Below are 72,089 nucleotides of genomic sequence, written 5' to 3'. Positions count from 1 at the left end.
AATGAGCATATATATAACTAATTAGCCAAATAATAACTAATGAATTAAGTTGGGACACTCTAGAACATGTAAACACTTTGTATAAGTGTTATAAGTCCTAAGGGTTGCTTCTAGGTTGTTGTGGGACAAGGCTAAAGGGGTTTAAAGTTCCAAAGGGCCTTATATATGTGTTTACTCTTCAATAAACTCCACACAAGGAGTTTACGGTCGTAAGCCCTTGAGTTTACGGCCGTGAACTCCCAAACTTGATGGCATTTGGTGTTTTGAAGTGTTATTTGATTTCTAGAATAAGTTCTACTTGGTAGTTTACTCCTTGGACTAGTTTAGGGCATAGAAATACTCCTTTGAGGAGTTTACGGCCCCAAGGCCAATTCCTTTGGAGTTTACGGCCGTAAACTCCCTTGGAATGATGTTTTTGATGCTTTCAAGTCCTTTGCACATGTAGGATAGTTTCTAGGCATTTGTTTTGAGCTAATGAAGGTCCTAGGCACACTTTGGTGCCCTTGATTGATGTTCATGGCCCAAGTACATTAATAGGGCTGTAAACTCACATAGGAAGGTGTCTTTGATGTTTTAAAGTCCTCAAATTAGTTAGGATTAAATAGGGGTTAAAGTCCAAGGCTTTAGGAGTGATTTAAACACTCTTTGGCACTTGATTTTGGAGTTCACGGTTCAAGAACTTCTTGGGCCGTGAACACCCTAATCTTGGTGTTTTTGATTTTTTTCTAGTCTTAAATACACTTATAAATAAGCCTAAGTTCGTTACCTAACATGGGGAAAAGGCTAGGTAGCATTTAAGCCACATATAGGAGTTTACTCTCCAAGAACGTTCTTGGGCGGTAAACTCCCGAATCTCACAGATTTGCTATGTAATCTAAGTTATTAAGCACATAATAAGCATTATAAGACAACTAGAGAAGTGTACTCACGATTTGGGATAAAAACCCGAAGATCCGTGAGAGAGAAAATGGCTTTTCTCTAGTTGGAAATGTGAATAATGAATGAATTTGGTTCAGAAATCTATTTATAGTCCTAAGATATTTTTGGCAGAAAATATTTTTATTCTGGAAATGAACTCTAATATTATGAAGTTTTGAAATACTCGAGTTTCACTAACCCATGTGCATCCACTCTCCTGATATCTCCTTAAACGTAAACCCTAATATACTCAAACTTATTCGGAAAAGTCTGAAATTCACTGTAACTGGTCTAGCTTCTATTGAATTGATAATGTTCGTACAAAATGGAAATTTCGGGTTGTCACACTCACCTAGCATCGGGCCCCGCCCGACAAGCATACCAGCACATAACACATGCAAGAGTCATGCAGACATCTAGCATCCTAACATAACAAATCATGGTTCGGCATTAGTGCCTTCGACCTGCTAAACACTGTGCGGAAACTCACCTCTAGCTGCTAAATCACTCAACTGAATATCTGTCTGCTGGTCCGGAAATACCCACACTATCATCATCAAAATAATCATCTAATTAACCCACAACTTTTTTTAAGATTGGGCCATATATTAGGCCATATATTAGGCAGGGTTTCCCCTACACCATGTGCGTCATGCGCACTCCATGTACGCCCCACGTACGTGGGTGGAATCCACGAGCAACAATGGGCTAGTACGCTAAGCGTACTCATAGAGTATGCCCCACATACTAGAAAGGGACCAATTTGATAAAAAATTTGCATTAAGGGATAAAAGAGAAACTTATCAAAACTTGAATGTTACATGACATTTCACCCAATGAAATAAACAAATAAATTAGTTTTCATTTTTCATTATTTTAAATATTACCCTTGACCACATGTTAACCTAATTTTTTTTAATATTAACTTAATTTACCTCCTCTAATATTGGAGGGTAGAAAAATAATTGTGAAACACTTACCTTAGGATAATTGATGGTTTGGTTAAACCATCTACAAAGGGCACACCACAAAAGTGCTTATTAGCTTATGGATTTTAGGAAAGACGGGTTTTAAAAAGTGTTTGGATAAGAAAAACTGTTTTTTAGGAGTAAAATGGCTAAAAAGCTAAAAAGCTAGGATTTTCCAGCTTTTTGAAAGTTTTACTTTTTCCTATCCAAAAAGTTGTTTTAAAAAAACATTTTTTAAACACAAACACTTTTTTAGCTTATTAGCTTTTTGAAAAGCTAAAAAGCTAATAAGCTGTTTTTAAAAGCTGCCCCAAACACCCACAAAAACTAAACTTATTTACAAATAATTTGTTAAACAAAAACAAATCCACACAAAATGATACCAAGATTTATAAACGAATTGAAGCATAAAATAAGGATGAATGTTAAACTTTAGATACACACCTTTCAAGATCTTTTATTTATTCACGGTAAATAGATTGGTAATCTTAGTTACTAATGTTTAGTGATTTGTCATTATTAGAATACAATATTGAGGATTATGAAGTCATAAATATAAAATCTAACGTTGTTTTAGGATTCAAAATATGATGTAACACACATAAAATTCTTGAGAAAATTAAACTATTAAAAACATCCAAAATCATCATTTTTTACAACTTGTTTTCAAAATGAGTTCCATATCAGAGATATCCCAAAATCATGAAATAAAAACATTAGGAGGTGCATGATCACGCATTCGCCTTCTCGCGATCCTCTAATGTGCCTGAAATATAATTCAAAACTGTAATCCAAAGCTTAGTAAGTTCCCCCAAAATACCAATACATAATAAATATCACAAATATAATAACATGCAATTGGTCCAAAGCTTTACATACTGGATTACCCCTGAGCCCATAGCATAAGTTTGGCTTGCCCCACAGGCCCACAACTTATGTCTGGCTTGATCCCCGGTCTCATCAGTCAACAGACTGAATACCGCTAAGCCCTTAGTACGAGTCTTGCATGTCCTGTCTGACCCTCAGCTCGCATCTAGAATGCTCATGAGTCCTCAATATGAGTTTGGCATTCCCTCCCTGGCCCTCAGCTCATATCTGGCATACTCCACAGTTTGTTGGCCACAACACAAAACAGTACCACCCCAACCCATCCACACAATATGTCAACATATAACATATAATATCACGAAAAAATAAACAAACAGTATCACAGGTAGTCCCATAGCTACCAGACTAGCATATCAATCTAGCATGCATATCTCTATCATACTTAGCATACCAACAAAATCAGGTTATCAAACGAATGGGTCGGCATTGGTGCCTTCGACCAGAAAGTATAGGAAAACTCACCTCACAAGTAGCTGAACTGATAAGGTCTAACTCCGAATCTCAGCTCCCGACTCAAATGCCTACAACCACCATGTGACCAAATCCATTAAACCCTGAAATACCCATAATGCCTCAAAAGTCAAAATGGTCAACCATGGTCAAAGTCAAAGTCAACAGTCAAGGTCAACAGTCCATGTTGACCCAACTCGTCGAGTTCCTATAGTATTTAGAAAATCGGGAAAACCCTAGCCAACTCGCCGAGTTGGCTGGAAAACGCGCCGAGTTTTCCCAACTTAACACATTCAGTCCTTTTCCATCAAGTCTAACATTTTAAAATGTAGATCAGGTACCCCAAGAGCTAGAAAACCACATAAAGTTTTTAAATTTACGTCCATGCATGCCACAAAGAGACTCCAAAACTCATGCAAGGATTAATAAGGGACCTAAAGCATGAATAGAACTTGATAAAGCTTGGAACTTTAAGCCCAAAGAGGCCACAAAACGTCCAGATCTAAAGTGATAACATCATGAGATGCTCAACCCCATGAACAACCCAAAAATGAGCCAGCTATGATAATAAAATTCCAAGGAAAAGATCTAAGCAATAGATAAGCAAGTTGTCGACTTTTTACCTCAAATGAACTACAACATTCGAAGAGTTTCTAGATATGAAGCCTTCCCTTCAATCTAGGAATTTCCAACCTCAAGCTCCTTCAAAAGAGCACCAAAAGGACCAACTCTTCAAGCTCACACACTCAACTTGGGAGAGGATGCACAAAAATTAAGGTTTCTGGACAGAGGAGGAAATTAGGGATGCCAATAATGGGACTTATGGCCTTTAAATAGGGTGCAACATCCTAAAATTAGGGTTTCTTAATCCGCTGCCAACTCATCGAGTTTTCCTCTCCAAATCGTTGAGTTGGTCCAAAAAGATCAGTGGCCCAAAGCCTTTCAACACGTCGAGTTGAGGCCATCAAATCGACGAGTTCCAAGGGAAACTTGCCTTTTTAATAGAAATTCTTATACCTAGGAATCAAGATATTACACCTCTCCCCCACTTGAACTAGGCTTCGTCCTCGAAGCCTGCTGTGGTGAACAAATCTGGCATCTCAACCTCTGGCTCCCAGGTCCACTCAGATCCCCTCTGATGTTGCCACTGTACCTTTACCAAAGGCATGTCCTTGCTACGCAGAACTGTTACCTTCCTTTCCAAAATATCTACCGGCCTCTCGACATAGTTCATATGCTCATCAACCTGAATGTCATCCAATGATACCACCGCATCCTCGTACAATACGTATTTCCGCAATTGCGGAACGTGGAAAGTGCTAAGAGTCTGACTAAGCTCTTCCGGAAGATCCAACCTATAAGCAACATTGCCAACCCTGGAAACAATCCAGAATGGTACAATGTACCGGGGTCCCAACTTCCCCCTCTTCCTGAAGCGAATCACACCTTTCCAATGTGAGACCTTCATTAACACCATGTCACCGACCTAAACTCCAATTCATATCGGTGTCGGTCGGCATAGATCTTCTGTTGACTCTGAGCAGTCTGCAATCTTTGCCTGATCTACTGAATTGTCTATGTAGTATGCAGGACCACCTCGGTCCAACCCATGACCATGTGACCAACATTGACCCAATAGACTGGGGTACGACACCTTCGCCCATACAAAAGCTCAAAAGGCGGAGCAACAATGCCGGAGTGAAAACTGTTATTATAAGAGAACTCTACAAGGGGTAGGTAGGAGTCCCAGCTCCCACTAAAATCGATAACGCAAGCCCACAACATATCCTCGAGAGTCTGAATGGTCCTCTCGCTCTAACCATCGGTCTGCGAATGATAAGTCATATTGAAATGAAGCCTCGTGCCCAGTCCCTCATGGAACTTCTGCTAAAATCGGAAGGTGAACCGAAAATCACGGTCTGAAACAATAGAGACCGGAACCCCATGGCAAGTAACAATCTCGTAAATATACACATCATACAACTTCTCGGCTGACGAGCTCTCCCGAATTTCTAGAAAGCGGGCACTCTTGGTCAATCGAACCACGATGACCCAAATAGCATCAAAACCCTTTGCCATCTTTGCTAACTTGGTGATGAAATCCATCAAAATCTTCTCCTATTTCCACATGGGAACCTCCAAAGGCTGCAACTTTCCATGCGGCCTCTGATGCTCTGATTTGACCATCCTGCAGGTCAAGCACCTCTCAACATACCAAACGATCTCTCTCTGCATGCACGACCACCAATAACTCAACCTCAGATCCCGACACATCTTGGTGGCCCCTGGATGGATAAAAAAAATTAGACTTATGAGCGTCCACCATCACAATTTCTCTGACCCCACCAGACACAGGAACCCATACCTGGCCGCAATGGATCAACAAACCACGACTGTCTGGAACAAATATTGTGATCTTGCCCCTGATCCTCTCAATATTCCAATTTTCCTCCTGCACCCCCTCGGCCTGAGCCTCCCTAATCAACCCCATAAGTGGAGAATCCACATATATCCTCATACATGCCACCAGAACAGAAGATCTATCCAACTTGCAACTCAGGGCATCTGCCACAACATTCGCTTTACCCGGATGGTAAAGGATCTCGCAGTCATAATCATGGACTACGTCCAACCACCTGTGTTGCCTCATGTTCAAGTTCGAATGATCCATAATATACCTGAATCTCTTGTGATCCGTGTAGATGGTACAATGAACCCCATAAAGGAAAATCACCACCCCCAACTCAAGATCATGTGTGGGATATCTCATCTCATGTGGCTTCAGTTTCCGCGAAGCATAAGCTATCACTCGTCCTCTCTGCATGAGGATTGCTCCCAAGCCAATGGTGGATGCATCACAAAAAACCACAAAATCCTCAATTCCCTCTGGGAAGGTCAAAACTGGGGCCTCACAAGGTCTCTGCCGAAGGGTCTCAAATGATGACTGCTACTCAGGGCTCCACCAGAAATCCACCCCCTTCCTTGTCAGACGAGTGAGGGGTACTACAATCTTGGTGAAATCCTAAATAAATCTCTGGTAGTACCATACCAAACCCAAGAAACTCTTGATATCTAAGGGAGATTTCGGAACCTCACACTACATCACCGCCTCGATTTTGGCCGGATCGACCAAAATCCCATCCTTGTTAACGAGGTATCCAAGGAACTGAACCTCTCGCAACCAAAACTCACATTTCAAGAACTTATCATAAATCCGTTCTCTCCTCAAAACCCCCAGAAGCTCGCAAAGATGCTCATCATGCTGCTCTCGGGTCTTGGAATACACCAAGATATCATCAATAAACACGATAACCAAACAATCGAGCATCGGCCTGCATACCCGATTCATCAAATCCATAAATACTGCAGGCGCATTGGTAAGCCCAAATGACATCACTACAAACTCGTAATGTCTATAAAGAGTTCAGAATGCGGTTTTCTCCACGTCCTCCTCCCTCACCGTGACCTAATGGCATCCAGACCTCAGATCTATCTTAAAGAACCAAGATGCTCCCTGTAACTGATCAAAGAGATCACTAATATGTGGAAGGGGATAACAGTTCTTCACCGTTAACTTGTTCAATTTCTCGGTAATTGATGTACATCTAGTATGAACCATCCTTCTTCTTGACAAATAGAATCGGTGCTCCCCACGGAGAACTGCTTGGATGGATGAACCGCTTGCCTAGCAGCTCCTACAGCTAAGATAATAGTTCGTGCATCTCAGGTGGTGCCAATCGGTATAACGCCTTGGAAATAGGAGTCGCACATGGCACAAGGTCAATCCTGAACTCGACCTGTCTCTCAGGAGGCACACCATGTAACTCCTCCAGGAATATATCAGCGAACTCCATAACAACCGGAACATCAGCGACCGACACCTGATCCCCAACCTGCATATCCACTACATAAGCCAAATAATCCGCACACTTGTGCTAAATATACTGTCGCGCCCTGGCTGCCGAATAAAACCATGAACCCATCCTGATGCCCTCTCCATAAATAACCAGTTCTCCCCCACTTGGGGTTCAAAATACCACACGCCAGCCATCGCAGTCAATCATGGCACCAAAACGGATCAGCCAGTCTATACCCACAATCACACATACATCCCTCATGGGAATAGGAATCAAATCGATCGGCAAGGATACCCCGAAAATCTCTAGGACGCAACCCTGATAAAATGAAGAAGCAAAAATCTCGTGTTTGTTGGCGATAGAAACTCGCAACGGACACTCCAACTCCCCTATGGGAAAGGAAAAGTCCTTACTAAAAGATCGAGAAACAAAGGACTGGCTTGCACCTGAGTCAAACAATACAAGATTAGGCATGGAGTTCACTAAGAATGTACCTAATAGAGGTACCAACATATGAGCATAAAACAAACATAATCAATAAGATAACGGATAGAAACATACCGATCACAACATTTGGTGCTGCCCTGGCCTCCTCGGCAGTAAGCTGGAAAGCACGACCTCGAGCCCTCGGGGGCTCTGTCCTGCCTTGACTCCCGTCAGTGATCCTTAAAGTAACCGGTGCTGGAGCCTACACCGGCCTGGCAGCGAGCGATGGACAGTTGGCCTTCACATGGACAACCCAGTCACAATGATAACAAATCCTAGAACTGAGCGTTGGAGCCAGCTGGCGGCAATCCCTTTCCATGTGAAACTGTCGGCCACAATTGTGGCACCCAGATGATGACCAACAATCACCCTTATGTGTCTCGTCGCACTTGCCACAAGTTCGGCCCTTCCGGCCCCTGATCTAACATCAACAGTCTTGAACCGCTTTGGCGCTGACTGCAACTATGTCGGAGCCAGCCTCTGCTCTCTTGTCTGTAGATCAATCGCAATATCACGCCGCCTGGCAGCCTCCTGCATCTCCAACAATCAACCATAACGCTATGTAGAAACAAACTGTCTGGTCTCTGTCTTAAGCATGCTCAAGTAACAGGTCATCTGAGCCTGCTCAGATGTAGCAAACTCAGGACAGAACATAGCTCTCTCCACGAACATCTTGGTGATCTCTGTCACCGTATCAAAACCCTGTCTTAAATCCAGATACTCCTACGCTAACCTCTCAAGCTCCACCAGTGGAACATATCGATAGTATAACATCTCAGAAAACCGCTCCTAAGTCACAGTAGCTCTCTGCTCAACAGAATACGAACTAATAGCGAGCCTCCACCAATCTTTCGTTCCGATCCTCAGAAGGTTCATAGTGCATCTGACCTTCTGGTCAGCAGGGCATGAACAAGTGAAGAAACATCCTTCCACATCAAATAGCCACCTCATGGCTATGATCGGGTCCTGAACTCTATCAAAAGTCGAGGGCTCCGTGCTATCAAAGAACTCCATCATCGCGGTCTTGATAGACCCGACCATTTCTGGAATCTAACCCCAGACAATAGCAACCACCTCCTTGCAAATGATCCCCCTGATGCAGTCCTCCGACAAAACTGGCTCACCCTATCTGCCAGCTCTTAATCCTGACCCGAATCCAATTTCAACAAGTCTTATAGTCACCATACTGAAAATACGCCAGGAAGATATCAGATAATTCACATATCATAATGGGGAACCAACTCCTAATGAAGCCCTAGGGGTTGTGATTTCCTTGCTACGCATACGGGTCCTGTGCTTTCAGTAGTACGGGCCTATACTGCTTTCCACACCTACCCGTATTTGTCTCAAGGATCATCAAAATGCCCTAAAAATACTCATAAGCATAGACGAACACTCAATCCTTACTCCCTAGAGGAAAGGCGAAATATCTCACAACCGGTCGGCTGACCCAACACGACTCATCAATGAAACTTCCACCACCCCAGCAGCACTCGTGTATGCTAGCCATACATAACACTGGACCCTATAGACATTCGAATATTTGATCCTACCCTAAGCCCTTCATCAAACAGGAACAGGAAATAAGGCCAAATCAAATGTTCTCAAGCTATAAGATCTTAGTTATATATAACCATGATGCATACACTAAGTAACTACAACAATGATGTCAATTCCAGAAAAGAAAAGGACCTAGGCTATCATACATCATATAATCAGGCAATTCTATCATGCAGTTCCTGAAGATCCCCAACCTATCACTAGCATGTTGTTCTAACATATTACAATATCAAATAACAATATGGTATTTTGGGGTCAACTTACTGGCTCCGGCTAATCGTACACATCGCATCCGCATTGTTTATTTCGAAAACCATTTAAAAATCTTTTCCTTAGGTTGATATTGGATTCACACGAGTGTTTCTCCAATTCACTCAAACCAACGCTCTGATACTAACTTGTAACACACATAAAATTCATGGAAATTTTAAACTTTTAAAAACATCCAAAATCATCATTGTTTACAACTTGTTTTCAAAATAAGTTCCATATCAGAGATATCCCAAAATCATGAAATAAAAATATGAGGAGGTGCACGATCATGCATTCGCCTTCCCGCGATCCTCTAATGTACCTGAAACATAATCCAAAACTGTAAGCTCAAAGCTTAGTGAGTTCCCCCAAAATACCAATACATAATAAATAGCACAATTATAATAACAACATTTAATGAGTCCACAGCTTTACAGACCGGATTACTCCTGAGCCCACATCATAAGTTTGGCTTTAGGGATGAGCAACGGGACAAACCCGGACCAGACCGGCCCGAAGACTGAAAACCCGAAGACCGAAAATCCTGAATTACCTTACCCGAAAACCGGACTGTTTTTCGGTGTATCGGGTCCGGGTTTGGTCCGGTCCAGTTCCGGGTACTAAACCGAGTTTCGGGTTTTTGACCGAATTATACTTTCGCAGTGTTGTTTGCGGTTTTGATCCGGTCTTGTTCCGGGTAACAAACTAAGTTTTGTATCTTTGTTGTTTACAGTTTCAGGTTTTGTTTGTAATATTACTCTCTAGTCTCTATCATACTATTTCAAGTTCTAATCTTACTACGTAATATCCATCATTCATATTTTTGTTGTTTGCACAATTGGAATAAAAAAATACATAAGTGAATATGAATGTATAGGTAATAAATAGCAAACCAAATTTACCAAAATAATAATAACCAAACCATCATTGTACCAAACTAATAATAACCATGTACTAAACCAAATTACCATTATACGAAAACAAACAATTTATGAAAAAAAAAAAATTAAACTTCAATCGGCTTCTTTCCATTCCCTCTATCTTCTTTTTCCTCCATCACCGCTTCAATCTCTATATAATTAACATCAAAGCATAGTGAGCATCTACATTTTTTAACAAACAAAAAATAAATAAAAGATGATTTAAATTTACTACCCAACGCTATGTCATCATCCTTCAATATGTCTTCATCATTATCTATAATGGGTTTGCATGATTTTCTTATCCAATCTTGGGTACATACTAAAGCTTCAACAATCGGCGTATTCAAACGTGTTCTATACTCATCTAGAATTCGACCGCAAGTACTAAAAGTGGATTCCGACGCCATGGTCGTCACTTGTATGGATAAAATATCTAACAACAAACCATAATAAAATTATAAATATAATAATTTATAACTTAACTAAAAGAAAACAAAGTTAAATAGTAGAATTAACTTTTGTCATACGAGCGACAAGTGACAATCGGAAAACACAATGCATTTTTTTCCACCAATCTAGGATGTCAATTTTTTTTTTATCAAAAGTCACTCTAGGTTCATTTAAATATCTTCTCATTTCGTTTTCAACTATCGCCGACGTGTCTCCTTGTCCCATCAAGAAAACGTCCAAAAAATCGTTACCCACATCACAACTTACAACTTCTTTTACTTTTTGAGACGAGCCTACATTTGCATATTTTTCTTCATAGGTTTTAAATAAAATTTCCATTCTTTTTTCAATTTCCCGCACCGTGGACATCGTCTTCAATTTTATGGTGCTATCCAACAATATGTTTTCCTCCGTTCTCGTGTTTTCGATCACCTTCTTGATGATAGCCGACAAAAAGATGGACTTCGTTTAGGGGTCCAATAATACGGCAAAACTTGTGAAAATCATTCAAATTTTCTATTGAACCCCGATACTTGTTGTATTTGGTATGCATGAATGGGATCATATGACAAAGATGCACTTTTGTTGAATATGTTTCTAGATGTTGGTCAACATCTATAATTTCCCGTAAAACAGTTTGTACCAACGCTTTTGATGAAGCTAACAACATCTTCGTTTTTATTTTGAACTTTTCAAGAAACATTATAACATCTTCTATCACTTCGAAATCGGTACATTGTGGGACTCTATTTAAATCACGTGCAAATGAAGTGTCTACAAAAAATACGAACTCATTATCATTTAGAACACATAAAAAATGCACTTTTTAATAAAGAAAAAAAATGCACTTTATTTTATTAAAAAAAACTATCACTAAAAAACTATTAATAAAAAAACTACACTTCATTTAAAAAAAAACAAAACAAAACAAAATTGCACTCTAACAGCACCATTTAAAACAAAGAAAAAAAACTGTAATTTTTATTTAAAAATAACTGCATTTTTAATAAAAACAACATTTAAAAAAACACTATTAATAAAAAACTTTTAGTTAAAAAAGTGCACTTTATTTTATAAAAAACAACAACAAAACTGCACTCTAACAATATCATTTGTTAAAAAAAAACAAATTTTATAATAATTAAAAAACTGCATTTTTAACAAAAAAAAACAACATTTTTAACATAAAAAACTGCATTTTTAACAAAAAAACGGCAATATTAATAATAAAAAAAGTGCACTCTAATAGCTTTTATTTGTAAAAAAATAACAAAAAAATATTTTTACCTTTAACTTCATATTCAAAAAAACATCTTTTAAGTTCAAAGCGCTCTTCAACAACTCGAATGTCAAATTCCACCTCGTTGGACACTCTCCACATAAAAACTTATCCCCTTCTAAGTCGGAATCCTTCATACATTTTCTAAACTTCTTAATTCTAGCGGTTGAATGTCTAATGTATTTCACCGCTCTTTGAACACATGCACATGGGTATTATGATATTTTAATCCATCTTTCACAATTAAGTTCAAAATATGAGACACACATATAACGTGAAAATGTTTTCCACCTTGATACAGGTTGGGAAGTTTGTTGGTCAAGAATTCCAATGTTTTGTCATTTGTAGTGGCATTGTCCACACTTATAGTCATCACATTTTTTATCCCCCACTCATGTATGCATTCACGTAACAAACGTCTCATGTTTTCCCCACATGAGTATCTATTGGTCTAAAATTTAAAATCCTTTTATCTATGACCCAATTGTCATCTATGAAGTGTCCCGTAACAATCATGTAATTCGTTTTTTGACATGATGAAGTCCAACTATCGATTGTCAAGTGTATCATGTTGTGTGTATTAGCAAAGAAAGTTAATAACTTCTTCATTTCTTCAACATAAAACTTGGCAACATCACAACTAATTTTATGCCTTGATGGTATTTTGAATTTTCCGTTTAAAGCATTTGTGTACTCTATAAAAGCTTCATATTCCATAAATTTAAATGGGAGTTCACCTACAACAAATAGATTTAGCATAGCTTTTTTAATCCCGTCTTCATCGTGTATCCATACGGTGACACTGGTACCATCCCCAAAAGGTTTTTTTATAAATTGTAAAGTATTTTGCCATTTAATATTATCCGAATTTTGTTGGCAATTATTTGCATGTCTAAGTAAGCTAGAACTTCCATTTATGTTTACATCAGAATTAAAGACTTTAAAGCAATGCTTGCATCTAGATTTATTGGTTTTCTTTCCATCATCGTCCATAACCACTTCCATTGAATTCCAACATTTTGACCCTTTTTTTGTGATGCCCGTTTTCTTTTATTTTTTTTCTTTGACAATGCGGTGTTATCTTCAATATTTATGTCTCCTTTGTCGGTATCAACATCATGATCAGCAATAATATGTGGGGTGTTATCAACAAAAACATCATCATCCTACAATACAATAAAGTAAAAACAATTACTTAAGCATTGAACATAAGGCATTCAAGAATCAAAAATCTACAATTGAACATTAGCCGTTACAACATCAAAAATCAATAACCATTCAACAATTTTAACATTAGCCATTATAACATCAAAAATCAACAATACTAAAGAACAATCACTTATACCAAGCATATATGATCACAAGTTCAAGACTAGACCCAAAATACAAAAAAAATTTCTTCTTTCTCAATGCAAACCAATCAATGACTATCTGTTACATCTTTTCCAACTTATTAACCTGGATGTAGTTGGTGTTCTAGAAGCACATGTTGATTGGTGTTCTAGAAGCACATGTTGAGGATATATATATATATATATATATATATATATATATATATATATATATATATATATATATATATATATATATATAAACTAGCCGTTTACCCGCGCCAAGCGACGGGTGTGACAATGGTGATTGAATGTTGAAAGATGAATTAAACCCTAGAAATGGAAACGTCAGCGATATATATCCAAGATTTGTGAACAGAAATTGCGAGATTTGGGGAAATACGGAGATAAGGAATGAACCGGGTCAAAATAGCCTAAGAATAGGGGATAAGAGATTTGACATTTTCAACTGTTGACCATATGTACTCTACTCTTTTTGTAATGCATAAATTGATTGTACAAATGCATTGTATGTTTGTACGACTTAAAATTCAGCGTTTAACCAAAAATGCTTTATAAGGTAATTAAGATATATATATATATATATATATATATATATATATATATATATATATATAAGAGGAATCTGGAGATGAGTTGAAGGATTGAAGAAGGTTGAACAATATTGAAGTAGATGATGATGAAGGTTGAACTCTCAAAACTTCCAAAAGTAGATGTTGTAAGGTTGAATCCTCATTAAGAGGATGAAATTTGAATCCTCATTAAGAGGAGATGAAGTCTCTGATGATCAGAAATATAAAATCGCAACCAAGAGTAATTAACAACATGAGGAGGAGCTTGCTGCAACTACATCTTTTCTAACTTATTAACTTGGATTGAAGTAAATTGGATGTTTGATTACCATACTGCAACATGTATATACAACACCTAATAGGCTAATACATCATAACTAATACTCACCCCATACTACATTATCTTTTTATAATACCCATACTCTAAAGTCTAATATATTAGTACAACATCTATACGAAACCCATACTATTGGCTGGCAATTAGTTCCAACATATATTAACTTTATTTTCCAATTAACCATGATTAAAAGTTTAAAACTTAAAAGAAAAATGACCCACAGATTAAAATATACATTACGACATCAAACATAAAAATATTTAGACTTACTTGACTTTGATTATCTTCCATGGAACCATCTCAATTTTCAATCACCATTGTAGAGGAAAGGAAGTATTAGAGAGTAGAAGATTAGTGGCCTAGGGAAGAAATCATCGATTGACACTAAGAACGAACCCAAAGAAATCAAGTTGTCGATAGGGTTTTTATTCTAATTTTGTGTATCGAGTTTTTTTTGTATGCTCAAAAAAAGGCAATAATATTAATAACTTATTAATAAGTTTTGATTTCTGGTCCGGTCCGGGTTAACAACTTTATTCCAGGTCCGGTCCAGTCCAAACCCGAAACCCGATTTTTGTAAAAAACAAAACCCGAAAACTGGCCCACCTATAAGAATATTCGGTTCAGTTCGGGTCCGGTCCCAGGCTTTTTCCGGTCCGGTCTGGTCCAACGGGTTGTATGATCATCCCTATCTGGCTTGTCCCATGGGCCCACAGCTTATGTCTGGCTTGCTCCCCATTCTGATCAGTCAACAGACTGAATACTGCTAAGACCTCAATACGAGTCTGGCATGCCCTACCAGGCTCTCATCTCGTATCTGGAATGCTCATGAGTCCTTAGTATAAGTCTGGCATTCCCTCCCTGTCCCTCAGCTCATATCTGGCATACTCCACAGTTTGTTGGCCACAACATAAAGCAGTATCACCTCAACCCATCCACACAATATGTCGACATATAACAGATAATATCACTAACAAATAAACAAACAGTATCACATGTAGTCCTACAGCTACCATAATAGCAATCTAGCATGCATATCTCTATCATACTTAGCATACCAACAATATCAAGTAATCAAACTAATGGGTCGGCCTTGGTGCCTTCAACCTGAAAGTACAGTGAGAAAAACTCACCTCATAAGTAGCTGAACTGATAAGGTCTAACCCCGAAACTCAACTCCTGACTCAAATGCCTACAACCACCATGTGACCAATTCCATTAAACCCCGAAATACATAAAATGCCCTCAAAAGTAAAAATGGTCAACCATGGTCAAAGTGAAAGTCAATGGTCAAGGTCAACAGTCCATGTTGACCTAACCCGTCGAGTACACCTCCTGAACTCGTCCAGTTCCTATAGTATTCAGAGAATCCTAGCCAACTCACCAAGTTGGCTGGAAAACTCGCCAAGTTTTCCCAACTTAACAAATTCAGTCCTTTTCCATCAAGTCTAACATTTTAGAATGTAGATCAAATACCTACGAGTTGGAAAACCACGTAAAGTTGCTAACTTTACATCCATGCATGCCACAAAGAGGCTCCAAAACTCAAGGAAGGCTTAATAAGGGACCTAAAGCATGAAGGAGGCCTAGAACTTGATAAAGCTTGCAACTTTAAGCCCAAATAGGCCACAAAATGTCAAGATCTAAAGTGATAACTTCATGAGATGCTCAACCCCATGAACAACCCAAAAATGAGCCAACCATGACAATAAACTTCCAAAGAAGATATCTAAGCAATATATAAGCAACTTGTCGACTTATTACCTTAAAAGAACTGCAATACTCAAATACTTTATGGATCTGAAGCCTTCCCTTCAACCTAGACACTTCCAACCTCAAGCTCCTTCAAAAGAACACTAAAATGACCAACTCTTCAAGCTCACACACTCAACTTGGGAGAGGATGCACGAAAATTAGGGTTTCTAGACAGAGGAGGCAATTAGGAAGGCCAAAAATGGGACTTAAGGACTTTAAATAGGGTGCAACACCCTAAAATTAGGGTTTCTTAATCAGCTGCCAACTCGTCGAGTTTTAATCTCCAACTCGTCGAGTTGGTCCAAAAAGATTCGTGGCCCAAAGAGTTTCAACACGTCGAGTTAAGGCCATCAAATTGACGAGTTCCAAGGGAAACTTTCCTTTTTAATAAAATTTCTCATACCTGGGAATCGAGATGTTACATATGACATCACCTATATGTGGTTTTCAATATTCTTCTATTGTCTACATTGTAATGCTCTATATTTCTTCTATTCAAAGGGAATATTAGAACCTCTCTATGAATAAGTTAGAAGAAGCAATGGATATTTTCCTTTCATGGAAATCAGCCAACATCAAATTTTCTTCTCTGAAACCCAACTCCTTTTGATATATAATTTGTGATGCCTTAAACACTTGTAGAGCTACATATACATATTTGAAATGATCTTTGCATGAAGTCCTGTGAGCCCCCTCTTTAGTAACTTTAGCCAATGGATCTACAACACAAGCCAAGTGATGAAACAAAAAAAAAAAGATAAGAACATTAAGTGAAAATAATTACTGTAATTCGATACATTTTTTAAGAAATATACCTGATGAGACTTCGTACCCATTTATCCTTAATAATCGAAAGGCTAGAGCACAAGTGATAACTCCCATGAACATTTGCACGTCCCCTACACCCGACATCTATTTTTGTGGCTAATACTGTATTTTTAACTATAAAATTGGGACACCATTCTTAGGTAATAGATTAAAGTTATGAACATTACCTGTAAGTTTCGTTTACAACATTTTTTATTTCCACCCTAAAATGCCTTGTGATTCCTAATCTTTCAAGTGTGTCAACATGGAAAGTCGCACATATAAATGGAGTTGTAAATGAAATATTATTATAAAAGAAACACCCCCCCCCCCCTAAATCTTACATAATAAAGAAATCAAATCAAAACCTGACCTATAACTCCAAGATAAGGTACCGAATTTCATACTAAAATCTTGAAATTAAAGAGACAAAGAAATGACTGCAACAACAAGGGTTGAAAAAGAAAGTTGATGGGCAAATCATCTTCTAGAGGGAGAAAGAGGAAGAAAAAAGAAATCAGTCGATTTAATAGAGGACTCGAAGATAAAAACAAAAAAATAACTCGATATGTATGTTTAAATAAATTCATATCCAAGAAGACAATCTCCCAATGCATGCCCTTACGATCAAGGAGCTATTTGTTAACATATTTAGTTCAAAATTTCAAAACCTTTCTAATTACCCTCCAAATTTAATAGTTCAAGTTCTAGTCTCTACATATGGGAAATAGAGAAATCACGCCTAATTGGTCCGTCACACACCTTGAACAAGATTGTGGTGGTGGCCAGCAAGAAGTGTACATGGGTGTACACGGGTACCGAAAGTTACTGAAAAACAAAATCGAAAAAGAAATTATAGATGAGAGAACGAAAGTAAAAAATTAGGGTTGAGGTTGGTCGTGGTTATACCCAAATGGAAGTGGAAATCAATCCAAACCGTTATCTAAAACACCTGCCTGAAGATCTGAGATTAGATGGAAAACCCTAACGGAGGTAGGCAACGGTGGAGGTGGGACAGTATGACGGTGACTAGGATAAGAAACGACATCGTTTGATCCAATGGGATTCAAAAGTGAAGCACCATCGCTTCACTCTATCACTTGTTTATCCATTCGCGTTAAGCTCGTCGGCATGGCCTCGTTCTATTCTAATCAGTGTAGCAGGTGAAGGTGGGGTAGGGAAAGTGGTGGCTCATGTAGGTGAAGCCACAACTCTACATTCAAATTATGATCTATCGATGAGTTAGAGAGAGATGGATGGTTTTCAAGAGGCGGTGGGAAGCATCGAGGTAAGTGTGCATAGGCGGTGGTATGTTGAGGAGATAACACGTAGTGCTAGTAAGAATAAATAAATAAATAAAATCCAAAAAAATGAGAAGCAAGAACTGTTCATAAGGGGACTTGTCTAGGACCATAGAGATGCATAATATGCATGTTCATAACCTATGCATGACTGATGTTATCTAATTCAAGTGGTTAGTTGATTACTCGAAACATTTTACAATGAATAAATTCATAATTACTATGGGATTAAATAACAAGAATTATTTATATTCAGTAAGTTTGAAACCATAGTTAATTAATTTATTATTATGTTGCATTTTGCATGTTTACTTCCCTGAGTAATTTTATTATTATTCAAAATTCCACGATCGCTCATATTTTTGGAAGTGAGTAGTGAAATAAGACTGTCATTAATTGATTGTAGATTGTCGATTGAGGTTAAGACATTGCCATTGGAATTGCTACGATATTCATGAGTACTTTCAAAATATAGATTTTAAGTATTGGATAAACTCGTGCTTAGATATTACTTCATAGATTTTATCACGAGTAATTCTAAGACGATAATATCTTATATTCTTAAGCAGGGACATATAGTTTGTAGTTTATGAATCAGTTGTGTATTAGTTTACCCAAACACATCTCATAACTTGGTGTTATAAAGAGTAATTACATGCATGATTTGGTTAGTAAAATGTATGACTATATAGTCAAAGTAATTCGTTCCATTTGCCTTAACAGGAAAAGTGATATCTTTGGGCCCGGACGAAATTGATGTTTTCAATTAGTAGTATGAGTTCAGTCGTCATAAATCAGGAAATCGAGAAACAAAATCTTGGACTATAAGGTTGATTCTAATCCATGTCTCACGTCTATACGATATCTTGTAGAATGAATGAATAGTTGATCACTTATCTTAGAGGCCAATGTTTGATTTGAATAAGAGTTCGTCAGTGACTTTGTAAAACACTCTTTGTTTTTTAGTTCAAGGTAAATACTTGTAATTATAGTTACAGACTTATCCAAGTGGGAGACTGTTGGATTAAGGTGTCTAAATGAGTAACTAAATTGGTATTTTCTTGTAATTAGAAGCAAAATCGTTTTCGGGTTGCCCTCATAACTAGAACTTAGTTAGAATGACATTTAGAGAGAGAGAGAGAGGATAAATTTATCAGTTTATTATATGATTAATAAATTGTAATAAATAATTTATTAATATATTATATGATTAATATATTAATTGGAAATAGATAGTTGGTTTGTTAATTTATTATATGATTAATAAATTAATATGAGATCACTTGTTAATAATTGATTTGTTAATTTATAATTAATAAATTAATGGAAATCAATTAGAATTTATTAATTATCAATCAGAATTAGTTTTGGATCAATTGGAATTAACTAAAGGTGCATTGGGTGAATTGTAATTGTTCATAGTTGAGCAAGGAAAGACAATTTTAGAATCTATCATCAAGGTGGACGGTTTTAGGAGCCTTTCTAGGGTTTCTAGAAGCCTCATGTATGATAATAAGGAAGGATTTACATTTGGATTAAATATATTATTTGATCATTCAAATCTTGCTTTGTTCATAAGTTACCTAAACTATAAATATGACCCCTAGGGACCTCAAATTCGTTCATACTCTTCCTTGAAGGATATTCTAGCCAAAAATATCCCTTTTCCTCTCCCATTTTGTCTTCTAGTTCTAGGGTTTGGATGTGAGTCATTAGAGACATCATCATTTTGGTGCTAAGCTTTCCAAGACCAACACTACAAGGGAATGGTGTGATTTGTTTACTACAACAAATCAAAAGGTATGTTATCCTAAAGTTTGTAATTTCGAAATTTCCCCACGATTATGCTAGGTTTAGATGTTCATTGTATGTTATTATCAAGGTGTATGCTATAGATCTTTTATAAGATGCATGTACTCTATTAAATGTTGGTTGTTTTCTGTATTGTATAATTTTGTTTCCTATAAAACCCAACAATAACCGGTGACTCTAAAATTGCCTAATAGTTTCTTTGATTATATGTTAACAAAACATTTTTATATTAATCTTGATGCTTTCCTATTAATCCTGATGTTAAGAACCAGGAATATTTGAATGAGTCAAGGTATTGCAGTTTCCTCAGATTAATGATTATGCAAATAGAACGAGACATGGTACCGTTCACTGCAAGAATTTATAATCGTGTGTGAAAAGAAAGGAGCATCGTTGCTCGTTGTTTGAATTAGGTTGGAGGGTGTCATGCCATGTTTTTACCATGGCAAAGACACTCCACATAGGATTTAAGTGTGGTTTTGGTGTGGTAAAACCATAGGGTGTGTGGTGGAAAAGAAAGAAGAAAATAGATAGATGAGAGATGGTAAGAGAAAAGAGAGATGCATTAGAGAGGAGACAGAAAGAGAAACCACTCTTGTTTCTTGTTGAATGTGGCCAAAATGTATTCAAGATTGTAGGGTGGGGACGATGTTCCCCACTGCCACCATGTTAAACCACATGACAAACTGTGCCCCCGTTCCTAAGCATTAAAAAATCAATTTTAATCAAACTCAATTCGACAAGACAACCAATAATTTCTGAAGTTGTAGAATTTTTCCAAATGTTCTCAACCACACAAATCATGTCACTTGAAAGAAACATAATTTCAAGGAGCATGCAAAGTAAAGTGTGACCAAATATGCATTAATAACATATAGAATTACTTATGAAATTGAATACTATATTTGCTCGTGCAAAAAGTAATAATATTTTGTTGCTCTCTATTTATGTTACCTAAATAGTAAATAATAAAATACTAGTTGTGAGACTCATGTATTACATGAGTTAATTTAATATATATATATATATATATATATATATATATATATATATATATGTTTAAATATTTGAAAATTTTGAATTTATAAGAAAATAAGAAAAATAAAAAATTATTATAATGGAAATGTTTTTTATCTTTTAAATTTAAACAAATAATTTAAATAAATAAACAAAAAAAACTAATAAGCTTTAATTTTGAGAATTTTTTGAAATTTAAAGTTAAGTTCACTAATGACATTGATATCTATTTATTACTATATTTATTGTAATTATTACATTAAAATATTATGTGGATTTAAAAAAATAGAAAAAAACTAATAAAATGACATATAAAAAAAATATTAATTCAAAATAATCACAAAATCACATTTGACAAATTAAATAAAAATATGACAAATGACAAAATGGGACGGGTTTTGACCCTGATCCGATCCAAACCCTTAACAATTATACGGGTTTGGAGCATAGTTTTTGATCTATTTACTCGTTAACGACCCGTACCCGCTAACCATTTTATTAAAAGGGTCGGGTATGGATTATCACTGATCTGCTCCGTTTATAACCGCCTCATATAAATTTTAGAATTATACATTTATATTTTATATTGTCTAAAGTTTACATTAAATTCCAATCAGAAGCCCAAAGAGAAAAGACAAAAGACTAAACTGTTTTTACATAGGACTCGACGACTCAACTTCTATAATTTCAGTCTTCTCCTAAGAGTCATGATTTCATTTCATTTATATTTAATCATGTAATTATCAATTTCATTTATAAATCAATAAGGTCATTTATCAATCGGAAGAAAGTTTGTAATTGTTATTCTCTATCAATGTAATCGACGGTCAAAAACTAATCGGAAGTAACTAAAAGAATGATTTTAATTCCAATAGAAAGTCATCGAGTACATAATGTGTTTTCTAAATCAACACTTAGTTTTATTTAATAAATGTGATTTTATGATTTAAGTAAAATGTGTTTGATTATTCAAAAAACTACGGGTTATGGGACGGGTTTGGATATCTCCTTATTCGATGGATAAAGGTATGAATTTGATTATTCAAAACATGCGGGTTACGGAACAGGTTTGGATCGGATTTTGAAATTTGTTAAAAATGTTTGGATCAAGTTTGATTCGTTCCAAACTCACCCCATTGACAAGTCTAGTTAGAAAGAAGAGATTTTAAAAAAATATACTTTAAAACGTTGAAGTTATTGTTTATAGAGATAAAACAAAAAAGAAGGAAATAAATATGGGGATATGTAACAAAACAAAAAAGCTATTCCTTTTCGTACAGTGGGCTACAACGGCAGGTCTCCTAAAAACCTGTGTCCGCCATTTTCATTTAAACCACTCACCACTCCGTCACACTCTGCTCTGCACCCACAAGAAGATGAAAGAGCTCGCCGAGCAAGAACTCAAGATCCTCGAAGCTCAACACCCGACTCGATTTCAACTTCTGAAGCTCGAGCTCAAAGCATTCATACAACTTTTCGATGAAGAAGAACAACAACAATCTTTCGAACGAAAACAGCAGCAGCAGCAGCAGTTTCATCTATCTATCCTCACTCAAGGTTGGATCTTCAATTTCATTTTGATGATTTAATTACTCTTTCAAACATCGTATCTGTTGTTAATGATTCTTGATTTTGGCAAATTATAGAGTCGTCAAGTAGGAAACGGGAGAGGATGAAGGTAGAGAGGGAAGAAGGGAAGACGAAAAGAGGGAGAAGAAGAAGAGCAGAAGAAGGAAGAAGTGGCGCCATTCAGAAAGCTGAAGCATGTCTTCGAAAGATCGAAGCTTTAAAGTCTCTTTTTAGGTCTTCTAATGGATAATCAACCATAGATACATATGAATGTGGATTTTGGTGCATGTTTTTTTGATGGGGTTTATGCCACTTTTGGACTTTTGGTGTTTGAAAAAGGTAGACAGTGATATATTGGACCACTCTGGTGTTTGAAATAGAAAAACAGTTGATGTATGAAATTTAGTGATGTATTTTTGATACTACTCTTTGGTCCTTTTAATTTCAGTTATGTAATATTTACCTAAACATTTTCTAAAAAATGAAAGTTATTTATTAATATAGATTGATTGATAGGATTGGTAAAATTGATTGTTGAGTCAATTAGGGAGATGACGTAGGAGTTAGATTGCATTGAATAGCAAAAAGATTGGCTAAGCTAAAAAGACACCCATCTTTAACATAGACACCCATTTTTACCATAGCAAAATGTTCATACTAATGAGAATTTTGGGGAAATTGTATAGTCTAAACTACTAAAATATAATAGAGGTGGTCTAATATTTGCAATTTGTTGAGACCTGCTTTCATAATTTAATGGGGGGAAATGAACCAAGAAAATTGAGTGAGTTTGATGAATACGTATACAATCTAATGTTATGTTCAATGGTCTACAAATTTTACAAAATTATGTTATATGATTATATAATTTTTGTTGAGAATTGGAGGTTCTTAAATATATATAAATATCATTTGTTGTACAATAATCAACACAAATACAGTTGATTGAGGTTAAATATATTAGTTAAAAATTTAAAATAAAATATAAATAATAAACTTTATAAAATGAATTTTGAGACTTGTTGCATAATAATGTAACACCAAGACCCGATGAAAAGCACAATGAAATTTTCCTTTAAAATGGTTTACAATATACTATAAAGAGTTGTTTGACAACGATTGAATGAGTCAATGTCTGATTGAGTCATACTCAGCTTCTCATCAGCAAGGGTGGTTTTACCTAGGTGTCCGGTGTAGCATCGACAACATCTAGGTCATGTGTCTGTCACTGCTCATCAGACACAATAACAAGAATATCAAAGGTTATAGGACCGAAACAAAGATTTTTTTAATTGTAGTATCAAACAGTCTGAATCTGACCGAATCAAACCCAAACATATAAGTTGTATATCAAACAACCCTTTAAATCATTCACAAATAAATGTAACTTTGGCTCAAAGGACTACACATTTGCACCACATACACAACACACACATATAAAAACATGAATAAGACCATGAGTAGGGTTTCCAACATGAACATAAAAGCTAAGCAATCTTCTAGATCTTTTAATCTTGGTCAAAGTGGACCCCTTTCCCTTTTTACCAACTCCATTCCTAAAACACATTTCAACATAGTAACGATAAACAAATAGCTCTCTCTTGAAAAAAAAATAAAAAAAAAATAAACATATAGCTTAATGTGTAATAATGATATCTCACAAGGAAATCTCAACTCATCAATACCACATTAAGTATAAACAATACACTCATGATGCAAATGCAATCACATGTTATGCAATGAGATACAATGTATATGAAATGCAACACATGCTACATCCATGAATTATATGCAACCTTTTGCACACATTTATGAACAGTTCCTAATTATAGCAATGTGCTTTGAAAAACAATGTTATAATTCGGAATATAGATTATTTTATTTTTTTCACATAAAAACAGCCACACAAACATACACAAGAACACACACATTTATGAAGGGACAAAACATGTAGATTGAACCAAACCACAAGGATGATTCTTGTAATTTAATAAAACAATCTTTTAATTTCTCGTTGGATGATATATTTGTAAGTATCAATATTGTTATATGTATCCAATTAGTTCTTATCAACATCAAGCAATTTGAGTTTAAACTAGATAAATGGCCTACATGTAATGATGTGAGAATTCCTAAAAGAGATCACAAAAATTAATATTTACACCGTAATTTGCCTACATAATTTTTTGACAAACCACATGAACGAAATTCATAACTTGCTCAAAATAAAAAGATTAAAACTAGAAACTAAAGTGTTTAATGAGTTTATAGGAATCAAATAATCAAAGTTTTATAAAAACTCATCAAAAAGTAAGTTTTAGTAATTATAACAATTGCCTACAAAATTCAGCAAACCACCTCTTTTTTCATACAAAGAAAGCTTTAAGTTTAACTATCAGGAGCTTTTCTCTTCTGATTTGATGTGGAGACACTTGTTTGGGGTTGACCAAAAGCTGACCTGTATTCCCATTTATAAAAACCCATAAATTTCAATTTATAATTAATAATAATTAACAAATATGAATTGAGAATAATTAACATTAAAATAAATACTCACCCACAAGTTGAACATTTCTTGTGATGCTTACAAAAAATAGATAGACAAACAGAGCAAATATACCCCATATCAATCGTATTTTTGTGACAAAAACACCTGCATTTTAAAAAATAAATAAATAAAATAAAAAAACTTAACTTCTAGCATTTATATATATATATATATATATATATATATATATATATATATATATATATATATATATATTATATTAAAAAAAAAAAAAAAAAAAACTTACGAAGCACGAAAATCTACACCAACAGGCTTAGGAAGTTGTAAGAAGTTTCGTGAATGCAAATCTGTTGCAAATACTGTCTGCATATGAAAAAATATATATAATCTTTAATTTAGTTTTCTTAAAAGAAAAAATATATATATTTAAAATATATGCCAGGGTGGAATATTTCAACATACTGTTAGATACTGGAACAATCCATCTAGCTGTTGTGGCTTCAGATATACACCTCCAGTTATATAAGAAGCCTGCAAATCATATAACATCAATATATATTCAAGTAAGGGCAAAATGGTCATTTTCATAAACTTAACAGATAAGCAGAGGGACAAATTTGTAATTTACTCACCTGTTGCAGGAATGCAGAATGTTGTGACCCAATAACACATGAATCTATAGGCACCATTGATCTTTGAGCAGAAAAAATTGAATTCATAATAGCAACATATCTGAAAAATATAAAATCTTTTTGTTAGAATAAAAGGAAAAAGAAATTAAAAAATAAAAAAGTAAGTTGAGAGACATACTGTCCAGGTCCATCTTGTGATCCATGTAAACACAAAATCTGTCATTATTTATCAGATTAATTAAATTAATAGGTAATATTTAAATTATAATTTATAAACTAATTGATGAATTCAGAAGAATTACCCGAGGTTGTGGATGAATTGATCCAGAACGAAATACTCTTTGTATGTCTAATAACTGTTGTTATTTTAAACAATCTTTTTATATATTAAAAATACTAAAATGTTGTCATAAAAATAAATGAAAGTAGTAAAAACATAAGATAAACACAAAATGGTGGAAATTATGAAAAAGGATACAACAAAGTGCCATTGAAAGAGATCCTGAAAGCAAAGAAGATCCAATTCCATCAACTGATTCTTGCTTATTAAGCTCTTCATCTTTAATCACAAACTCTTCTAATTTTTGCAACAATGTTTCAGCTCTCAGGTTTCCATGCCCCAATGAAGAATCATATATGTAATCACAAGAGTTGAATCCAGTTGCTATCACCACCACTTGATTCAGTTGATTTAGTAGAATAATTGAGTTCAAGAATGAAAGAACCTACATCATTTTCATAAATTAATTGTTTTTCACATGGGTTTTTGTAGTTTTATGTAAAGAGTATTATGAAAAGATTGTGTTTACTTGAGATAGGAACTTGGAGAATGAGAAAGGGGTAGCAGTTGAGCTCCAGAACAATGGATTTGTGTCAATTAACACCATTAACAAGCTTACATCATCTATGATTAAATTATTGATTATATGAATGAAGATAGTTAAATTGATTTAGATATAAAATGATTGTAGACAGAATGAAAGGATAAATTTACCTGTGTACTGCTTAGATGAAACAGGGGTCATACTTGGTTTTTGTGTAGTGTGTATGATGGATAAAGTTCTAAACTGAAGAGATTAACTGTTTGGGATGATTTCTTAATAACTGAAACAAGTTAAGAAGAATTACAAGGTTAGTGATTACTTCATCAAATACACCAACAAAATGAGTTCCACCTTCCGAGAACTATAATCAAGAGCATATGCCACTGTGAGCCCTGAAATTGATGGCATTGCATCATTTGACACTACATTTGGAACTTGCAATTCCTTTTTTTAAGCAGAATACAATCGTGGGAAGGAAAGAGTGGTAGTACATCACACACAGTTTACTCATTGAGGACTTTTATCAAACAGGTAGCATGCGATATGTATAAGTTAGGGTTTTCGCACAAGAACGTCAATTTCTTTGTCCATACCTCGATAACTTTGGAAGGGAATGGCAAAGTGGCTCTAAGACGACATTGTTGCCGCTTGTTGTTCCTTGCGTATTCTGTAATCGAATCGAACAAAGGAGTATTCGAGGGTAATCGGAGTCTACTACTGCTCATGAACCATCAAGGTCACACGAGAGTGTGTCTCCTTTTACTTTTACACGAACCTCAAGTTGGCCCCTCGCTCTTTTGTTTAAGGCTAAGATAACCCTCTGACTTTTAGGTTAGTTATCAAAAAAAACTATTTTATGTATTTATATTTCTAAAAACTATATCTAAAAAATATTTTGTATTTATGTGTTTAAAAACATATTTTCAAATTTTAAACGGTATAATCAAATAAAAAAAATCATATATAAAAAAATAACATTTAAAAGCAACATAAATACAATATTTAATTAAACATATTTTTTATATAAATATGTTTTTTATATAAATATAATATTTAATTAAATATTTTTTATATAAATATGTTTTTCTGTATAAATACATAATGAAAAAAAAACCTTAGTATAAAAACATCAAATATTATAAATTTGAAGTTTTTTTTACGAATTTAATATCATGATAACCTAAAATATTTGTTATAAAAAGGAAAATATATTTTTTTTGATAAATATAAAGACATATTTTATAGTAAAACCAAACATTTTTTATAAATATTCCTTTACGATTAAAAACAAATCAATTTGAAATCACATAATATAGAGTGACGCATAAGTTTAGGATTTAAAGTTCAACGGATTTACATGTCCAAATTTTGGTGAAAATTTCAACTTCAATCCAAACCAATTAATTAAAAAAAATATATTTAATTAAAATTGATTGAAAACCTCAATCTAACATATTAATTTTAAATTTGGTCCATGATGGACTAGATCACAAAAACCTTTTGTCCGACTCTCATTTCATCATGTTAAAAACTCCTTTTATTGCAAAGATTATCTTGTAGAATTGGTGCCCACATAAATCATATTATTGCAAAGTTAGTATTTTCAGACTAATTATTATGAAAATTAGAAATATGTTTCTTGAAGTTATTAATAGTTATAAGAATTTATTAACCAAATTACTATTATTTTTTAATCTATCATATAATTCTTCACCGAATTTTTTAATATAACTTTTAAATAGTTGAAAATCGAAAATAATTTTTTCGGTTTAAACTTTAAACTTTTTTTTTGAAGTAGGGCCAAAAGTCACATATTATTCTCCAAAATCGACTCGAAACCCCCTTCGACGTGCGAAGAATCTCCGGCGAACGACGGCATCAATGGTTTGGGGCCTCTTTCCCGCCGACCCCCTTCCAGGTTAACCTTTCCCTCTTCATCTTTTTTCTTCGTATTTCCAGTTCATCTGAAACACAGGAACTCAACATGTGTATTTCTTTCTGGAATTTCGTCGAATAGCTTCAGTGCATTTAGTAGAATGCAAGATTATGCCAACAATCTTAGTGGGTACCTTTTTGTTTAACCAGGTGTTCTCTTTATAGCAAAAAGTAAAGTAAAAAATAATGTTGATGATGATGATGCAGGAAAAATAGAACGAAATTTTCATTTATGTAAGGCATATTACTCGTTTACACTTGAACTAACTGTAAATGAGGGCTTTCGAAGGAAAAATGATCAGAGAAAAGGGGAATTGTATTGTTTTGAGTTTTGAGACAAATCAGATCATCAAACGACAATAGTAGGAAACTGAACATTGTGAAGATGAAAGTTTAAATTAGTGGGAAACGATCAAACGACTTACTCTTATTATTTCTACTGAAATTGAATTCATTTTCAGGCGAAGAAACTTATTACTTCTTTAGCAAAGGGACATATAAAGTGGGGCGAAAAGGTAAAAATCCAAATTATCAATTCCATTTGCTTTCATTTACTCTTTCATTTTTGTATCATAGAAGTTTACTAATCTTGGATTCTTTGTTATATAGGATGTGATATAATCGTTAATAAAGATAAAGGGGTTTCTAGGGTTCATGCAGAAATAATCATTGATGCCATGATTTCCATTGACAATATTAAAAAGAAATCATCCAAAATTAGGATTAAAGATTGCTCAAAGTATGGAACTTTTATTACAAAGCCTCTTGGGTCTCAAAAAGAAAAAGTTCATGAGTTTCCAAATAAGGAAACAACATTAGATGATGAAGACCTTGTTTCATTTGGAACTGGTAGTGCCACTTACAGGTATACCAATTTTATAAACAATTTTTTATATTTTTTTTCTTTAAAATCTTGACAAAAGATTGCTAATTTATTACTGCAGGTTTAGTTTTATTTCCATTGTGTTTTTTCTTTGTGGATTTGACTCTTCGCGATTAAAACAACTTAAAGAAAAGATATCATCAATTGGTTAGTAGGCTTCATCATATCAAGAATTGAATTATATTATTTGATTTTTTTTTTAAATATATTCAATGAATAATATTACAATTTACAAAATGGTGTACAGGTGCTTCTATGAGTAATACATGGAGCCCAAAGTGCACACATGTTGTTCTTGATGATAATGCTTCAGTAAATGGTGTTCTTATTGATGCTATTATGTCTAAAAAACATTTTGTCAGTTATAAATGGATAGAGGTAACATTATTTTTTTTTTTATTCAGTGATCAAAATCATTAAAAAAATTTAATAACTCATATGAACATGGTTAATTTTATGTATGTAAATACTAAATATTAAATAACATGTTTGATTGCATTCAGTCACTTGCAGACAAACGTATTGACACCAAAATTCCCATCTGCAATTCGTAAGAAAACATTTAATTGATTCACTTTTGAATATTTATATTATTATTTTTTATATAATCATAAAAATATATTTACTCTTTTCCCTACAGTGATCCTCATACCTTGATATTGCAAGGAGTTTCTGTTAAAATTGCTAACATTGAATCTAGAGAAAATTGTTTAAATGGATACACTTTTCTTCTGGAATCATCAGAAAAGGTATATTCTCTTTTTTGTTTTTTTTTTTTTTTATGATGCATTCTATTTTTCATTTTAATTTATAAAATCTTATGTTTATAAACTTTTTCACAGTATAAAGTTAAGGAAAAGTTGCAACCATTACTTGAAACATTTGGTGCAAAAGTTATTCCTGTTGAAGAATTCATTCCCCAAAGCCAGGTTTCTCTATTAAGTCGTTCTTTCTGTATTAAATTATGTTCCAATTAAATTTAAAAAAAAAATCTTTTTTTTTTCAGGGTGTAGAAGAAGATGAAAACAATCATGTTGTACATGTCATCTCTGTTGAAGAGGGTTTTGAGTGTACACATATTATTACATCTTTACCAAAAGTGAGTGAAATTAATTTGATTTGTGCTACTTTATCTGGACACCTGGATCCTCTTGTTTTTGTATCACCACCTGGTAATATTTCTTTTTTATATACAAAATAGCAATGTACTTTCTAATTTTTTTTAAATTATTATATAATTGTATTTTAAAATTATTCCTTATTAGGGAATTGTACTTTTATAAAATTCACCCATTGTAACAATGTTGGATTATGATGACATGGCACAAGGTAACAAGTTTTCATGCCATGTTATCGTCCAGATAGGATGTCCACGTTTAATATACCGCTGACATGGCATTTGCCATGTAAGCAGTATCTTCATATTACATGTGGACATCCTATGTGGACGATGACATGGCATGAAAACTTGTTACCTTGCGCCATGTCATCATAATCCAACATTGTTACAATGGGTGAATTTTATAAAAGTACAATTCCCTAATAAGGAATAATTTTAAAATACAATTATATAATAATTTAAAAAAAATTAGAAAGTACACAAATGTTTAAAGTTTATAAAAAATAAAAATATCTTTAATTTCCGATTGCAGAACATGTCACATCTTCATGCTCCACAGATGAGACAATTGTAGCAGATTCAGAGCCAGAAATAGAAGTCATATCAGTTTCAACATCTTGTAAAAGTCAAAAATTAGAATCTGTTGAAGATGAAAAAGGGAAAATATCCTTTGTTCATAATGTGGAATCTGTTCAACATGAAGTGGAAACTATTGTTCATGATCCAATAGATCCAATAAAAGCCGATGAATACATAAATATAGCCACAAATGATACAAAAGATGATGAAATTACACCTGTAAATGGGATTTCAGATGTTATTTTTAGCCAAGATTTGATCATTCGAGATACAAATTTACCATCTTCTCTGCCTTCTCCTACTAAAAACCAAGTTTTGGACTTTAAACGATTTAAAAAGGTAAATTATTTATATTATCATTATTTGTTTTACGTTGTTTTTGTTTTTAAAGGTTAAATTTATATGCAGATGGAAACTCAATCAGGAAATAGTTTCTACAATCTTGTGCCTTTTTCAAAGAATCCTTACAAGTATGGTGACATACATTTGATTTTGGTTTTATTTGTGTATATAAAATGAAAAAAATTTGGAATGATTTATTTATTTATTTATATACTGAAATATGTGGCAGAGGGTCTGAATATGAGAATGAGGGAGTAGCGGAGTCTGTGAAGGAAGAAAAAAAGCGTAAACAAAGTGAGGCTATTGCAGATGATTTATTCAACAACGCTAAGGTATTTTTTTTACCTTTGTGCCTGATGCATACTGTATGCATCAGGCACATTGTGCTTGATACAATAATTTGTCCGACAACAATGTGTCGAATATAATTTGTATCAAGCACAAATGTGTCTAATATGTATTATATCAGACACATTGTATGATACATAGTGCCTATGAGATAACACATACAATGATATATAGTTATTTATTTTATTTATTTATTTCGAGTAATGTTTTAGGCCAAGAAGCGAGGAGCAGCTGGTTTTATTCAGGGGCTATTTAATCGAAGATGATGTAGGCATTGTATGTTGGTTGTTTAGGAACAAAGTGTAAAATTATTGAAAATGCTGAAAGGTTTTTGTAAGATTAAGTTTTTTTTTCTTCATGTTTTTGATTTACTAAAATGTTTGATTATCTATTAGATGTCGAAGCTAGTTTTAAATAATAAAAAGAAATTGTGAATTTAAGCTCAATATCAACAATACTTGTTAATTTTATTACATTAAAATTAGCCAAAACAGATATAAATATATAATTATTAAAGCAAAGGTTATGTCCAAATATAAAAATCCAAAAGTAATGTGTTTTTAAACAATTATCGATACATGTTGGAGACCCGATTACCAAACGGCTAAATCTAAAGAAAGAGTTGGACACCAAATCACTCGAAAATTAAAAATAATTAATTATTTAAGGTACGTAAATATTTTTAAACTTTTAGTGTTAAATACAATATATTTGATTTTATTCATCCATATTATAACTTATAGAGATAATATAACGTGTTTGGCTATTTTCTAAATCGTGTGAAAGTTATTTTTCTTAAAAGATTCAAGAAGTATGTTTTCATCATGATAAATGGATTACTTCTTTTTGCAATTTATGCACACTAAATAACAAAAAACACGACTTTAACTTTTAAAATCTACATTGATTAAATGAAAAGTGTGAAATTTATTTTTATTTGGAAGACAAAATGTTGCATGACTCGATAGACAGCTGACTAAAGATAACATAACTGTACTGTTATTATTTTGTAATACATTATTAATACAATTTTTTCATCAAATTATATTCAAATCTTTTTTCGCATGATCTTATTATGCATACAAAAGAGTCAAAAGAGACTTTCTTCATTTAAATTTGTCTCTATGATAAGATGGTTGGTTTTTCTCTTTTATCATTGAGGTTATAACTTAGTTCCATTGAGGTAATATCTGTCTTTTGAGTGGCATACTATTAATCTTTAATTTACTAATAATAACTTAGGAAACAATACAGGTAATTTTGAAAGTCAATTTGCAACCCAGACACTTTATTGTAACCTTGCCATATGTGTGTAAACGAGTCGGGTCAAGCCGAGTAGTCTTAACCTCAACGCTCGACTCGCCTAAAATACCCAAACTCAATGCTCGAATCGAACTCGCCTCAAGCCTAAATTTGAAGCTAGCTCAAACTCAACTCCTTTAATACTCGATACTATGGAGTTCGGCTCGTGAGCTCGGTTCGGCTCAATTAAAATTAAAAAATAATATCATCAAATGTTAAAAACATTCCACAACTTTTACATTGTTCAAAATAACAAAAAAATCACAATAAACCACTAATGTCAATATACCATCAACCATCTATGTTATTTCATTTTACATACATCCAAAATACAAAAAAAGAAACAATCTTCGAAGTTTTGAAATGCAATTTAAGTCCTTACTTCTTAACCTGCGCTTAAAAGTTAAAAGTATTGAAATGTTTTCGTAATTTAAAATATATAAAGGGTAAAAATATAATTTTATAATACTCGATTAAGTTCACGGGCTTTTATGAGCCGGTTATTTTACTACTCGAGCTCGACTCGATAAGGTACTCATGTAGCTCGAGATCGTACTCGGTTCGATTAAAGTCGAGTCGATTTCGAATATTTTCTGAGTCGGACTCGAGTTTCTCGTGAGCTGTCTCGTCTCGTTTACCACTAGATTTCTTAATTAATTGTACTATGACTTATATATTGCTAAAATTACAAAATTCATTGTGTATTATTTTCATTGATAAAACTAAAAAAAAAGTGGTTAAATCACACATAAGGCCAAAATATAATTATTTTTCGATAGTTTGTTTTATTAGTATAAATTGAGTTATTTATTTATTTATTATTTCGTTTGTATATATTTTAAAATTTTATTTTTAAAAAAAGTTTAATATTTATACCTTTGATATTTAACATTTTCTTTAAGAAAATACTTAATATTTGAATATTTATATATAATTTTTTTAATCAACTAATATAGTACACGGTTATCATTAGTGATGAAATGAAATATGAGGAACATGTTGATGCAGAGGTATACGTGAAAATTTTCTACCTTCGCCAAAAAAAAGAGCTTAAGGGTATATCTTTCTAAACTAAATGTTAGATCTAACAATACAAGGGCAATGATGCCTCTAGGCAAAAATACTTAGTAATAGACTATTTTTTTTTATTAAATATAATATTTTTATTTATAGTTTTACATGTATTTAACTTTATATGTTTACATAACAATCTAACTTTTCTACTTATACATAACAAACTATAATTTTAATTGACTTATTTCATTTTTTTCGAGATGACAATTTTCGAGATGACAAAATATGTCGATAGAATATAATAGTTCATTTTATTACATTGTTCATATTATTCATTCATAATTTAATTTAGGGTAAATGATACAAAAGTCATTAATTCATTTTATTACATTGTTCATATTATTCATTCATAATTTAATTTAGTGTAAATGATACAAAAGTCATTTACTTTTCACTTTTTTTACATCATTTTTTAGTTACAATTAAGTCATTATGTTTTCAATTTACCGCAGTTCTGACTAGTTGACATATTTATCGCGTGACATGATAACGTGTTAGAAGCGGAAAAAAAGTGGCGCGAAAGACACAATGTTTTCATATCATTTTTTTTTCTTTTTGGTGATTTTGACACTAAATTTTTAATTTTTTTTTCCAATTTTGACACTAAGTTTTCGATTTTCTCCAATTTGCAACATAAATGAAATAAACATATGAAAATATATAATTGCTCTATTTACCCTTTAATATAATAAAATATATGTACAATAGATTAAAAAAAATATAAAACATATCCAAATACATAATTGCTGCATTTTCGTTACTTGATTTTCTTTCTCTTTTCAAACTCATTACCACTCTCCTAAAATGAGTTTTCATCACTTTCTTCCAACCACCCAATAACTTAAAAAACTAAGGTTCATGGGTTATCACCACCTAACATCAGTGTTAGGTGTGTCAAACCCAACAAATAAAGGGGTACAAATGACTCCAAAAACACTACTACTTTACACTAAAAATGTAATACAAGGTAAGTAGGGTCGATCCACAGAGACACGGGGCAAGTGCTTATACCCTTTTTGCGTAAGGTACTATGGTCACCAACAGTAAAGGGGGGGGGGGGGGGGTTAGAATGCTATGATTAAAACAAACAATTAAAAACACAAGTAATCAACTAAATAAGTGAATTAAATTTAGAATTTGTAAGGACTCCAACTTTATGTATAACAACTTAGCAATGCAATTCCAAGATGACATGATATTTGCCCAATTCTATCTAAGTTGGTACTTGAAAGTGTTAACAAGCTCCACACTTTCCATTCACCACATTAATTAACCAAAACAAGCTCTTTGATTAACCCTAACCTTACTAACCTAATCTAAACAAGCTCTTAGAATTAGATTGAAAGATTGCATTAAACTTTATGTGACTGTTCCCATCAACACCCAATACTCCTCACAAGCTCGGGAGCGTAAGAGTGTGTGAATAAGATTTACACTAAATTCATTCAGTGGAAATCAGTTTAGTGCTTGTTACTTACTCCAATTCACAAAACAATTACAGATTTGGTAATTAGATAACTTGAATGATCTAACCCTAATTAAAATGGCCAATAAGAATCACAATTAAAATCAAACATTCAATTGAAACAAAATCAAATTCATTAGATAGAAAATTGAAAGCAAGCATCAAGTCATATGATTGAAATCACAACTAGAAGTCAAGACATAAAGTTGGAGGAATCTAGGGTTCTAGCCACTCATAACTAGAAAAATATCACAAATCTAGAAAATGAATTTAAAGTTCTTACAAAATGAAAATCAAATGTTCCCAAGTGTTTTCAAGCAACAACTGTCTTCAAAATGCTCCCCAAAATCGCCTCTAGAACTCACAAAATTGACCCCCCCCCCTTTTTTTTTCTGGAACCGGTTGCTCCTTTTTAGAAAGAAGAAAAACTGTTTTAAACCCGTGACCACGTTTACACGGCCGTGTAAACATTTACATGGCGTGTAAATGCAAAAAGTAAACTGTGAAAATTGGTCAGGCTTTCAAAGTACAATGCTCGAGAGACTTCGTTTACACGGCCCGTGTAAACATTTACATGGCCGTATAAACCTCTAAAAAGCCAAAATCTTCATTTCTTTGATATCTTCCTCCTCGATGCTCCAGAAGTCCCGAAACTTTATCCATATCTCTTATTTATCACCTCAAATAAGATCCTTCCTCCAAAAGTCCCTGAAATATCACAAAAGTGTGTGAATGGAATTGCATCATGAAAAATCCCGAAAAATATGCAAAATGCATGAGTTTAATCCTAAATGCAATGCACTTTTATGGAGTAAAACTACAAAATGGGTGCATGAAATGCACCTAACAATCAGCAAAACCTTTACCTTCCAACTAGCTTAAAAGGGTCTTTACCTAATCTTGGTTAGCAGAAACCTATCCAAGCTAAAAGACGTTTTTAATGAGATTGTATCGGTGCACCCAACCACTAAGATCAATATTTTCACTGTGAATTTTTTTTCAGCGAGAATATGGTGGTCGGAGTTAGGAGACGCAAAATATGATTTATGGTGAACAACTGAGCGTGGGTATTTTGGATGAATGTGATGAAAGTGATTGTGATAGGTACGATTTTGGTAATAACATATGTGATTGAAGGAATGGTTGAGGGGAAAAGATATGGCATTGTTAACATTGGTTCGGGTGCTACCATTGTTATACCTTTGCATCCTCTGTATGCGATCTATGTTGCCAGCAAAGCGTAAGTTAGCCATTAATGGTCTCTTTCTTTCTTTTTAATTCAATTCATGGTTCTCTTTTTCTGTTTTAAGATCAAATTGAAGGCATATATAATTTAATTTTAAGTCAAGAAACATGCACTAGGAATGTTTCTATGACCAAAACGCGAACAATGTTTTGAGCTATGAAAACAAGTTATTTACATACACAATGCAAGGTTGGAGAAACGAGGGAGGAGGGACGAAAAAGTCAGTAAAAGCATTGTATTAAGGAATAAGTGAAACCTAAAGGGTATATAATGTGAAAAATTAAGGGTCTATAGTTCAAATTTTATTTACAAATATAAAATAAACAAAAACTATATACAAACAAATATTTTCATTGATAGGGATGGAAATTGGATATGTTTATTTCATTTATGTTGCAAATTGGAGAGCATCGAAAACTTAGTTTTTAAATTGGAAAGTATTAAAAAAATAGTGTCAAAATAAAAAAAATGAAAACATAGTGTCTTTTATTCCACTTTTTTTTCCGACACGTCAACAGTGGCAACCGGATGACCTTACAAACTGGTTAACTGGTCATAATTGCAACAAATTTAAAACATAGTAATTTAATTGTAACATGAAAAAACACAGTGTCAAAATCGAAAAAAATAATAATAAAAAGCTAGTGACTTTTGTGTCATTTACCCTTTAATTTAATCATACCTAACTATCATTAATATTAATTTTGTTAATAAAATGTAAGAACCATTTAGGGGTTGTTTGTTTATCTCTTAATTGTAAAATTAAGAGGCAATGTCTTAAAAATTAAGATTAAGATTGTTTGTTTGCCTCTTATTTTTTACCTCTTCAAATTGTAAATACCTCTTAATTTTTCAGATATTAAACAAAATCTGAATTTTTAAGAAAAAGAAGTGTTCCTATTATGCCCTAGACATCGATCCTTCACCAAAACAACACATCCTCTTCTCCTCCCTCTGTGCGTTCTTCTTCCCTTCACCCCCGATTCGCTGATGACGCTGCTCCCCGACGACCGCCGCTTGAAACGTCGCCGCCACCGCCGTGTGGAACGAGACTTCGTCCTCCGTCTACGACAACAGGTTTGTTTCTTGCCTTTCCCCCAAACTCGATATTTGTTCTGTTTTTATGAATGATTTGGTTTGAAATAAACGAAATCATCTTTCTCTTCTTCATCTGAAAATCGATTTCTCTTCAAACTTGAGTTCAAATCGAAAATTTAGCTCTTTTATGTTCAAATCAGATTTTTTTTTTCTGATTTTGTGATTTTTTTTATGTTCAAGTCCGTTTTCTGTTTTTTATGCTCGATTATTATGGGTTTAAATCAGATTTTTTTTTTCTGATTTTGTGATAGTTTTGCTAAAATTAGGTTATGCTGAAATGTTGAAATCAGATTTGTCATTGAAGCTCTTAAGCACACCAACTGTTTGTGAAAAGTCCTGTGAGGTTCTATCAATATATGTTTTACAGAATGGTTTTTTAATCAAATCACAAAGTTGTGTTTGATGGGTATTAATGTTTAGATTGTATATTCTGTAATCATACCCTTGGTTGCAGTTTGATGGGTATTAATGTTTCTGAATTGAAGATAAAAAGATATTGAATGACCTGCTGCAGAAATAAGAATAAAGGACATAATGGTCTTTTCCTTGTTATTATCAAGTGGGACTAGGTTATTCTAGATTACATGAAGCATCGAGACTTTGAATGGACGGAAGAAACGAGTTCGTTGATGGTTTAAAGGTTGGGTGCAAGAAAATTTTTAAGGGGTATTTTGGTCTTCTTTTGGAATTTTATATAAAAAGGCTTTTTTTAATGTGATCCAGATAAGCATACATTTTAGTTTGTTTTCATAGCCTATTGTAAGCTTGTTTATGTAAGGGTGAAGACATGAAATAACAATGTACTTTTATATATTTATTTATTATAGGATCATACTTTCACCTCTTCCTATTAGAGCATAACATTTTGTATGATGTTTATATTTTTTTATAATTATTTAAGGATTTTGGTTCAGTTATTTTATAAATAGAAACATTGAATTCAACAAAAAATAAGACAGAATGGTAAAATGGTTATTTTTATAATTCAGCACAGGAATTCAGAGGTTCCAACCAAACAGCATGTTAAAAATTCAGATCTTAAAAATTCAGACCCTCTTAGAAATTCAGACCTCTTAAATGTTCAGATCTTAAAAATTTAAATCCTGCCAAACAGCCACTTAATTATTTTGTCCTCTATAAATATTTAAAAAAGTGGAAAGGTAACTATTAAAAAAAAATCAAATAGCTTTTAGTCTAACGGTATCAGGTTTGTCATGATTTTGTGAGATTGAAGGTTCAAATATCGTTATATATATATATATATATATATATATATATATATATATATATATATATATATATATATATATATATATAGAGAGAGAGAGAGAGAGAAAGAGAGAGAGAGAGAGAGAGAGAGAGAGGTAAGTTCAATTGAGAAAATAAAAAAGGTTGAGAATTGGGGAATCGTTCTCAGCCACTCATTTATTTTTGTCGCAAAAGCCTTTGTTGTACCAGCGGAAATGGATAAGGAATACACATATGTAACACCCGAAATCAGAAAGGCCAAGAAAGGAAATCTAACATCCCAAGTCAAAATCAAGAGCTCAGGGGGTAAAGTGTAAATAAAGAAGGAGACTCGACGAGTAAGTATTCTGACTCGCCGAGTTGGAGCGGGATTTTGGTCGCGAGTTAAGTGACCAACTCGTCGAGTCGGTAGTTGGACTCGACGAGTTGGTGCTGAAGAGAGAAAAACCCTAATCCCAGGGTTGTGCCCTATATAAAGAATGTTATGTTCCTCCTTCAGCCTCTTTACCTTCCCTTTGAGTTCCAGAAACCCCCAAAATTCGTGTGAGGCTTCATTGTTGAGGAGATTGGGGGATTAGAAGAGGAAATTGGTGGAAGGAGCTTGAGAAATTAGAAGTTAGCATCAAGGGCTTGTATAGATCTGTGATCTACATCAGTTTTGGGCACATCTCTAAGGTAAGGAGCCTTATCTTAAGCTATTTTCCTTTTTGGTTTATCCTTGGTGGTTGTTTTGGGAGTCCCTTAGCTTGTTTTGAGACCTATCTCGGATTTGGGAGTTAGATCTGGGGTTGCTGCTCCAGATCTAGACTCATGATGTCTTAGAATGTCATAAAGCTTCAGTTCTTGGGTTGTTGGTAAAGTCCCTTTGTCTAAAACCCAAGCCCTAGTGTGTTTTGGGCTTATATCTACTTGGTATCACGTAAAGTTTGCAACTTTACATGAGGGATAGCTTGTAGAAGGGTAGATCTATGGATTGGAGCCCCTGCATGGCTTGAAAAGCCTCTGAATGGATTGAGAACTGAAGATACCCGACGAGTCACATGATTGTACTCGACGAGTTGTATGAATATGTGCATGAACTCGGCGACTCAGCGAGTCTGTTGAAGATTGCCTTGGACTTGGCGAGTTTGGTCATGGAACCCTAACCTTTTCTGGTTAAGTCATGAATCGGTGAGTCGAGGGGCAACTCGGTGAGTTGAGCATGATGGGACTCGAAGATTCTTGGACTCGACGAGTCAGCGGGTTGACTTGACGAGTAGAGTCAGTCAGGAAGTTTGACTTTGACTAAGGACTTTGACTTTGACCAAGAGTTGACCAGTTGACTTCTAGGGGTATTTTGGTAATTATTGGTATTTATTGACTTCGGTTATTTTGGTGTTGACCAGTGGAGGAGTTTGTGACGGTGGTTGGAGCAGCGTGATCTTATTTCTTCAGCCGATAGGTGCAGGTGAGTCTTCTCACCATACCAATGGGTCTAAGGCACCAAGGCCGGCCCATCTTATGTTGTGTGATATGATGGTTAGCATTATGCTAGGTGGTATGCTGGTAATTCTGTGATATGGTAGTTGTCTTTATGATAATTGCATGGAAGACCATGTGGGGTAGCCCATGACACAATGGTATAAGACCCTGGGGGTAGCCACGACATCCTTACAGATTTATGTATGTGTTATGTGTAGATATTTATGTGCTGCATGATATGCTATTTGGTTATATATGGTATTTGCAGGGAAGACCCCGGGGGAAGCCTGTGACATTGGATGTAAGACCATGTGGGGTAGCCCATGGCAGTCCTAGGTAAAGACCATGTGGGGTAGCCCATGGCATTGGATGTAAGACCATGTGGGGGAAGCCCATGGCAGTCCTAGGTAAAGACCATGTGGGGTAGCCCATGGCACTATTACAGGTTTTATGTATGCAGGGCTTATGTGATATATGGTAGCTTTTATAGCTAACAGTATATATGATATGTGTGTAGCTTTTATAGCTAACAGGATATGTGATATGTGGTTTGTGTGAATGGTATGCTCTGGGAAACTCACTAAGCTTCGTGCTTACAGGTTTGTTTATGGTTTCAGGTATCATCGTTTTGGAAAGGAAGAGCTCGGGTTGATCGCAGTGCACACACCTATGATTTCCGCAATGAATGATTTTGGGATAAACTCTGATAAACGATTTGATTGACTATGATTTGATTCTTTGAATTAAATGGTATCAATGTTTTAGTTATATTAAAAACGAAAATTTTACCCCTGATTTTTGGGACGTTACAAGTTGGTATCAGAGCCTTGGTTTGAGGGATTCAAACATACTTTCAGGTGTGTCTGAACTCAGACTGAGGATCTGGAAGGTTTTTTTTAAAGGAAAATGTTTTCAAGGAAAAGTTTTCTAAGAAAAGAACGGGTGTGGTGCATGCAATCGGCCGAGCTCAAGTAAGTTTCCTCAGAATACCCACATCTATTATCTGTTATGATTTGGTTATGAATCTGAATATCGCATGCTAGTTAGGGTTGGGAGGGATGCCTTTGTATGCTATATGAGCTGACTTGCATGATAGTGCTGAGTAGACAGCGATAGATTGGCCTGATATGTGATGTTTGTAGCCTTGGGATGCTGGATGCCATGCTAGAATGAGAATGATTATTGATATTGGTAATTGCTACGTGTATGTTTTAAAATTGTATACGGTTAGGATCTCATGGCCATAGAATAATTGGTGCGGTTCGTTTCTTGTTCTATGTACAATTTGCATGCATAAGGCAGCCGTCAGCGAGGATGGATGTGGACAACTTGGGTTGTGGCACGTGGGCCGGATATTCTATGATCGTTTGTGGGTCGGAGATTACCCTAGGATGAGCCTAGGACAAGATTAGTGTCAGGAGTGTGTCTGCACGAATGTTGCTTGCTTTGTGCTTTGTGGAACTCTTTAGTGATGGGAGTCAGCTACTAAGTGGATGTGACGATATCCAGGAGGTAAATGACTGGCATCGTGAGGAGTTCCTCAGCAGCTGATGGAAGGGCGAGGTCGGGAACCTATGAAAGCCTAGGATATGCTCCAGTGAGTAGTGAGGCGGTTCGGTGTGATTAGGAGCCTAGGGGGAGACCTAGGAGGTGCTTAGGTGGATATTGTGCTGTTGTCTAGCAGACATTTAGTACATCAGGGAAGTAGGTGACTTAGAGGATTTGGGATGATTCCGGAGGAAAGTATGGATAGGTGTGGAAGGTAGTATTGGGCCCGTACTACTGAAAGCACAGGATTTATACTCGAATCGGGGAAAGTTTCGAAGAATCCAAGAAACCTGGGAAAGGAATTCGTGGTTACAAGTGGACTGTGGGGATAGCTGCAGTGCAGAATGCGGATGAGCACGCAAGGGGAAGGACCAGGGTTTGGTCCTGGCTCCGGTAGAGAGCCAGTTAGCAGAAGGACTGCCAGGATTGGGAGTTCGCATTGGACCTCTTGCATCAGGCGGCAAGGATTGATGGTGCGATCTATTGCACTTTCGGAGTTAAAGACTTTGTCTTGGGGATAGTTTGTAACTAGTTGGGAGCATAGGTTGCTCCATCTATTGCAGATCGGCCGTGGACGATTGAGCAGGTGAGTGCGTCAGGGTGCGAGACTTTGAATGTTATGATTTCTAGAGTTCGAAAGCAGGGATTAATTAGGGTCACCTTTGGAAAAGGGGACCAGCCAGGGTGCCTATAGTGGAGGATCTCGGGAGGGAGATCCAGGAGTTTGGATCAGCTTTTGAGAGGCCAAAGGGCCGGATTCGTTGTAGCACTTGCGAAAACTACGAGATGGAGCTCGTTTCAAGGGATTGGATTGCCATTGGGATCGGGAGGAAGTGTTGCATCATGTTTTCCGGATGGTCGAGGTAACTCAAGAGGAGATGGTCAGGAGTCCTCCAGATGTTTGCGGATATACTATCTTCGGTCATTTCCGGTGGTACCGGTAATTTATATTACTTGGGGAGTGTGATAGTTATACCTCGGGTCGGATTTCTACTATTGTTCGAGTTAGCAAGAGTATCAGGTGCCAGCCAACGCGCCGAGGAATCTTTAAGGAGCTTTCAGATGGACGTATCTTGCGGAGTGGATTCCACACATATCGGGATCGCTCCGAGTCATTGTCGGAGGCTATCTGGTGATCTGGGTAGCTATAGGAGTAGTAGGTTTGGCCATGTCAGCAGGGAATGCCCATAGGGGGCAAGTCCGTCATATTGTCGTTGAAGGCAGATGGGGGACAAGGAAGTCAACCACTTGACGATCAGCGAGTAGCAGTGAGGGCACCGACTCCAGTTATCTAAGAATTTTCAGTACGCGCGTGTCATTTTGGGTATGGCCTGGATTGGCTCCAGGGCTTATATGAGGGAAATTATGAGTAGGTTCCAGTAACCTTAGCTATCATGTTTGGAAAGGCTCCCGAGGTTTTCAAGGGAAGAGAGAATTGTTGCTGAAGATTTGGTTAGACCATCTGACCTTCGGTCAGCAAGAACCGAGTATAACAGTATTTAAAGCATCTAAATCCGTTGATATGGTTGGGATTCAGAGATGCTAGCGGGTTTTCAGAAGTTGTGTTGTTTTGGAAAGGGTTATTCTTGGTGTTCTAGCTTTGTTAAGCGCCGCCAGTCAGCAAATTAACCATTGGAACGAGAGAGAGGATGTGGGAATCCTTCAATTTTCATGTGCCAAGCGGACTTAGTCGAATCTAAGTGGGGGAGAATTATTCAGATATCCCAGAGAAAAGCGAGTGTGAGACATGGATGCATCTCACATTTTCCTTTTGGGGAGGAAATGCGGCCTTAGGGGCCGATTGAGTATCGGATATCGTGGGATGGGAGTTCGGGAAACTCCCCGGAAATTGGATCGCGTCCTTCTGACGTCATATTGCAGGCTTCGGGGAAGGGAACCTGGTAGTGTCCCAGTCGGTAATAGAGTTCAGTTTGGGAGAATAGACTACGTGGGTGCTAAACAGTGAGATGCGTTCGGATTGATAGGTGAGCAGTAGGGCCATGGGCAACAATTATGTGGTATGAAAGTGTTTTAAGACTATGGGGGAGGCGTAGCATTCACTGTGAGAGTGTTGTAAGACTACGGGGGAGTCGTAGCATTCACTGTGGAAGTGTTGTAAGACTACGGGGGAGCCGTAGCATTCACTGTGAAAGTGTTGTAAGACTACGGGGGAGCCATAGCATTCACTGTGAAAGTGTTGTAAGACTACGGGGGAGCCGTAGCGTTCACTAATGGACAATCAGGGTGGGAGTGTTGTCAGACTATAGGGGGCTGTAGCATTCACTAATAATCAGATGGCATGGGAAGTGTTGTAAGACTACGGGGTAGTCGTAGCATTCATGAGTTCTTTGAGCGATTGGGTCTATGGTAGATTAGTTCGCAAAGTCGTGGGAAAGCCACAACTTAGGTAGAATCAGGATCGGAGGGATTATTCATGGACGAGCCCGGATGGGTATGGGATTTCAGAATGGAAATGGTAGAGACTATTGAGTCAAGGGTTGGATCTCGAGTTGCAGGATCTTGTGGATAAGTGGCACGTGATGCAGTATGGCTACGGCTGGGTAGTCTTGGTTTTTGATCACCTGGAAACCTGGTGGTTGGACCAGATGAGAGATTGGTAGTCTCAGGGATCGGCTAAGGGTGATTGTCTATCGGACACGAAGGGGACGTCAGAAGTTATGGTGTATTATGAACCTCGAGGTAGTAGCGGGGTGTCGACTTGTTTCGGAAAGGATTCCGAATCAGGGTTCGTGCATGTTCAGTACAGGATTTTGTTTCAGTAAGATGAGATTGGTAGCATAATATGCCAAGCGTATCAAATGCAGGATACTAGGGTAATGAATGGGTGTGGTTGATGGTAGCTCAAGCCATCACAGTGTGACTCGAATTGGTTCTATCAGTAATGTAACATCCAAAAAATACGAGCCAAAAATTTCATTTTTAAAACATACACTTTGCAAAACATTATAAATAAAACATTCACCGGTCATATCATTTCATAAAAGATGTTGCGTGTCTGGAAACCATTTTATAAAACATAATAATGTCAGAGTACAAATCCCCAAGAATATCTCATAGTGCGGAATACAAAGCATGTATGTGATGTGTCGCTACCGTGCCAGCTCCTTCCCCTTCGGAGAAGAGGTACCTGAAACCAGAACTATAAACCGTAAGCACGAAGCTTAGTGAGTTCCCCCAACATACCACATACCATACAATCAAATATCCTACATATATTGTCAGGCATATCTGGGTGCCCGACCTACCCCTTCGGTCCTCTCGACCGGATACAGACTAGTCTATCTGGGAGCCGGCCTCCCCTTCGGTCCTCTCGACCGGATACTGAATAGCATATCTGGGTGCTGGTCTCCCCTTCGGTCCTCTCGACCGGATACTGGGGACTATTTCACCCCCTACTACTACCACATAACACATATCACATAATCTATCTAGCATGGATGGGCATGACTACCCCTTCGGCCCTATCGACCGGTAATCTGGGGACTATCTCCCCTACTGTCACTAGCACATAGCATCATATCATACTAGCACATAAACATATAAGGTAGTAGCAAACCTATATGAATATCACAGAGACAATCATCTAATCATACAACTCCTACTGATGGGCCGACATTGTGGCCGTAGACCCACCGCTACTGGAAGGTAACTCACCTCAAAGTAGCTGCTGATCCGCTTGGGAACTGACTGTCTTCTGTTGTTGCTGCCTCGGAAATCCTTTGGCTATAATTCCCACAAAACACTCAGTCAAAAACTGCTAAACAACTTCAGGGGACTCGCGACTCGACTCGCCGAGTCTGATGAACGACTCGCCGAGTCTGTCACATGTAAATACTATATACTCGATTTTGCTTGGATCCAGCTCATTCCATACGAAGATCTAGGTTTCTAGGGCTTGATTAACACGTAAAGTTTCCAACTTTACGTGCAAATAAACACCAATGAAGGTTTTAGGGCTCAAAATGCACTAAAAGAGTAGATCTAGGGCTTTCATGCAATATGGCTTCATAAAGGCAGTGGATCCGAGCTCCTAGAGCTCAATCATGCCTAGATCTAAAGTTTAATCAACTTATGACAGACCCTAAATCATACCCAATCCTGGAAATGGCTCAAGAAGGACTTTAATGGAGCTATAAGGGACTATAAGCATGGAAACAGAGGGAAACTAAGTTTTACCTCAAGGAAATCACTGAAATAACACCAAGATGTCTGGCCTCCTTCTTCTCTTCTTGATCTACTTCTTCTTTTCTCTTAAAATCTTCAAGAAAACACACCAAAGCACTTCAATCTCACAAGGGACAAGGGTTGGACGATATAGGGAGCTCTGAGGGTGAAGGGGGCGAGTTTGGGGTGCATAAGGTTGGTTTAAATAGGGTGCAAACCCTTGAAATTAGGGTTTCATCAGACAGCGGGGACTCGCCGAGTTGCCAACTTAAACGTGCTCCATCTCCCGTCTCTACTCGGCGAGTCGGGCCTACAACTCGCCGGGTCCAAGGCTAAAAATGCAAAACACTTAGATAAATTTTTACATACCAGGAACAAGGTGCTACAAATCGCCCCCACTTATTTTAGACTTCGTCCTCAAAGTCTGCTGCTCGATCCTGAAACAACTCGGGGTAATGCTCCATCATTTCTTCCATCGGCTCCCAAGTCCATTCCGACCCCTTTCGGTGCTGCCATTGCACCTTTACTAATTCCACCCTCTTGTTCCTCAGATCCTTCGCCTTCCGGTCGAGGATTGCGACTGGGTGCTCAATGTAATCCAGGCTTTCGTCAACTTGTATATCCTCTAGTGGCACCACCGCTGAATCATCCACTAGGCACTTCCGCAGCTGGGAGACATGGAAGGTGCTGTGGATCTGACTGAGCTCGGCTGGCAAATCCAGCCTATATGCCACCTTGCCCACCCAGGCTACAACCCTGAACAGACCAATGTATCTCGGGCCCAACTTGCCCCGCTTCCTGAATCGAATGACGCCTTTCCAAGGTGACACTTTCAGGAGAACCATATCCCCGACCTGGAACTCCAGGTCTGATCGATGCTTGTCGACGTAACTTTTCTGTCGACTCTGCGTAGTCTGAAGCCTGCTGAATTCTCTCGGTCGTCTTGAGCACCACCTCGGTGCTCCCCATGACCCTCTGGCCAACTTCACCCCAACATATCGGGGTCCTGCACCTCCGTCCGTACAACATCTCGAATGGAGGGCAGTCGATACTCGCGTGGTAGCTATTGTTGTATGAGAACTCAGCCAAGGGAAGATAGGTATCCCAACTACCACTGAAGTCTAGCACACATTCCCGCAACATATCTTCCAACGTCTGGATGGTCCGCTCGCTCTGACCATCCGTCTACGGGTGAAAGGCGGTGCTAAAGTGCAGACGAGTGCCCAACTCATCATGAAACTTCTTCCAAAACATGGAAGTGAATCGCACATCTCGGTCTGATATCACTGACACTGGCACCCCGTGCCGCGCCACTATCTCCCTGATATAGATATCGGCCAACTTTTCGGCCGAGATACTCTCCTGGATCGGAATAAAATGGGTACTCTTGGTCAATCGATCCACGATGACCCAAATCGAATCTACTCCTCGCGCAGTCTGGGGAAGCTTTGTGATAAAATCCATTGTAATATCTTCCCATTTCCACAACGGGATATCCAACGGCTGCATCTTGCCGTGCGGTCTCTGATGCTCGGCTTTGACCTTCCTGCAGGTCAAACATCGCTCGACGTACTAGGCCACATCCCGCTTCATGCAGGGCCACCAATAGTCTAGACGAAGATCCCTATACATCTTCGTCGCCCCTGGATGAATAGAGAATCGGGATTTGTGCGCCTCCTCCATCAAGATCTGGCACACGCCTCCGTGATACAGCACCCACACCCTACGATGTAGTGTCAATAATCCTCGGCTATCATAATCGAAGGAGGTGACTTGACCCACTATTCTCTCACTCTTCCGATGTTCCTCCTTCATAGCCTCCTGCTGAGCTTTCTGAATCTGCTCTAACAGTGGAGTCACCACCGTCATCCTTATACACACATCCCCGATCGGTGCCGCCTTACGGCTAAGTGAATCGGCCACCACATTGGCTTTCCCCGGGTGATAAAGGATCTCGCAATTATAATCCTTCACCACGTCCAACCACCGACGCTGCCTCATGTTCAGATTCGGCTGATCCATGAGGTACCTCAAACTCTTGTGATCCGTGAAAATGGTACATCGAACCCCGTAGAGGTAATGCCGCCAAATCTTGAGGGCGAATACCACCGCCCCCAACTCTAAATCATGCGTCGGGTAGTTCGCCTCGTGAGGCTTCAACTGCCTCGAGGCATAAGCAATGACATGTCCCCTCTACATCAATACTACGCCTAAGCCCAAGATAGACGCATCACAGTATACCACAAAATCCTCTACGCCCTCGAGCAGAGCTAAGATTGGCGCCTCGCACAATCTCTGCCTCAGAATCTCGAACGCTGCCTGCTGCTCAGGCCCCCATCGAAAGACCACGGCTTTCCTAGTCAACCGTGTCATGGGTATGGCTATCTTGGAGAAATCCTGAATGAATCTACGATAGTAGCCTGCTAATCCTAGAAAACTCCGAATCTCGGATGGAGACTTCGGAACCTCCCATCTCATCACGACCTCCACCTTAGCTGGGTCTACTAAAATACCGTTCTGGTTGACGAGGTGCCCAAGAAACTGCAGCTCGCGCAACCAAAACTCACATTTGGAGAACTTGGCGTACAAGCTCTCCCTCCTCAAGGTCTCCAAAACCTCTCTCAGATGCTCCTCGTGCTCCTCCTGCGTCTTGGAATAAACCAAGATGTCATCAATGAAAACTATCACAGACCGATCCAACATCGGTCTACACACGCGGTTCATGAGGTCCATGAACGTGGCACGAGCATTGGTGAGCCCAAACGGCATCACCACGAATTCATAATGGCCATAACGCGTCCGAAACGCGGTCTTCTGTACATCCTCCTCTCTGACCCTCATCTGATGATAACCTGAACGAAAATCGATCTGGGAGAACCAAGATGCTCCCTGCAACTGATCAAAGAGGTCATCAATCCTCGGGAGTGGGTAACGGTTCTTCACCGTTACCTTGTTCAGCTCCCGGTAATCTATACACATCCGATGCGACCCGTCCTTCTTCTTCACAAACAGGATCGGGGCTCCCCAGGGTGAACTGCTCGGTCGAATAAATCCCTGATCTAGCAGCTCCTGTAGCTGCGTAGACAACTCCTGCATCTCAGGAGGAGCCAACCGATAGGGTGCCTTGGCTATCGGAGCCGCACCAGGAACTAGGTCGATCCTGAACTCTACCTGACACTCCGGAGGTATTCCAGGAAGCTCCTCCGGGAACACATCAGTGTAGTCTCGCACCACTGGAACCTCGCTCACCGTCGCCTTACCCGTATCCCGGGTATCCATAACGTACGCGATATATCCCGCGCAACCCTGCTGAAGGTAGAGCCTAGCTCTCGCTGCTGAACATACTGCGGGTCCACGCTGTGGTCTCTCGTCGTGGATCACCAACTCTCCCCCACTTGGGGTCCTGATCCGCACTAGCTGATGTGCGCAATCTATCACCGCCCCATTAGGGCTCAGCCAATCCATGCCGATAATCACCTTGTTCCCCCGCAATGGGATGGGAACCAAATCTACCAAATAGCGCTCCTCAAATAACCTTAGAACACAATCCCTGAATACTGCTGACGCTCGCACCGATCGATCATCGATAATCTCTACCTCTAAAGGGCAATCTAACATGCCCGAAGACTCAGTAAACCTCTTGCTAAGCGCAAGGGAAACAAATGATTGGGTGGCACCCGAGTCAAACAACACCTGAACAGGGATACCGTTCACATGGAACGATCCCGTCACCACATCGGGTGCGGCGCGTGCCTCCTCGGTAGTCAGCTGAAACACCCGACTCCTCACCATTGGAGCCTCTGCCTTGACCTGCTGGCTATCTGTAATCCGCAGGGTAGCTGGAGCTAGCGCCTTAACCGACGTTGATGCTGTCAACTGGGGGCAATTGGCCTTCTTGTAGCCCCTCTGGTTGCAGTGGAAACACAACAACTTCGATGTCTGCATCACAGGTGTAGGGGCGGTACAATCCCTGTTGAAGTGCCCTAACTTGCCGCACTTGTAACAGCTGGACGAATGGATTGGAGCCCCTGCATGGCTTGAAAAGCCTCTGAATGGATTGAGAACTAAAGATACTCGGCGAGTCACATGATTGTACTCGACGAGTTGTATGAATATGTGCATGAACTCGGCGAGTTGGAAGAACAACTCAGCGAGTCTGTTGAAGATTGCCTTGGACTTGGCGAGTCTGGTGATGGAACCCTAACCTTTTTTGGTTAAGTCATGAATCGGTGAGTTGAGGGACAACTCGGTGAGTTGAGCAGGATGGGACTCGAAGATTCTTGGACTCGACGAGTCAGCGGGTTGACTTGGCGAGTAGAGTCAGTCAGGAAGTTTGACTTTGACTACGGACTTTGACTTTGACCAAGAGTTGACCAGTTGACTTCTAGGGATATTTTGGTAATTATTGGTATTTATTGACCTTCAGTTATTTTGGTGTTGACCAGTGGAGGAGTTTGTGACGGTACGCCTAAATGTTTTGCGACAAAATAAATGTGTGGCTGAGAATGATTCTTCCATTCTCAACATTTTTTTTTCTCAATTGAACCTTCCTCTCTCTCTCTCTCTCTCTCTCTCTATATATATATATATATATATATATATATATATATATATATATATATATATATATATATATATATATATATATATATATATATGTGTGTGTGTGTGTGTGTGTGTGTGTGTGTGTGTGTGTTAGGTTAGTTTTGTTTTGCATGTAAAAAAGAAAAATTATTAATTGGGTGTTTGTTATTCTAAATTAAGGTTTTTTAAGATGCTATCTATCAAGAGAAAACGAGAGGAAGTTAAAGCTTCCCAGGTTAAACTTGAATAATTCAAAACATATCTGGACAAAGCATACTGCATACATGAGGCTGCTACTTGTAGTATTACATCATTTTTTTAAATTAATAATTTTTGTATGGGTATATATTTATCAAGTGTCAACATTACTTTTTCTTTCTAAAACTTCTTACAAAATTATTTAAAAATAGAATATTTAAATCGTCTTTTGATAAACAACATACGAAAAAACGTGTTGACCAATTTAAAATTAATAATCCCAAGTAGTTTTAAATTGCTAATACGATTTTTTTTTTTCACGAAAGGGAATTTCTAAGTTCTAGGTGCGAAACCATCATTAAAAAAAGGACGCCGAAATGCTTTCTGAGAAAAAAAAAAAAAAAAGGAACCCAAGTGACACCATTGTTTATTGTTAAGAGTTCTAGAAACATGCAATGGACTATTTATGGAATTTAAAAGTTATTAAGGTTTGAGGCGATAAATTATGAAGTGTTGTTTTTATTGTACTTATGTAGGTTACCTTATTTCTTTTTGTATATACTAAATAATATTATTTATAGATAACGTTACACTCAAATCACTTTTTAATAACTTCTAAATGATAATTTTGACTTGTGATTTTGTTGCCATGATGTCTAGGTGTTGTTTGTATGTTTCGCAATAAAGTTTAGACTTATTTATTTAACAAACTTATACAATTAAAAAAAACGTAATAAAAAAGGTTTTCTATTAATTACTGATTCGTACTTGTTGTACACAAAAATTTATCTTTTAAAGAGTCGTACGATATGCAAAAAGAAAAAAAAAAAAAAAAAAACATATTTTTGTTCTGTATGACACAAAATTTTTGTATATGAATCACCTTTTAAATATGTGTTTCAATTTATCACTGATTTAATGTTATGTATACAATAATATACGATTTTGTTGTCATAAAACCGTAAAAACATGTCACACTAAGATATTTTTCATATTCATAAAAATAAAAAATAAAAAAGTAAACGCACGCGTCAATATTTGAAATTAAATGCACAAAAAAAGGCACCAAGTCTTTAGGGTAGCTAACCCAAAAAAAACATTCATTTGTACCTACATACAAAGATTTCACGCATTACTGTGTTGTACGAGTGCCTTCTAAAATTGTACAGTACAACCCATCGATGCAATACTTAAAATGGTGGAATCAGCCAACCGAAACATTGATACATGTAAACACTATTTAACCAAGCCGTGTATAGAAATCTACCAGGAAAGAGATCGCCCAACAAATTCGTATATATTATATAGTCAAACAAGGAAGCTTCCGACCCTTTTACTTTGAGTGAATTACAAAACTTATCCCTTCATTTTCAAACAACAAACGCGTTTAGTCACGTGGTATGCATTTCTTACTTATGGTCCAAACTACCAAAATTACACCTTCATAATTCATTTTGTTCATCTGAAATTATTAACCATTGAAACAAGTCTATGGATGACACGTACATTGGGGCAAACGTGTCAAATTATTTTAACACGATAACTTGAATTAAATTTGGATATATAAATTCTTAATATTGTATTTGTTATTGTTATTTGAAATAATCATTTAAATAAGGGTATCATTACAAATGTATTTAATAAGAGGTCTATATCTACGACAAACAGCTTGAAAAGATCTACATGATATCTTGACATGGATTTTAGTTTTTGACATTGAAAAACCGTAATGTTTTGTCTTTCCAAATTTTTTATTTGTTATTTTTGGTTTTTTATGACTATTTTTTATTATGCATAAACCATGGTAATAAAATTTAACAAATAACTAAAAGTATACAAAAATAATACAAAAGATATTCACTATATGTTAATTTGCAATGAAAATCATAGATATATGTAAATCAATTTAATTTTTAGAATATTTAATTAATCACAAATATACATAAAGAGTCATTTTGGTATTCTATACGTTTAGGTTTTTTATATGGTTTTTTATAAGAAACAAACCAATCCTAATATTTAGTTAATTTAAAAATAAAAATCCAAACCATTTTCAAAACACTTGTTCCCTTATTTTGAACATTATTACGACATAACTTGGGTATTTTAGACAACAAAAACGAAATTCAAAGTAAAAGGTACAAAATGTCAATCGATGCATAGTGAAAGGTCAATTTTAGAAAAGTCTACTTCCATATGACTTTATCTACTCTTGTTCATTCACAAGTCTTATATAATACGAAAGTTTCCGTCATTTTAGAAGAAAAAAAGTGTCCGACTTTGCTTCATTCTCGAACCCATTCACATTCACTTCATCTTCTTCTTCACATTCCAATGTCCGATCACCAGAGAATCCACCCGGACCCGGTCACGCCGGCGACCGACTTGGAATCCCAACAGAAACCCACCGCGCCATTGGTGCCCAGAGGCTCATCCAGGTCCGACCACGGCAATCCGGCGGAGCCACAACCACCATACCAGCGTACAATCCCGATCCAATACTCCAAACCACCAAAGAAACGACACTGCTGCCGCCGCTTCCTATGCTGCATACTTTGCTTCTTCTTCATCTTAATCATGATCGTCGGAATCCTAGCAGCAATCATCTACTTCGGATTCGATCCAAAACTCCCGAAATACTCCGTCGACGGGATGACCATCACCCAGTTCAATCCGAACAACGACAACACCTTATCCGCTCAGTTTAACGTCAACATTACAGCGAGAAACCCTAACACGAAGATCGGAATCTCATACGAAGGTGGATCAAGGTTGACGGTGATTTACATGGGAACGACTCTATGTCAAGGTTCATTTCCGAAGTTCTATCAGGGTCACCGGAACACGACGGTGCTGAACATTCCGATGACGGGACAAGCTCAGGACGCCACCGGGTTGTTGAATTCGTTGCAGGCGCAGATACAGACCGGAGTTGTGCCGCTGGTTTTGAGAGCTAAAGTTCCGGTGAGGATTAAGCTTGGGAAGCTGAAGTTGCCGAAGTGGAAGCCGATTGTGAGGTGTAGAGTGAATGTGAATACTTTGGCTACTGATAATGTTATCAGGATCAGGGATAGTAGCTGCAGTTTCAGGTTTAAGCTATGATTCTTTCCATTTATTATTTATTGTATTGATTATTATTATTGTGTTATTTTGTAGTTCTTGATTCGATATTCATGAGAAAGTGGAGGATCGTAGATCGGTTTTTTCCTCCCTTCTCTCTCTATATGTATACTCGTATTTTGTTTACATTATTATTACTATACATATGTATATTTGAGATAATAAAGATCATTTTTTATTTAAGTCGTCTCCATTTATGAGTTCTTTAGATTCAAGTAGACTTTCTTTGGTATGTCTTAGAAATAAATATGTTAATTTTAATTCAAAAGAAAGGTGGACTCGTGGTATATGATTGGCCGGTCAATGTTAACTAAATTAAGATTGTACATGGATTCCTATTTTCTTTTATTACGACTATTATTATTATTATTATTATTATTATTATTATTATTATTATTATTATTATTATAAAAAAATCTCTGTGACAACAATCAAAACGATGTGTTTGTCTATGTTGTTTTAGTTTCTAGTTTGGCCGGTCAATGTTAACTAGTCATTAACCCATATAAAAATAGTTATTGTTTTTTTTACCCTTCTAAATTTTCTTTCATATTATTTAACTATTTCAATTAAAAATAGAAAATAAAAGTTGGACCCTAATATACCTTGCCCTTCGAAAACTAACAATATATAGAACGTCTAAGATTATATATTATTATCAAATGAGAAGTAGAAGATACAATGAAAAGAAAAGACAGAATATATAGATTAGCTAATTAAGATTTTCTAGCTAATGGGCCAACATAAGACCCAATACAAAATAAAGTTTATAATCTTATTAATAGCAATGAACTGTTTGGACTGTTCAATAATTTGGAGATCCAAGGCTAATGGTGATGTAAAATTTAGTTCATTCTCAACTGAAGTTGCAGAAGCAGTGTACTGTGGTGGCCTAAAGAATGGAAACGAGGGACGTAACTGTCCAGAAGATTTGTTCTGTTGTGAAGGCTGAGACTGTGCAGTTGATCTCGTTTGTTGTTGTTGCTAATTTCCAATGCCTATCAGCGAAGGACAATTTGCCTTCCAATGGTTCTTCTTCTTACAGAAAGCACACTCATCAAATGCAACTTTGGGACGATTTTGATTTGAAGACTGAGGTCGTTGTGGAACAACAAAGACAACAGGAGTGGCTGTCTTTGTACATTTGTTAGCATGGGACTTGATACGAGTTTTTTCAGCAATCAACTCGTGAACAACCGAATCAATAGTGGAAAGAGGTATGTGATGCAAGATTGATCCATGCAAGCCTTCAAAATCTGAACGTAATGCCATCAAGAACTAAACCAAGCATTGTTCTTCCCTTCTTTCAATATAAGGCTTAAAAGCTTTCAACACATCAGGTTTTGTAGAGCCAACCGATCCCACAAATCTGATATAGCTACATAAAATTCTTGAACGCTAAGATTGTTTTGTTGGAGGGCTCGAATATCAAACTCTAACTGATACTGCTTTGCAAAGTTAGACTGAGTATACAACCTAGCCAAATGATCCCAAACCTCCTTTTATGTATCATACTTCGCCAACTGAGTACCAATGGACTGGATAACAAAATTATTAATCTAAGTAATGATCTTGGAGTTATCAGTCTCCCATGAATCCAATAAGGTTGCATAATCAACAACCTTCTCGTGTGTTGGTTTGTTCTTGTAACTTATAACAATCCCCCACATACATAGTCTTGCCTCGTAATAAATTTTTCATAACATACCTCCAATAGGTATAGTTTTTGCCATCGAGTTGAATACTAATGGACTAAAGAGAATCATCTCTTGGGGCCATATCTCAACATCAATAAAAGGAAAATAACAATAAATATGAATAGCAACAACAATCAAGATCTCGAAATCAACAAAACCAACAGAGGAAATGAAACCCTCGAAATCGACGAAACGAACTAATCAAATTAAACTGAATACAAAAACGAGCAACAAAACCATACCCAAAATTGCAAACAGTACGTGAAAAGTGTAGATGAACAGTACATGTGAACAATATCGATGAAAAGTAATGTGAATAGTGTCGTGCCTGCTACAACTCGCCCCCAAAACAAAAGTATAGATGATCAACCGAGCTCTGATACCATGGTCCATGAAAACTAAGAAGATATAGAACATCTAGGGTTTCATATTATTATCAAATGAGAAGCACAAGATACAATGAAAGGAAAAGACAGAATATATAGACTAGCTAATTAGGGTTTTCTAGCTAATGGGCCAACATAAGACCCAATACAAAGTAAAACCCATAATCTTATTAAGCTAACACCCTTGACCCCCCACCAGCCCACCACCCTTATTCCCTTCATCCTGAAGAGTACCAAGTGAAGGATCAGTCACTGAAGATTTTCCAAGTGGGAGGCAACAGTTACCAGAGATTTTGCATGGTGGAGCCTTGGATTTGTGGCAAAAAAATCTTCAAGAAAAGCACATGATGAGAGAGAGAGAGAGAGAGAGAGAGAGAGATGATGAGGATTGATGATGATGATGGAGGATGGTGAGTTAATGAATGTGTCGGTGATGGCTATACCCATTAAAACCTAGGGCTTAGGATGGAAAGAGTGACGATCAGCTTGAGCGATGGTGGAGGAAGCAAGATCGTGTTTAGCTTGCATAGATCAGTGGTGACATATGGTGGTGCCTTATATCGATTTTGGCTGGCCAATGGTTGGTGGGTTTTGTTGATTGTTCTATAAGGTTAAAAGGAAGTATTGTCGGCGTGGTGGTTAAAGGGAAATGGTATGGCTGTGATGTGAGTCCAACGGTAGCAACGAGATTTATTAATGATGGTAGCCGAATTTACCACTGAGAGATAAAGAAGAAGAGTAGATAGGGACTATGTGAAATGGGCTTAAAGCAAACGGGGAAATGTAGTGGTAGGATTAAGGTGGGGTTAGTGGCGACGACTAGTTCTTTCGTCGACAATGTGCATGTTTAAAGCGGTGAATAGCCGATGGTAGTTGGGGTAGTGGTGGTACAGGTTGAAGGCAACGACTGAAAGTGGTGGTGGCTGAAGTCTTGAGAGAAGGAAGAGAGTAGTTTTTTAGAGAGAAATATGAAAAAGGTTGTTGGATTTATGGTTAGGGTGAGGTGGGGTAACTTTTTAATAAAAAAAATTATTTTAATATAAAAAAAGAAATAAAATTAATTAAAAAAAGTCAAAGTATGGTTAAAAGAATAATTTCAGCTCAATTTTGAAAAAAAAAAAAAAATGAAAACATAAGAACCAATGATGTAAGAAATTAAAAATATACGAACAAATACATACATTTTGATAGTTGTCCTAACATAACTATGTTAGTTTTGGTAAATTATACAAATTATACCGACCAACCATGTAATTTTGTGGTATTATCATGGATACAAAAAAATAAATTTAGAGCAGATTACTTTAGACTCGATCTAATTCTAGATACAAATGAAAATGGTTGTTTATTGTGAGGCAAGACTCAGGATGCAAGAGGGAATATCATAATCTCAACAACTCCTATGCATACCATAAAGATCGGGCAGCCACTATTATATTAGAGATCCATCCATCACTAATTGCGACTAATTCAATATTATAGCATCACCAATACCCACTCCTATACATATCTTTATGTCACAAGCGTGTGTATCTACTTTTAACATACGCAATACAACTCATAAATGTAATTTAACATATGCAAGACAATTAATTGATAAATATACTCTAGTAGCGGATGACTGGTCAAAGTGAATCTTGACAAAGGAGATATTGACATTCATATCCTTCTTTGTGGCACTTGTGGCTTGAGAGTTGAATATGTAGTATGAGTGAGAAAGTGTATATTTGATAAATCTCAATGTCCATCAAACACTTTGTATTTTGAGTTGTTTAACACGAGCGTTTTTCTAATCCAAATTTACTCGTTTTCCTATTAACAATTATCCATCACATTCATTTTGATACACAAGTTTAATTTTTCAATTTTGTTTTATGAATAGACACAAAGCCATCAACATAATTAACATGTTTCAAACAAGTTTCAACCAAAAGCTAAAACAAATACATAGCATTAACAAATAGCAACCACTTCAGTTTTCATGTATCACATTTACTTCCCCTAAAACACATGATTTAATAAAATAAGATCATCATAATTAGTGAATAACAGGCCTTAGAGGATGAGCTCTCAGTTCAGCCAAATCCAAGCTTGCATCAAGCTCCTCATCCAGTTCCCCAATTATGCTTCTGCACAACAATCATTAGTATTAGTATTAATATTTAGGTGGTTTGTGTTCTAAATGAATAAAAGTAAACTCATTAAAATGGGTGTGATTAAAAGAAACTTAGAAAGTATAAAGTATAAACATACATGTTATCACCCCTTATGATGTAGAGGCCTAATACAAGTTGTTGAACTCCTTCCTGCAAGTTAAAACAGGATTTAATAATAGAAATGGAGAATATTTTACATTTGAATCAGCCTATTAACAAAACATATGTAAAGATCAAATTTTGAAAGATTAATGATAGTTTCCTACCTTGGTGGAATAAACTCGTTCGTGAGATTCATCCAGAATTATATTTGTTGCTTGGTCAAAACCTTTTAGAACTCCCTGAATGCAAATAATTGTAATTAGTACAAGAATTCATGTGTTGTGGGTTAAAAAAACTGAAACTTACCACTATGTTTCTTCCATCATTTGTGATAACTGAAATGATTTCTGTAGAGAGATGAAAAGAAGTTCTTTAGTAAATCAAGTATATTGAGTATAGAATTCTCTGAAAGAGTGCGTATTGTAAGAAGAAAGCATTTAAACGAATCTTTCACAACAAAATTTAATGAAAAGGAATGGAATTGTACTTACGATCAACAACAGATTCAAGCCCAGGGCCACCTAGCATTTTGACAATACCAGTTGTGATTCAATGCCTTCAATTGAAGAAATCTGAGAGTAGAAAGTTGTGGGGTGAAGGAGGAAATAAATTAGTGGCAGTTTATTAGAAGTTTGAATGAAAATTTCTACCTGATTTCTTGGATAAAAGCTTAATACAGTTCCATACTAAAACAAAACTTTGTATTCACTGAGGACTTTCATCAAACAGGTAGAATGCATATATAGTTTAAGAGATTCCACTCGAGAATGATAAATGCTTTGTACATACCTCGTTAATTTTACAGAAACAACGCAAAAAAACTCGAAGATTTGTTGTTGTCGCTTGCCTCACTTCACGTATTCTGTGATGGAATTTGGAGATGGAGGTTAATCGCAAGGAAAGGACGATCGTCGCACTCTTATTGCTCGAGAAGACTGCCCCAAGGTCACGAGTTAAGTCACGGGTTTAGGAACGGAAAATGTGTTTTTAGCTCCTTTTACTTTGACATAAACACACTTTGGTCCCCGACTGTTTAAAGTAAGACCTAAAACCCCCTTAACTTTTAGGTTAATTATAAAAAATCAAAAATAATGGAAAAATGTGTTTTTAGCTCCCTTACACATTGTGATCTTTTTGGGAAGTGATGTTTTCACTTCAGAAATCGATTCATCTGTATAAGGTACAATACAATTACAATTATCATACAAGTCGTTAAAACATATATTTTATATGGATGGATTAATTTCTTAAGTGGAAATATCATCCGGTAGATAGTAATCTCAATGACTATTAGAAAATAAGTATTATATAATGAACACATGAAATGCAATATTAGGGTATAACCTCAAAGTTTGTAAAAAAGACATTTTAGAAAATTGTTTTATTTCCCAAATACTAAATTAGGGGGGGTTAGTTAGAAAATTTAAGATGCAGTTTGAAAATTTAACACGAAAGTCTCCCCGAAAAAACATAAGTACTTTAAAATTATTACAGAAAGTAGTTTGGATTAGCGAAAGTAGGTCGATAATATAAGAAGCATTTCGAAAATATAATGGATTACTATAGAAAAGTCTCATTATCTTGGGAAATTTTTTAATAAAGTCTTAAAAAAATTTTAAACAGAAAAATTCTGATTATTCAACATTTTTCCCAAATTAACAAAAAAAAACCATTTTTTATATTTGAACAACAAATGACGAATTATGTGATTTTCTCAAAATAATGAGATTTTTCTGTTCAAAAAAACATTAAGACTTTTTTAAAACTTTTCCCAGAAGTTGAGACTTTTCTGTAGATTTACCAAAATATAATAAGTTTTTCAAAAAATTTACAAGGAAGCAACATTTAAAAAAAAATGAAAAGAAGTAGCATTTCGAAAAGGGATATCTCCAATAATGTACTAAAATTTTGGCTCAGTTTACGGTTTAGTTTCAAACAAGTTTTTTTATTTTTTTTTTTACAAAAAAATCTTAAAACCGGCAAAAGGTTGCATTTTGACCCGTTAGAATCGGAAACAAATTAATTTGGGATTATTTTGTAAACTAACATAATATATTGGGACTTTTCTACCCAAAAATAATATAAAATAACTTTGATTATTTTTATCATTATTATTTTATTAAAAGTTTAAATAAGTATATTATTTTTTAAATCTTTATTATTAATATTATTAAATAAATACTTGTATAAATACATTTTAAATAGTTCGTGAATATTTTCCAAGTAGCGATTAGTTTTGTTTCGACAAATAGTTGCTTCAATGAATAGTTTTCAAGCTGCAGCCTTTTGAAGATATCCCTTGTAATTTAGTTACATACTCTCCATCAACAATACTTTATGGATCATTTTTGTTGTCGCATTTTCAATATTAGACCATCCGTTATACCCACCACATACCACATATGTGGTGGGTGCTACATTAGCACCACATTTCACTACCACTAACATGGGATACTTACCACTAAACACACCACTCCACCTCATTTTTTTTATTTAAAGTTAATTCAAAAATACATTAAAAACATTTTTTTAATACTAGTTTTTCCATTAAATTAAAATACCAAATTACATTAAATAAAAACTAAATTAATTGAAATTAAAAAATAAAATAAAAATAACAATCAAAATAAAAATTACATTAGTTAAATTTAAAAAAAAATTAAAAAAAAACATTAAAAAAAACTAAAAATTCCAACCATAAATAAAATAAACTACCCCCTACGCCTACTTCAGGCTCGAACCGACTTTTTCATTGCTTGGAAAAGTTCCAAGTCTTCGCCCTCAAGGTCGTCCGCTTTCATTTTCAAGATTTCCATACCGGTTTTTGTTTGGAGTGTCTCTTGTGCCTCTTGAAATGATGTTTGTGCTTCGATCATTTTTTGTTCCATCCGAGTCATCACCTCGGCCTTCGTTTCTTGAAGTTGCACATATCGATCAAATTTATTGCCAAACATATCCATAACACTAGAATTCGAAGATGTTGACGCCGCTTTTTTTGCTTTATTTCTTCCAACGGGCCGACGAAGAGGTTGGTCGTTTTCAAGATCTATCGGATCGTCGTTGATGTCGATGTGTGTTCGGCCGTCCGATTGTTGAGAAGTTCCTTCGGGGTTTCTCGAACGCTTTGAACCGGAAGATTGGGAACTTCCTTCCGTTTGCTCTTTCCATTTTGGGGCGTCTTTCAATTTTAGCCACTGTTTCATATACGGAAAAGCTTTGCGTGTTGGCGTTGTTTTTTCAAATTGGTCCATGGCCGCCTTGAAAACATCAAAATCGTTCGAGCCGCTTTTGCGTATGTTTAGGAGGTTGCTGTAGATTCCTCCAAACTCGGTGCATTTTAGTCGAATATCTCGCCATTTCGACGTAATTTGATCGGCATTTCGAGTTTCACTTTCCATTAACTCGTAAAAAAATGGCTCGGACTTTTTCCCAAAAACTTCCGTAAGGCTGGCTATCTCCTACAATTGGATCTTCGGAAGCCGCCACCCATGCCTCCGCTAACTTTTCTTCTTCTTCTTTTGTCCATGGGACCTTTTCTTGGGTGGTAGTGGGTCGGGCCGTTTTTTTTCCTTTTTTCTTTTTTGGTTGAGGTAGTGGTGAAGGTTGCGTTTCCGGAACAAAATCCGGCGAAAGTGGTGGTTGTGAGCTTGGTGGTTGTGAAATTGGTGGTTGTTGTTGTTGTGACGATTGTTGTTGGAGTTGTTGTAGTTGTTGGAATTGTTGAAATTGTTGGTATTGTTGTTGCATTTGTTGTTGTTGGAAAGCCGGAAAAGGTTGATATTGTTGTTGGAAAAGTGGTGTTTGTTGGATAGGGGAACCACTTTGAAGTAAATTGATAAAACCGCCTTGAGGTGACTCCATAGTCGGGAATTGTCGAGGTGTTGTATCTAACGCAAAAGCGTTATCGGGTTTGCGATTTCGGTAGTTTAGAGGGGTATTTTGGTTGGGATCCATGATTTTTGATTGTGAAGATGTAGTGTGTAGTTTGTATATAGAGAAAGAAAAGAATGGTGTAAAAAATAAGGAGTAAAAATGTGGTATTTATAGGTAAATAAATTGTTTATTTATTTATTTATTTATTTTTTACAAAACTAACCGTTCAACGGCTAGACAACGGTCAAATTTTTGCATCTTAATCTCATTGGCCGTGCGACTTCGTTGCCCCGATAACGAGCCACCACGAAAACGAGCCACCATGAGACAACGGGGTGGTGTGCACGCCCGTTGTTCGTGGCCAGCTCGACCACAAAACTCTTCGTCGAACGTATACCGTTTGGCTTTAGGGGAGTCAACTTAAAAATAATAGGAAATTACTCTTGAGATTGGGTGGAGTCAATTTGAAACTGACAAGAGGGTTTGGTGGATGATTGTGTAATCATGAATAGTGTTTAGCCTAATATAAGTTGGGGATATCGAGTTCGAATTAAATTGGTCCTCTTTATTTATGTTTTATTTTCAGGTCGTAACGTAACATATCATGTCACGTTCAATCAACTTGTATTTACTTTCTGAAATCCGAAGTTTTAGTCATGAATCGATCAAAAAAATGTTTTTTTTGTCCGGAACTCCATTTCGTACCAAGTGGTTATTGGGCTAAAAAAATTATTATTTTCTTAAAATCATATTAAAAAGTTGTTAGATTATTTAATTTCACTTTTTTAAATTTATTCTTTTTAATATTAATAAATAAATAATTATATAAATACACACACATATATATTATATATATATATAATGTATTTACTTAATAATTTTAATAATAAAGAATTTAAAAAATAATATACTTATTTAAAATTTTAATGATAATGATAATAATAATAATAATAATAATAATAATAATAATAATAATAATAATAATAATAATAATAAAATCAATAAAGTCTTTTTTTGCAGAAAAGTCCCAATATGTTAGGTAGTTTACGAAATAGTTTCAAATTAATTTGTTTGTGGTTCTAGCCAGTCAAAATGCAGCATTTTGCCAGTTTTTAGGATTTTTGTAAAAAGAAAAATTAATTTGGAATTAAACCGTAAATTAAACCAAAATTTTGGGACTTTGTCGGAGATTTCTGTTTCGAAAAATTTGAAACCGGGAATCATTTTGAAAATATTACGAAAAACATAAACTCTTAGAAAAGCCAACCAAAATCACGATTCACACTTTTGTACTCGTCGTTCATAACAGAAAAAAAAACCCTACGCTCGTTCTCATCGTTTCAAAATCGACCAATCGTCTCAACTATTTCTAAACTCCAAATCACTTCTGTAGATCCATCATTTTGTTTTAGACTTTCAAAAATCGACCATTCCTATTATCTCTAAGGATTCACAAATTTCTACTTTGTCTAGTCATGAAAAATTAGGCTCCAACTCAAGAAACTCAGGTAAGAAATTAATTCTCATTATGTTAATCTACTATGTAAATGTTATTCTTTCAATATGTTATTATGTTATGTTAGTGTTTGAATGTTTTACGTTGATGTATAAAAATACATTGTTATTCTATTATTCGGGTTATATATTCCTAATACGGTTTATTTGTTTTTTTTTTCGGTTATATTAAATCATTAATTATCTTGTACATGTTATTTGAGTAATACCCAAACCGATTAATACCTGAACTGAAAACCGAACCGATTAATCAATTTGGGTAATACCCAAACCGATTAATACCCGAACTGAATCGAACCCAAATTGGTTAATCGGTTCGATTTTCAGTTCATGCAATTACCGTTATTCGATTTTCGGGTTATTCGGATTCGGATCTATTCGGTCAGGTTCCAACCCAAATAACATCCTTAATAATTACATTCATTTGTATCAAACATGGTACAATAAACGTCAACTTGGGACTTTAGGCTTGTGATTTGTGAATTGATATCTAGAACCCATCACACTTCCCTCAAATTTGTACCTATGTTCCTAGAATCCATCCTCAAACTCGTCCATAACTAAAATTTTAATCAAATACTAAAATTTAATAAAAAAAAATCTTCATTTCGAAATCTTTATAGCAATTGCCAAAAGTAGGTACATTCTGTATACGCCAAACACAAGCACAGTATATTCCAAACACATTCCAAACACAGTACATCCTGTTATATCAATCTGGCTGTGCCAACTTCTCTTCATCCACATCAAAAGCTTTCCTCGCTTGTTTTAATTCTTCATTCATCGACAACAACTCTGTACAACGGTTTAGCTTCGGCAGATCCTATCAACACATTTATGAATACAAAACTATTAGTAATCTGTCATCTCTACATGGGTCAAATTTATTTTTAATTTTAGTAAAAAAAAAGTACTTTTCGAATCAAGAACAAGAAATCTTCGGTCAATAGCTTTCCCCTCTTTGATGCAATATCTTGAGCTTTATGCACCTACAATTACAAACAATCATATATCAACTATGTATATTAAAAGATTAAAAATATGATGAAGAAGAAAAAAGAAAGAAGAAAATGTAAAGTAGATGAGGTGTGTTACCATGTCTGTCACATACTCCATCACAATGTCCTCCATTAAAGCAACAGTCTCTGGTAATGGCTGAAAAGTGAAAACACAGAAAAGAAAACTTGGAAATTGTTTCAAGGTATTTGAAAAGAAACGTTATCTATTTGTTGTTATCATTTTAATGGTTAGGAATAGTATTACTTTGTCAACAAAAAGTTGATCTTGAACCAATAACTTATGTAAGAAAACGTATGCTTCTTTTTTATTGATTGAATCAAATTTGTACTAAATTAATACTAAAGATAAAATGATGTGATATGAAAGATGATGCTTACATTAGAATCGTCTCCAAAACCATACATCATATGCTGCACTGTTTCAAACAATAACAGACAAGTGATAAAGGGCAAAATATATAAATCAAAAACATGATTAAAACCCCATTCATACTGAGAGACTTCATCAAAATTATTGAAGAAACCATTAACAAGAATCAAACTTCAATTTACATTTTGTTGCACAAGAACATTAGCAAGAATAAAGATATCAGAGAGATGGTCTGATGAAAACAAAGTTAGGTTTATAAACAGAAAATGAAAGATAAAGCTTTTTGTGAGAAAGTCAGACTCACTCACAATCTTTCTGAAAAACTCCTCTTTTGCGCTTGAATGAGGTTTCTGATGGATGGGATGAACCCTCTTTCACTTTGGAGGAGGACCCTGCTGAAGCTTTATTCATATTATCTGTGAATTCTCTATAATCTGCTGGAAATATAGAGTAGGTCTAAGCTGAAAGAAGAGAGTTTTAGGGCAAGAAACATGGCAAATAACTTACAATCGGAATTTTTATGAAATTGGTTCGAAATATCGAACAGCGTATGACAGAAATAACTTAAGATCAGGATATATTGGAGCTCGCGTTCAATTTTTGTTGCAGCAGATTCAAGTCATGAAATAGGAAAGTAGTACATTCGATTTCATTCATCGGGGATTTTCATCAAACAGGTAGCATACATTATACATATTAGAAGGGGTTTTGCGCCTAGAGATTAGTTGCGTTGTACTTACCTCGTTGATTTTGGAGAGAAACCGATGTCCCCTCTTGCTTCTCCTCAAGTAAGTACCCTGTGCTCGAATTTGGGAAACGATGATCGTCTCGCACTCTTGTTGCCCTGAAAGAGTACCCCGAGGGTAAGGGCAAAAGTAATTTAAGAGAAGAATTGTTTGGAAAATGGAAGTTATGTCATTTAGCTCCTCTTACTTACACAAAGAAATATATTCTGCCCCTACAATAATTAAAACAATAAAGAGATGTTGTAAACTTTTTTTTTTTTTTTTTTTTTTTTTTTTTTTTTTTTTTTTTCATATTTAGGGCCTCTTTGGTAGAATCTGAATTTCTAAGGATCTGAAATTTTAAAATCAGAATTTTTAAAATGTTGTTTGGTTGGAACCTCTGAATTGTTGTGTTGAATTGTCAAAATGACCATTATACCATTTTTTATTATTTTTTGCTGAATATATATATATATATATATATATATATATATATATATATATATATATATATATATATAAAATCCAAATTAACATAAATTAAAATTTATCTTCAATAGTTTATAATGATTTTTTTGAGATATATTTACAAAAATAACATCATTTTTTACATCCAAATGATTTCAAAGTTAATAAACAAAATATTTGACATTGAATGTTGAGATATAATTGACAACAAACTTGCAACCGACTTTTCAAAGTATGTTGCAAGCTACAAATCCAAATTCAACAAGGAAACAAATAAACACTTTAAACATATATATATATAAAAACTGCATATTAAATCCATCACCAACTTTTCAAAGTATGCTGCTAGAATCGATAATTTATCAAAATTTCCAATTGTTATCACTTGTATAAACCACAATATTAACCAACCAAATTACCATTCTGTATTATTTTTCAGTGAATTCAAATGCTTGTTTATATAAAAAACCAAAACAATTTCTTAAATAATTATTAAAAAAACCTAAACATCATATAAAATCCAAATTGAACATACATCAAAATGAACACAAATCTAAATAAAACATAAATATTTTCAAATCCTAAAAATTATATTAAATCCAAATAAACCCTACAAGCACATCATCATATATCATATGAGCTGTGATTTTAGGAAAAAAAAAAGCATCAGATCAGATTTTCGTGTCCATACATTACCACATCAGATTTCAACATTAATACATCAAGAAAAGGTATTTCAGAAAAAAATGACCAAAACAGCCTTGATATTGCATTTTCCATCTCTGCTCAAAGGATCAGTGTTGTAAAACTCGCCGAGTTGGCTGATTACTCCTCCGAGTACTCGTTACTCCCCCCTTGCCAAGGCGAGTTACATAATCCCGAGTACTCCCCGATCGACCCCTTATGAACTGAGTAGTGTTGTGAAATTCGGTCAACTTGGTGATTAATATATATAATATACTTAATGATTTATTATTTAACACACACACATGTGATTATTACTACATATATGTCTTAAATTTTCAGTAATTATTCACGAAGTGAGACCATTATGTATTTTTCATTTTTTGTGTATTCACATGTATCCAATTTTGTTATATATATCAATCAACTTATGATTTTATCTTATGATTTTGACATATATAATTTCCCTAAAAATATTTCTACACAAATTTCCAAATCCGAGTACTCCCGAGTACTCGCTACTCGGTAGTCGACCGAACAGGTACCGAGTAACGAGTTCTACAACCTTGCAAAGGATATGTAATCAAAATTCCTCAATTCCAAATTGAATTCATCAATCTTTATGTCAAAGTGTCACTTTTAATAAAAACATGCCTCCTGAAAACAATTTGAGTAAAACATAAAAGTGGAGCAATTTGTGTGAACGACACATTTAACAATGGAGATTTCAGCAAAAAAATACCAAATGCCAAACAACAATTACAAATTCATTATCAATTTCTGCAAGAAAACATTGATTTCACCCGGAAATCGTCGATTTCATCGTATTTGGGGAGAAGAGCTAAGGGTTACCTTGTGTAATGGTATAGGTGGTGCGTAGCATTGGTATTTCTGCCAGTAAAAGCAGCAATAGCCGAGTATCGACTGAGAGGTGAGTTTTTTCACTGTACTCGGGGGTCGAAGGCACCAAAGTCGGCTCACTGGATTATGTTTGTAGGATGACAGTTGTCTTTGTGACACTTGTTAATGTGTATGTATGTGCTTGTTGTCTTTGTGAGTGTTGCTGATATGACTGTATACTTAGATGTAGGGGTGAAATAGACCAGTACCGGTTGAAAGATACCGAAGGAGTTGAAATAGATTCGGGGGGTGAAATAGACCTACACCAGTTGAAAGATACTAAAGGAGTTGAAATAGACTCAAGGGTAAAATAGACTCATACCGGTTGAAAGATACCGAAGGAGTTGGAATAAACTCAAGGATGAAATAGACTCAGTTTAGCTTCGTGATGTTATATATGTCTTGTATGGGGTATTTTGGGGGAAACTCACTAAAATTTGTGCTTATAGTTTATGTTTATGGTTTCAGCTACCTCTGGTTCGAAGGGAAAGGGTCCGAGATGATCACATAACATCCACTAGTGTTTGGAATGAATGAATGACTATTTTGGTTGACTTGAAATAAAAACTTTTACTTAGTATTTTTGGGACGTTACAAGTTGGTGTCAGAGCCTTGGTTTGAGGGATTTGGGCACACTCTCGGGTGTGTTTGAACTCAAACTGAGGAATAGATAATCTTTTTGAAAGAATGAATTTTCAAAAAAAAAATTATAAAGAAAATGGGTGCGATGTGTACAATCAGCCGAGCTCAAGTAAGTATTTCACAAAATACTCATGCATGTGTTATGCTATTGATTTGATATGAGTATATGAAAATTACTTACTAGATTAGGGCTAAGGATCTGCTCAGGTTTGCATGATAGAATGCTAGGAGAGATACCTTTATATGCCTATTGTTTGAGCTCGTAGAACTGCATTCTAGTATGGATTTTGGATATTTGATAAAATGGCCTATTTAGGTGATGCACTGGATTGGACTACTCAATGCTCGAATGCTGCTTGCTTTGTGCTTTTAGGGACTCTGCTAGTGTCAGCTAACTATTAAGTGAACACGTTAAATTACATGTTGTCGGGATTAGATAATTTTAGAAGGTTGGGTTCAACCCTATTGCACAACTCTTGTTTGAGTCCAACCATTATGGGAGGGATCTAGCAGTCGAAGAATAATCTGGTGTCATTGACATATAATTATATTCGTAAGGTAGTGAGAAGGTATTGGAGGGAGTCTCTTCTGCACTTGATGGTGGAGTGTGATGGGGAAAGGAACCATAGGAAAGCCTAAGAGATGTTTTAGCGCATAGGACACTTTATAGTGCAAGTGAAGTAATTGATAGTAGGGAAGTGACTTGGATGATTTGAGGCAGTCTTTAAGTTGGGTTTCCATCACTAAGCGATTATATTGTGGTTTTAGACCCATGGCTCTCGTGGTAGATGTAACCAAATCTCTCGTCAGAGGTTTGGTAAACGGATCTGCCAAGTTCCTACTTGTCTTGACATAGACAACCTTGATGATATCACTTTCAATTAGATGTCTCACAAAATTGTGTCCCAGACCTACATGTCTCGACTTCCTATTATATACCACATTATATAATTTAGACAGTGTGGCTTCATTGTCACAATACATGGGTATTGAAGCCATTGGAATATACCATAGACGGATATCCATAAGTAGATATTGAATCCAGTTTGCCTCTTTGCCCACTGCTGCTAAGGCAATTATCTCTGCTTCCATCATTGAATGAGCTATGCATGTCTGTTTCTTGCTCGCCCAAGAAATAGCACCGCCAACTAGAGTATAAATCCAGCCAATTGTGGATTTCAAGTCACTGGTGTGATCTATCCAGCTAGCATCAAAAATACCTTTCTAGTATTCTATTTGATGACGAATACGTCAACTCAAAAGTACTTATCCATTTTAGGTATTCAGTACTATAAACACTGCCTTTCAATGCTCTGTCCCTGGATTGACAGTATACTAACACAATTTGCTTACAACGAATGCAATTTCAGGTCGATTGCAATGCATTGCATACATCATGCTCCCAATTGCCCTTGCATATTCCAGTTGAGCCACTGCCCGACCAGAATTCACATTTAGTTTCATACTTGACTCAAAGGAGTGTTGAATTCCTTAACATTCAAACGTTGAAACTTTGTCCGAATTTTCTCTATATAAAGAGATTGACTCAGTGAAATCTGACCGCCTGTCCTTTTCACCTTGATACCACGAATTGTATCAACTTCACCAAGATCTTTCCTCTTAAAGTTAAAGGATAGGTATTTCCTCGTCTTAAGAATAACTTTTAGGTGAGTGTCAACGATCAACATATCATCAACATAAATATATATTACTACTATGTAATCGGATGTGTATTTGGAATAAATACATCTGTTAGCACTGTTGTGTTGAAGACCAAAAGTATTCACAGTGGTATCAAATCTCTTATGTCACTGTTTGGGAGCTTTCTTCAACCCGTACAAGGATTTAATAAGTCTACACACTTTATTTTCCTGTCCAGGTATCACGAAACCTTTAGGTTGCTCTAAGTAGATCTCCTCTTTGAGATAACCATTAAGAAAGGATGTCTTAACATCCATTTGATGACTATACAATCCTTTCAAAGATGATATTGATATGAAAGTTCTAATAGAACTGCTCATAGCAATTGGGGCATAGGTATCAAAAAAATCGATCCCTTCTCGTTGATATGGATCCATTTGGATGATATTTTATCTTGAATATCCATTTGGATCCTATAGGTCTCTTCCCTTAGGATAGATCAACGTACTCCCAAGTTCCATTACCCATAATTGAGTCAATTTCATCATTGATGACTTCCTCCCACAAATGAGCATCTCTAGACGTCATGGCTTCAATAAAGGTCTTAGTATCATCATCCAAGTTAATGGCGAATATGACCTTTATTGTCACTTTCTTTTGTGTTCCTTTGACCAAATAAGAATTGAAATCGCCTCCAAAACTTTTCTCTATTCTAGCCCTAGTACTTCTCTTAGGTTCCTCCACTATAGGAGGAGGTGGCAGTGTTTCTTGAGAAGTACTTGAAGATGTCATATGACTGGAGTTTTCATCATCCCTAGAAAACTTGTCCTCAAAGAATTCCACATCTATGGATTCCATAACAACACATGATTCAATATCTAATAATCGGCAAGCCTTGCTATTGTGAGCATATCCAATAAATATACTCTTATTAGTTCGTGCTCCTAATTTGGTTCACTTAGGATCGAGAGTTCGATAATAAGCAACACATCCCTACACTTTCAAATAGTCTAGGTTAGGCTTTCTACCTTTCCACAACTCATAAGGGCTTTTAGGAATCAGACGACTAGTGATCCTATTATGATCATAACAAGCAGTCAATAATTAAGGCTTCTCCCCACAGATTGTTTGACTTACCCGATTGGTTCTGCATACAGTTGGCCATCTCACAAAGGGTTTAGTTCTTTCTTTCGGCCAAACCATTCTATTAGGGAGTATATGGTGAAGTTATCTCATGTTTGATTCCATTCTCTTTACAGAATGTGTCAAACTCTTAGTTAAAGTATTCTTCGCCTCTGTCTGAACGAAGAATTTTGATGTGTCTTTCTAGTTGATTTTCATCTTCAACATTATATAGTTTAAATGCATCAAAAGTTTCATCTTTTGATCTTAGAAAATAAATATATAGATATCGACTGGATTCATCACAGAATGTGATGACATACCTCTTTCCTCCTTGAGTAAGTATTCCATTTAATTCACATATATCAGAATGAATCAACTTGAGTAATGTTGTATTTCTCTTAACTAATGGAAATTGTTTCTTTGTAAACTTTGATTTCACACAAGTTTCACATTTTCAAAATCTTTTGACTCATATTTTAACATTCCTTTAGTTTACATTTTTTCAATGTTTTTAACATTAGTATGTGCTAAA

At 35.8% G+C, this 72,089-nt stretch overlaps 6 protein-coding genes and 1 long non-coding RNA gene across 11 annotated transcripts; 3 read left to right on the top strand and 4 right to left on the bottom strand.

The window, feature by feature from the left end:
• The first annotated feature begins 22,145 nt into the window (after nt 1-22,145).
• Nucleotides 22,146-22,975, top strand: LOC145094592 (uncharacterized). Its single transcript, XR_013703427.1, has 2 exons — nt 22,146-22,541; nt 22,631-22,975. It is a non-coding gene; the product is annotated as an uncharacterized LOC145094592 (long non-coding RNA).
• An 879-nt stretch (nt 22,976-23,854) lies between these two features.
• LOC145092902 (basal transcription factor complex subunit-like protein) lies at nt 23,855-27,301 on the bottom strand. Of its 2 annotated transcripts, XM_079030902.1 has the most exons (12): nt 27,112-27,301; nt 26,689-26,798; nt 26,504-26,598; nt 26,173-26,419; nt 25,997-26,043; nt 25,873-25,910; nt 25,695-25,794; nt 25,525-25,593; nt 25,349-25,425; nt 25,111-25,206; nt 24,912-25,011; nt 23,855-24,109 (listed from the first exon to the last, which is right to left on the bottom strand). In XM_079030902.1, exons 2-11 carry the CDS (start codon nt 26,717-26,719, stop codon nt 24,942-24,944), a joined length of 870 nt encoding a protein of 289 aa, XP_078887028.1. In that variant the 5' UTR covers nt 26,720-26,798; nt 27,112-27,301; the 3' UTR covers nt 23,855-24,109; nt 24,912-24,941. The 2 variants fall into 2 exon arrangements, with proteins under 2 accessions (XP_078887028.1, XP_078887027.1); XM_079030901.1 differs by lacking the exon at nt 23,855-24,109 and having other exon boundaries at nt 24,818-25,011.
• Nucleotides 27,302-28,287: 986 nt separating this feature from the next.
• On the top strand, nt 28,288-32,083 carry NBS1 (nijmegen breakage syndrome 1). The gene is made up of 13 exons (XM_079030900.1): nt 28,288-28,436; nt 28,915-28,968; nt 29,063-29,318; nt 29,398-29,483; nt 29,584-29,714; nt 29,840-29,886; nt 29,977-30,085; nt 30,179-30,265; nt 30,343-30,508; nt 30,989-31,374; nt 31,444-31,505; nt 31,607-31,709; nt 31,938-32,083. The coding sequence occupies exons 1-13, from the start codon at nt 28,400-28,402 to the stop codon at nt 31,989-31,991; spliced, it is 1,578 nt and encodes a 525-aa protein (XP_078887026.1). The 5' UTR covers nt 28,288-28,399; the 3' UTR covers nt 31,992-32,083.
• Nucleotides 32,084-53,387: 21,304 nt separating this feature from the next.
• LOC145092900 (NDR1/HIN1-like protein 6) lies at nt 53,388-54,437 on the top strand. Its single transcript, XM_079030899.1, has one exon. The coding sequence runs from the start codon at nt 53,469-53,471 to the stop codon at nt 54,234-54,236; it is 768 nt and encodes a 255-aa protein (XP_078887025.1). The 5' UTR covers nt 53,388-53,468; the 3' UTR covers nt 54,237-54,437.
• Nucleotides 54,438-58,258: 3,821 nt separating this feature from the next.
• On the bottom strand, nt 58,259-59,522 carry LOC145094591 (sm-like protein LSM8). The gene is made up of 6 exons (XM_079032731.1): nt 59,385-59,522; nt 59,087-59,167; nt 58,902-58,942; nt 58,760-58,834; nt 58,591-58,643; nt 58,259-58,466 (listed from the first exon to the last, which is right to left on the bottom strand). Exons 2-6 carry the CDS (start codon nt 59,121-59,123, stop codon nt 58,376-58,378), a joined length of 297 nt encoding a protein of 98 aa, XP_078888857.1. The 5' UTR covers nt 59,124-59,167; nt 59,385-59,522; the 3' UTR covers nt 58,259-58,375.
• Nucleotides 59,523-61,324: 1,802 nt separating this feature from the next.
• LOC145095542 (uncharacterized) lies at nt 61,325-61,993 on the bottom strand. The gene has a single exon (XM_079033399.1). The coding sequence runs from the start codon at nt 61,991-61,993 to the stop codon at nt 61,325-61,327; it is 669 nt and encodes a 222-aa protein (XP_078889525.1).
• A 2,575-nt stretch (nt 61,994-64,568) lies between these two features.
• Nucleotides 64,569-66,267, bottom strand: TAF13 (TBP-associated factor 13). 4 transcript variants are annotated; one of them, XM_079030897.1, is made up of 6 exons: nt 66,113-66,267; nt 65,681-65,833; nt 65,381-65,418; nt 65,079-65,138; nt 64,898-64,972; nt 64,569-64,806 (listed from the first exon to the last, which is right to left on the bottom strand). In XM_079030897.1, exons 2-6 carry the CDS (start codon nt 65,781-65,783, stop codon nt 64,696-64,698), a joined length of 387 nt encoding a protein of 128 aa, XP_078887023.1. In that variant the 5' UTR covers nt 65,784-65,833; nt 66,113-66,267; the 3' UTR covers nt 64,569-64,695. The 4 variants fall into 4 exon arrangements, with proteins under 4 accessions (XP_078887023.1, XP_078887021.1, XP_078887022.1 ...); XM_079030895.1 differs by having other exon boundaries at nt 65,681-65,806; XM_079030896.1 differs by having other exon boundaries at nt 65,681-65,809; nt 66,113-66,265.
• Nucleotides 66,268-72,089: the final 5,822 nt, after the last annotated feature.

The sequence above is a fragment of the Lactuca serriola genome, chromosome 3, assembly GCF_051521515.1.
Source record: "Lactuca serriola cultivar US96UC23 chromosome 3, Lser_US96UC23_V15, whole genome shotgun sequence".
NCBI classification, from domain to species: domain Eukaryota; kingdom Viridiplantae; phylum Streptophyta; class Magnoliopsida; order Asterales; family Asteraceae; genus Lactuca; species Lactuca serriola.
The sequence above is the reverse complement of the archived record's forward strand: the minus strand, read 5'-3'. Positions and strand labels throughout refer to the sequence as shown.

Excerpts from the sequence above, each read along its gene's own strand:
- LOC145092902 (XM_079030902.1), bottom strand. The coding sequence starts at position 26,719 with ATGACCCCTGTTTCATCTAAGCAGTACACAG. Across the intron at positions 26,044-26,172 it reads TCTTTCAATGGCACTTTGTT|ACATACAAAGAGTATTTCGT; the intron begins GTATCCTTTTTC and ends AACAGTTATTAG. Across the intron at positions 25,012-25,110 it reads AAGAAATGTTCAACTTGTGG|GTCAGCTTTTGGTCAACCCC; the intron begins GTGAGTATTTAT and ends ATGGGAATACAG.
- NBS1 (XM_079030900.1), top strand. The coding sequence starts at position 28,400 with ATGGTTTGGGGCCTCTTTCCCGCCGACCCCCTTCCAG. Across the intron at positions 28,437-28,914 it reads TCCCGCCGACCCCCTTCCAG|GCGAAGAAACTTATTACTTC; the intron begins GTTAACCTTTCC and ends ATTCATTTTCAG. Across the intron at positions 30,266-30,342 it reads AATTCATTCCCCAAAGCCAG|GGTGTAGAAGAAGATGAAAA; the intron begins GTTTCTCTATTA and ends TTTTTTTTTCAG.
- LOC145092900 (XM_079030899.1), top strand. The coding sequence starts at position 53,469 with ATGTCCGATCACCAGAGAATCCACCCGGACCCGGTCACGCCGGCGACC.
- LOC145094591 (XM_079032731.1), bottom strand. The coding sequence starts at position 59,123 with ATGCTAGGTGGCCCTGGGCTTGAATCTGTTGTTGATC. Across the intron at positions 58,943-59,086 it reads GCTTGAATCTGTTGTTGATC|AAATCATTTCAGTTATCACA; the intron begins GTAAGTACAATT and ends ATCTCTCTACAG. Across the intron at positions 58,835-58,901 it reads ATGATGGAAGAAACATAGTG|GGAGTTCTAAAAGGTTTTGA; the intron begins GTAAGTTTCAGT and ends ATTTGCATTCAG.
- LOC145095542 (XM_079033399.1), bottom strand. The coding sequence starts at position 61,993 with ATGGAAAGTGAAACTCGAAATGCCGATCAAATTACGTCGAAATGGCGA.
- TAF13 (XM_079030897.1), bottom strand. The coding sequence starts at position 65,783 with ATGAATAAAGCTTCAGCAGGGTCCTCCTCCAAAGTGAAAGAGGGTTCA. Across the intron at positions 65,139-65,380 it reads GTTTTGGAGACGATTCTAAT|CCATTACCAGAGACTGTTGC; the intron begins GTAAGCATCATC and ends TTCACTTTTCAG. Across the intron at positions 64,973-65,078 it reads TGGAGTATGTGACAGACATG|GTGCATAAAGCTCAAGATAT; the intron begins GTAACACACCTC and ends TTGTAATTGTAG.